Below are 72,089 nucleotides of genomic sequence, written 5' to 3'. Positions count from 1 at the left end.
ACTCTAACAATCCTGAGGAACACAAAAAACACGTGAGATGGGTGTTATCCAGACTCAGAACTCACAAATTATACGCTAAACCAGAAAAATTTATTTTCAACGTTAATGAAATTACCTTTTTAGGATACGTTATTAAACCTCATTCGATAAGCATGGATAGTTCCAAAATCAACTGTATCCTCAACTGGCCCATTCCTTCTAACGTAAAAGAATTACAACGTTTTCTGGGGTTTGCCAACTTCTATAGAAAATGTATTAAAAATTACTCCAACGTAGCTCATTCACTTAATCTACTTAACAGCAAAAAGCATCCTTTCACTTGGAATGAAAAGGCTCAAGAAGCCTTCGATGAATTAAAAAGAAGATTTACAACTGCTCCTATTCTTCAACTTCCAAACCCCACATTTCTCTATGTCCTGGAAACCGATGCTTCAGAGACAGCCATCGGAGCTGTCCTCTCTCAACACAAAACACCTCAACATCCTCTTCATCCAGTTGCCTTCTTCTCACGATCCATGTCTCCTGCTGAGAAAAACTACCCTATTGGAGAAAAAGAATTACTGAGTATAAAAGCAGCCTTAGAAACCTGGCGACATCTTCTTGAAGGAACACATACTCCTATAATGGTATATACTGACCACAAAAACCTGGAATATCTTCACTCCAACAAAACTCTCTCTGCTAGGCAAGTAAGATGGAATATTTTCTTCTCTCTGTGTAATTTTCAAATTGTTTTTAGACCCGGATCCAGAAACAAAAAGGCAGATGCCCTTTCGAGAATTCACCAAGATCTTGAATTGAGAGATCCTCCTGTAACTGGAACTCCTCCTCATACAGTCATTGGAATCCTAACGCCCCTTATAGATGACATAAAAGGTCTAAACGAAGATGCTCTTGAACTTCCCAAGTCAACCAAACTATCAAAGAAAAATGGTCTCTATTATCTCAATAACAGGATTTACATTCCTCACATATTCAGAAATAAAGTACTCGAATTAATTCATGATTCTCCTTTGGCTGGTCATCCAGGAATAAAAAAGACCCTAGAATTATCCAAGAGATACTATTGGTGGCCTCGCCAGGACAACACCATCGAATCCTATGTCAAAACTTGTTCAACCTGCCAAAGATCCAAGTCTGAACATCATCAACCATTTGGTCAATTATTGAATCTACCGATTCCAGAAAGGCCTTGGCAATCCATTTCTATGGACTTCTTGGTAGAACTCCCTCATTCTCTACATCATACCACCATTTTAGTAGTAGTGGACCGCTTCATGAAAATGTCCCATTTTATCCCCTTGAAGAAATTACCCTCATCATCTGAACTTTCAAAAATATTCCTCGATAATATAGTGAAACTTCATGGACTTCCTGATGAAATCATATCAGATCGAGGATCCCAGTTCACCTCCAAATTCTGGAACGCATTGTGTTCTTCTCTTCATATTCAACGTAAACTATCTTCCGCTTATCATCCCCAAACCAATGGGCAAACTGAAAGAGTTAACCAATGTTTAGAGCAATATTTACGATGTTATTGTTCCCACCTACAAGATGATTGGATCACATGGTTGCCTATGGCCGAATTTGCATACAACAACTCAGTTCATACCAGTAGTAAAATGACTCCTTTCTTCTCAAATTATGGCTTTCATCCCTCTTCGTTTCCCACTCATACCATTCCTTCATCTAACCCCACCGTTTCAAATCAAATTTCTTACATGTCTTCCCTGTTTCTTAAATTGCATGAAAATCTTAAACTCGCATTGGCTAATCAAAATAAGTTTTTTGATACTAAGAGGCAACCTCCTCCAGCTTATAAAGTGGGTGATCTTGTCTGGCTCTCCTCGAGAAACATGTCCACCAACCGTCCTTCAAAGAAACTGAGTTCCCTCTTTCTTGGTCCTTTTCGAATATTGTCAATCATCAACCGTAACGTTGTGAAATTGAAGCTTCCACCTACTTTGAAACTTCACCCTGTCTTCCATGTTTCCTTGCTCAAACCTCATCTTCCTGACCCTTTCCATAGAGATGCACTCACTACTCCTGATCCTATTTTGGCACAAGGTGAAGAGGAATACGAGATCCAAAAGATTCTGGATTCGCGGATCCATCGTGGCTCCCTCCAGTACCTCATTAGGTGGAAAGGTTACGGAATCGATGAGGACACTTGGGAAAACTCCTCTATGATCCATGCAAACAGGTTAATTACCGCATTCCACAAACGCTATCCGTCTAAACCATGTTGATAGCACCCTGTGGGTGCTCCTTACAGGGAGGGTACTGTCATGTCTTAACTACTGGTATTACATTGTCTCTTCCGGGTTGACGGAGTTTAGCCACATCCCCTTCTCTGACGCGGTCTCCCCACGCTACATAATGAGACCGCGCCAGATTCAAGATGCTGGATTATTGAAAAGCGTTACCGCGAAATCAACCCGGCTAGCAAGATTACTCGAAACCTTCTTTGTGCACCGAACCGGACTGGAAAACTATAGACCCTCCTTCTCCTCTCCTCGACCACGGCTAGTAACTGGACCTTTCTCATCCTGCTTAACATCTTCCCTCCCCGGAGGAGAACTTAGGGAAACCTGATCTTTCTCCATTGAAAGCTAAGTCATATTTTTTACTCCGTAATAGGAGACTACCTGCTCTCAAGCCTGCTAATCGTTCCTGCTGCAGCCTGCTCTCAAGTCTGCTAATCATTCCTGCTGCAGCCTGCTCTCAAGCCTGATTACCTCGAACTCCAACTAATCATTCCTGCTGCAACTTTCATTTCTTATTTTGCTCCGTTTCCATGAACTTGCAAACTCCTATGTTCTATACTGCATGCATACCAGAAGCTGCTTACTCCGTTTAACAACAAACAGCTAAGTACTTAAAGATACAGTACCTGTGTTATACATAATTAAAGATACAGTACCTGTGTTATACATAATTAAAGATACAGTACCTGTGTTATCCTCTAGTATCCTAGTCATCAATCCAAAATCCTAAGAGATCTGCAGTTGTTTTCCATTTAACTACATGTAAGCATTACAGTGTGTGTGTGTGTGTGTGTGTGTGTGACTGTTTACCTGTAACTGTGTGTGTGGGACCATCTGCCTGTAACTATGTGTGTGAGACTGTCTGCCTGTAACTGTGTATGATTGCCTGTGACTGTCTGTCTGTGACTGTATATGTGACTGTATGTCTGTGACTGTATATGTGATTGTCTGCATGTGACTATATGTGTGTGTGACTGTCTGCCTGTAACTGTGTGCGTGACTGCCTGTGACTGTATTTGTAACTATCTGCATGTGACTATGTGTGTGTGACTGTTTGCCTGTAACTGTGTGCGTGACTGCCTGTGACTGTATTTGTAACTATCTGCATGTGACTATATGTGTGTGTGACTGTCTGCCTGTAACCGTGTGCGTGACTGCCTGTGACTGTATTTGTAACTATCTGCATGTGACTATGTGTGTGTGATTGTATGCCTGTAACTGTGTCTGGGGGGTGCAGGGATTGTGTAGAAGGTGCCAGGGGTCTTGTAGAAGAGGGGCTGAGCAGGGTATTTAGTGAAGAGGGTTGCAGGGGTTTTGTAGAAGGGGACAGTACAAAGTTTTGTAGAAGTGGGACAGGACAGGGATTTTGTTGGAGTGGCGGGTCAGGAAAGGGGTTTTGTAGAAGGGTCAGACGGGGTTTTACAAAGTTTACAAATTTGTGCAATACATTATAAAAAAAGAAAACATTTGAAACATTTTGTGGGTGTTTTTTATATTTGGGAAGGAGGGGGGGGGGGGGGGGGGAGGGCACACACAGGAACTGCCCCTGGGGCCAAATGCGTACGCCCTTGGTAATGTAATTTTATTTTTAGATACATCTCACAAATATGCAGCATGAAGTTTTACTGGTATACACGTTTCACTCTTTATAGAGATCTACATTTTTGGAGAGGTCGACACCATGGCACTTTAGGATATTATAATGAGACACTGTATTCAACACAAACATGGTCTATAATGAGACATTTTTCACTTGCACTTGTGTAACTTGCACTTAATTATATATATATATACAGCCAAAAGGAGTCAGCAGGAAGCATACCGTATTCTGTCCTGATGAAAGTTCCCCTGAGCAACTGAAACGTTGACCTTTGGAATAAAGAACATTTTTCGTTTTTTGAATGAATCCTGGGAGTGCTGATTCCTTTTGGCTGTATCTAATTAGTGCAATCGAGCACCGGGTCATAATGTAAGTTGGAGTGCAAGGTCTTTTTTTTCTTTATATATATATATAAAGCTATAGCACTTTTGGATATCTCACCACATGAAATCATACAAATGTAATTTTTTTTACACTTGTGATACATTTTTACACATTTTTTTTAATTAATTGTATAGATCTTCTATCTATATGCACTTAAGATAATTCTCCTACTGTATTTAGTCCCATTTATGTTTATATTGGTATTCATTGACAGCTGTAGGTCTCTTATGTATACCGTGTTTCTCCGAAAATAAGACCGGGTCTTATATTAATTTTAATCACAACAAACACACTAGGGCTTATTTTCAGGGTGTCCTCGCTGTGTAACCCCCCCCAGAGACCCTCACCTCCCCCTCCCTGTAATATTCTCCCCTCCCTGTAATACTCTCCCCCCTCCCTCCCTGTAATATTCTCCCCCCCTCCCTGTAATATTCTCCCCCCTCCCTCCCTCCCTGTAATATTCTCCCCCCTCCCTCCCTCCCTGTAATATTATCCTCCCCCTCCCTCCCTGTAATACTCTCCCCTCCCTCCCTCCCTGTAATACTCTCCCCCTCCCTCCCTCTCTGTAATATTCTCCCCCCTCCCTCCCTCCCTGTAATACTCTCCCCCCTCCCTCCCTCCCTGTAATATTCTCCCCCTCCCTTCCTCCCTGTAATACTCTCCCCCCTCCCTCCCTCCCTGTAATACTCTCCCCCTCCCTCCCTCCCTGTAATATTCCCCCCCCTCCCTCCCTCCCTGTAATACTCTCCTCCCTCCCTCCCTCCCTGTAATACTCACCCCTCCCTCCCTGTAATACTCCCCCCTCCCTCCTTGTAATACTCCCCCCTCCCTCCTTGTAATACTCCCCCCTCCCTCCCTGTAAATAAATACTCCCCCCTCCCTCCCTGTAAATAAATCATTGATTTGATTATCCCCCTCTAAGATATTGAACTCTGGGTAATAGAATTATTTTTTTTTAAGTTAACCCCTTCAGGACCGGCCTGTTTTTGCGATGTTTGTACGTTAAGGACCAGAGCAGTTTTAACACTTTTGTGGTGTTTGTGTTTAGCTGTAATTTTCCGCTCTCTCATTTACGGTTCCCATACAAGTTATATACTGTTTTTTTCACGACAAGAAGGGCTTTCTTTACATACCAGTATTTATATTATGTCATATATTGTATTTAAAAAAAATAATAAAATATGGTGAAAAATAAAAAAAAAAACATGTTTTTGGACTTTTACTTGAAAAATCTTTTACTTATCTACAAAAGCTAATGAAAAAAACTGCTAAATAGATTCAAAATTTTGTCCCGAGTTTAAAAACACCCAGTGTTTACATGCTTTATTGCTTTTTTTTGCAAGTTATAGGCCTATAAATACAAGTAGGAAATTGCTGTTTCAATATATATATATTTTAAATGTATCAATAGTGACATTGTTACACCGTTATCTGTCATAAATCCCCGAAACACACCTAACATGTACATATTTTTTAAAGTAGACAACCCAGGGTATTCAAAATGGGGTATGTCCAGTTTTTTTTAGTAGCCACCTAGTCACAAACACTGGCCAAAGTTAGCATTTATATTTGTTTGTGTGTTAAAAATGCAAAAAACGCTAACTTTGGCCGGTGTTTGTGACTAAGTGGCTACTAAAAAAAGCTGAACATACCCCATTTGCAATACCTTGGGTTGTCTTCTTTCGCAAATGGTATGCCATCATGGGGCTAATTCTCATTCCTTGGCTACCATACGCTCTCAAAGGCAACCTAACCAATCTGACAAATTTCAATAAAAAAAAAAAAAGTAAAATCAAGCCTTATATTTGACCCTGTAACTTTCACAAACACTATAAAACCTCTACATGTGGGGTACTGTTATACTCAGGAGACTTCGCTGAACACAAATATTAGTGTATCAGAACAGTAAAATATATCACAGCAATAATATCCTCAGTGAAAGAGCTGTTTGTGTGTGAAAAATGCAAAAAACTTCACTTTCACTGACAATATCATCGCTGTGATATGTTTTACTGTTTTGAAACACTAATATTTGTGTTCAGCGAAGTCTCCCGAGTAAAACAGTACCCCCATGTACAGGATTTAGGGTGTCATAGAAAGTTACAGGGTTAAACACAGTGCTAGCAAATTAAATTATCTGTACTTTTGGCCTGGGTTGGCAGGCAGGTCCCTCAAATTGCAATCATTAAAATTACTTAATTAGGTAAAAATATTACATAAATATGCACGTAGAATTTTAATATATATACATATTTATATATTTGACGTCTACGTGTATATTTATGAAATTATTTATGTAATTATGTATGTGGACATATGTATATTTCGTATTATTTTTATTTATTTATTTATACATAGATATATATATCATTACATTCTAAGTATATTTTGATATAAATATATATATATCAATATCAAAATACTGTTAGAATAAAACTGAATATATATATATAATTTTTTTTTAATTATTAAAAATTATTTTTATTTTTTGTTATTTATTTTTATTAACATATTATTTGTATTTTATAATAATATATATATACCATATATATAGTTATTATATATATTGTATATATTCGTGTGTAATTTAAATATAAGTGTATTTTTATAATTATATACGTATATATAAATATAAAAATACACTTAGTGTGACATTATATATATGATATATATACATATATTATATATAGGTATATATAGATATAATACATGTATATATAGCATATATATACACATATTTTTTTTTTTTTTACACAGATTTTTTTTTTTACACTTTATTTTGGATTTTTCACTTGCAGGGAGACTGCCTGTCAGCACAGACAGTCCCCCTGCAGGCAGACACATGGACACCTATTGCGGTCATGTGATCGAGTGATCACATGGCCGTGGGGTCCTGATCTGCCGAAGGGGGACTGCCTGGGCAGACAGGCAACCCCCCTGGACCGGGTGGAGCACTGATCGCCGCCGTGGGACCGACGGCGATCAGGTAAGTAGCCCAAAACCGTTATGACGGTTCAGGACCGTCAGCGGTCCAAACGCACGTTTTACCGCTGACGGTCCTGAACCGTCAGCGGTCGTTAAGGGGTTAAAACTGCTTTGAAATGTTTGTTAGTTTGTGTTTAGTTAACCAAGTGGTGTCGCTTTGCAGGATTATCTGTAGACACATGCTGCTTTTTTAGGAGATTTTCTATAGCATCTTCTACATAATTGATTACAAACTTGGGATCAGTTCCTGCCTATTGTGTGACTTTATCTTTGACTCCACAAGCCCAAGTGAATTATATTACCCACAATGCTAAGCTGGCCTAAAGACTAACCTTGATAGCATTAACCAATCTTCTCCTCACCTCCCCTGTAGCGTGGCCGAGTTCAAACACTCAGTGTGCACTTCCTGTCAGTCCGGGCGGGTCGCGGACCGGAGAGGAGCTCGGCCATGCTACAGGGAAGGGGAGGTGAGGCAGTGCGGCAGCCGTCTGAGCGCTCTCTATAGAGCGCTCAGGCGGCTGAGGCATTTAAAGGGCCGGCAGGCGCCGGCCCTGCCTAGGTCTTATTTTCGGGTTGGGCTTTTATTGCAGCCCACCCCGAAAATTCAGCTAGGGCTTATTTTCGGGGTAGGGCGTATTTTCGGGGAAACACTGTATTTTTTACTATATTTTTTATAATATCTATGTTGGTTGTCGATGTGTTCTTCTCTGGCTCTACTATGTGGCTGTTGCATGACATATAACTTTTTTGTATAAATTTTTATTTATATTTATTTTCATGTTTATATTTATCTATATATTTTTTATATTTATATTGATTTATGTATTTATTTATTTAATATTTACACTTCTATTCATTTTCTGTTTTCTTATTTTTTTCTTACTTTTGTCTTTTTTATTTTTGTCTTTATTTAATTTCTTGGTCTCTATATATATATATATATATATATATTCCTTAGACTTTACACTATTATGCCCTGTGCGCATACATTCAGTGTTTACGCTTGCGCTTTTCATTTTATTGTTTGGCCTTTGAGTACATTGTGTGCTCTTCTTGTTTCGGTGTCCCGGGGCATGCGCAGTGTGTTGCGCTGTCTGCGCGTGTGCCACCTTCCCGGGGCATGCGCAGTGTGTTGCGCTGTCTGCGCGTGTGCCACCTTCCCGGGGCATGCGCAGTGTGTTGCGCTATCTGCACGTGTGCCACCTTCCCGATCACGTGCGCTTTATGTTGGAGTGAATGGGTTTCCGTAGTTGTGGGGCCTGGATACAGGTCGAAACGTTGCAGTGTCCAATAAACCTGTTTAAATAAACCTGCTTAAATCTACCACAGTGAGTGCCTGAGATGTTTTATTTATAGTATGTGATGGTAGAAAATGTAACTAATAAAAGCCACCCCGTGCTCAGGAATAGATTCAAAAACCTCAATGAAATAGACCAAGAAGATTTATTTAGGGAAAAATCTTAATTGGACCAAGACGCGTATTATGGGGAATCATGGGAAAGCCAAGAGAAATAGGGGAGGTTATCAAGTCAAGGGGAAGGAAAAGAGACAGAAGATTACACCCATATGGATCTTTAACCTAGCAGGGTTTGATCTAACAAAATACCAAGTATCACTGCTAAATAAGGTAATCAATTTCGTATCCACCAAGAATTTTAGTAAAATTTATATATTATTATTATTATTATTATTGCTATTTATATAGCGCCAACAGATTCCGTAGCGCTTTACAATATTATGAAAGGGGGGATGTAACTATAAATAGGACAATTTCAAATAAACTTACGGGAACAATAGGTTGAAGAGGACCCTGCTCGATCGAGCTTACATTCTATAGGAGGAGGTTACATTCTATAGGAGGTGGGGTGTAAAACACATTAGGACAGGAATTTGCAGTCAAATAGGGTGGGTTGCCCTTTAGGAGAGAGCAAGAGACAGGTATGTAAGGTATTGGTTAGTCTTGGAGGCCATACGCTTTCCTAAAGAGATGGGTTTTAAGGCACTTCTTAAAAGATGCAAGACTAGGGGAGAGTCTGATGGCGGTAGGCAGGCTAGATGTGAATAGATTTCAACGGAAATTATCTATTAAAACATTTTTTTCTATCCAACCCTCATGAAAACAAAATTGTGGAAAGATGAGAAGAGGTTACCTTTAAGCATACGGATCTGAGGAACAAATTTAGGTTTTATCCAAAGCATTTGGTAACAGGCCCTAGGGAAGCATTCAGTAGATTGGTCATGCAGGATGTCGAGAAAATTAAGATTCAAAATAAACATAATAATCTAAATTCCCAAGAGAGACGGGCCTTGAAATATTTAACAGAAAACCCGGATATAGTGGTAAATCCTGACGATCAGAGGGGTGGGATTGTCATCATGACTTGAGAGTATTATCTATCAGAAGCATTCTCTCAGCTTTTTAGATGACAAAACCATCCCTCAGATGCAGAGAACACCGGGAATATTTAATGAAGAGTTTGGAACTAGGTATTCTAAATGAAAAGAACATGATTTTTTAAATGTAAAGAACTCAAGGTGGCAATTTTTTAATTTTACCAAAGATCCACCGGGGAACCTCAATCAACCACCAGGAAGGCCTATTATTTCGGGAAAAGGCTACCTATTCAGCAATTTCTTACAATATATAGATCGCATCCTTCAACCATTTGTCAACAAAACAAAATCACACCTGAAAAACACAACTCATTTACTGCAGTTCCGAGAAGATATCCAATGGAAGGACGATATGAAACTAATAAAGTGATGTGAAGCCTCTATATACCTGAATAGAGCACGGAAATGGAAGTAAAGCCTGCAGGGAAGTTTTACAGAAAAAAGGATCACTACCACAACAGCAAGTAGATTTTGTGATACAGGGGTATTGGGTATAGTGTTATTGATTTTAAACAACAATGTTTTTATGTTTGAGCAAAAATGATTTATTCATTAGGTCGGAACCACTATGGAAACGAGGTTGGAGCGTGAACCTCGCTACTTATAGGCAGTTCATAGATGACATTTTTTTCATATGGAGTGGATCAGAAGAAGAATAGAAGAAGTTTTTGGATTTTCTTTATCAGAATACTTGTGGCAGTTTTAAAGCAGCATATAGTACAGAGAAAGTTGAATTCCTGGATTTAGAGATCTTTGTTGACCAAGGAACATTGAAAACAAAGACATTTTTTAAGAAGGTGAATGCCAACAATTATATCCTTAAGACGAGCTGCCACTGCCAATCATGGCTTGCGAATATACCGAAGAACCAATTCACAAGAATTAAAAGGAATTGTACGGAGAATTCTGATTTCCAAGTTCAGGCACATTTTCTGAAAGGAAGATTCCTGGAAAAGGAATATAATAGGAATGATGTGGATCAGGCACTAAAAAAGTAATCAGAATGGAAAGAAGTGATCTTCTAAAATATAGGGAAACTGAAGAATTAGGGGAAGGAGAAGCTGAACAACTAGGAGAAGAAGAAATGGAGATACCCATTTTTAATTACAACAATCAAGCCCAACATATAAAACATAGTATTAAAACATGAAGGACAGTTTTAAGACAGGATGAGTCGGTTTTTAAAATTGTATCAGAAAAACGGAATGTTGTTTTTAGAGGAGCCCCAAATCTGAAATCTTCTCTAGTCCCAAGTTTACTACCTGGTATACAGAGTAGCAATAGGAATTATTTTAATCTAGGAAATGGATTCTATAAATGTGGATCCTGTAATGCATGTTAAGGAAGATAGAAAGTGCACAGAGTTTGAATCCCAGCATACTGGGAAACATTTAAAATCCGGGTTGTGATCACATGTAACATGATAACTTCTATACTCCACATGTGGTCTACAATACATTGCACAGATTGGGCAACCTCTGAAGAAGCGAATCCAAGAACATGATTGCAATATTAGAAGAGGCTTTGAAGGTGACAGCGTGTCCACACGTTTTAAATTAAAACATCATAAGGACCCCAAACATTTGTTTTGAAAAAGTGAATAGAGATAAAAGAGGAGGAGATGATACGAAGAAACTGGCAGTAAGGGAGATGCAATGGATATTCAGACTGGGGGTTTTGGCACCACATGGTCTGAACATCGATTTTGAATTTACAAATTTTTAGACAAAAAGTAATTTAAAAGTTTATATATATAGATATAAATAGTTACATAGTTACATATAGTTACATAGTTACATAGCTGAAAAGAGACTTGCGTCCATCAAGTTCAGCCTTGATCACATTTGTTTTTTGCAGTTGATCCAAAAGAAGGCAAAAAACCCAGTCTGAAGCACTTCCAATTTTGCAGCAAGCTAGGAAAAAAATTCCTTCTTGACCCCAGAATGCCAGTCAGATTTATCCTTGGATCGAGCAGCTATTACCCTACATTGAAAGAGTATATGCTTGAATATTCTGTTTTTGCAAGTATGCATCTAGTAGCTGTTTGAACATCTGTATGGACTCTATCAAAACCACTTATTCAGGCAGAGAATTCCACATCCTGATTGTTCTTACAGTAAAAAAAACCTTTCCTTTGCCTTAGACGAAATCTTCTTTCTTCCAGTCTAAACGCATGGCCTCGTGTCCTATGTAAAGTCCGGTTTGTGAATAGATTTCCACACAATGGTTTGTATTGGCCTCAGATATATTTGTATAATGTTATCATATCCCCTCTGAGGCAACATTTTTCTGAACTAAAGAGGTTTAAATTTGTAAACCTTTCTTCATAGCTGATATGTTCCATTCCTTTTATTAATTTTGTAGCCCGCCTCTGCTTTTTTTCTACTATCTCTTTAGAGATATTGATGGTTATAGAGATAGAGATACGGCTGGCTATAGAGGTAGAGACATGGCTGGTTATAGAGGTAGAGATACGGCTGGTTATAGAGATAGTGATACGGCTGGTTATAGAGGTAGAGATACGGCTGGTTATAGAGATAGCTATACGACTGGTTATAGAGATAGCGATACGGCTGGTTATAGAGATAGCAATACGGCTGGTTATAGAGATAGCAATACGGCTGGTTATAGAGATAGCGATACGGCTGGTTATAGAGGTGGAGATACGGCTGGTTATAGAGGTGGAGATACGGCTGGTTATAGAGGTAGAGATACGGCTGGTTATAGAGATAGCGATACGGCTGGTTATAGAGATAGCGATACGACTGGTTATAGAGATAGCGATACGGCTGTTTATAGAGGTAGAGATACGGCTGGTTATAGAGATGGAGATACGGTTGGTTATAGAGATGGAGATACGGTTGGTTATAGAGATACGGCTGGTTATAGAGATATAGATACGGCTGGTTATAGAGATACGGCTGGTTATAGAGATAGAGATACGGCTAGTTATAGAGATAGGGATACGGCTGGTTATAGAGATAGAGATACGGCTGGTTATAGAGATAGAGATACGGCTGGTTATAGAGATAGGGATTTGGGTCCTTATAGAGGTAGCGATACGGCTGGTTATAGAGGTAGAGATATGCCTGGTTTAGAGATAGAAATACGGCTGGTTAAAGAGGTAGAGATACGGCTGGTTATAGAGATAGAGATACGGTTGGTTAAAGAGGTGGAGATACGGCTGGTTATAGAGGTAGAGATACGGCTGGTTATAGAGATAGAGATACGGCTGGTTAAAGAGGTAGAGATACGGCTGGCTATAGAGATAGAGATACGGCTGGTTAAAGAGGTAGAGATACGGCTGGTTATAGAGGTGGAGATACGGCTGGTTATAGAGATAGAGATACGGTTGGTTAAAGAGGTAGAGATACGTCTGGTTATAGAGGTAGAGGTCTGGCTGGTTATAGAGGTGGAGATATGGCTGGTTATAGAGGTAGAGATACGGCTGGCTATAGAGGTAGAGATACGGTTGGTTATAGAGGTGGAGATACGGCTGGTTATAGAGGTAGAGATACGGCTGGTTATAGAGATAGAGATACGGCTGGTTATAGAGTTAGAGATACGGCTGGTTATAGAGGTAGAGATATGGCTGGTTATAGAGGTAGAGATACGGCTGGTTATAGAGATAGAGATACGGCTGGTTAAAGAGGTAGAGATACGGCTGGTTATAGAGATAGAGATACGGTTGGTTAAAGAGGTGGAGATACGGCTGGTTATAGAGGTAGAGATACGGCTGGTTATAGAGATAGAGATACGGCTGGTTAAAGAGGTAGAGATACGGCTGGCTATAGAGATAGAGATACGGCTGGTTAAAGAGGAAGATATACGGCTGGCTATAGAGGTAGAGATACGGCTGGTTAAAGAGGTAGAGATACGGCTGGTTATAGAGGTAGAGATACGGCTGGTTATAGAGGTAGAGATACGGCTGGTTATAGAGGTAGAGATACGGCTGGTTATAGAGGTACAGATACGGCTGGTTATAGAGATAGAGATACGGCTGGCTATAGAGGTAGAGATACGGCTGGCTATAGAGGTAGAGATACGGCTGGTTATAGAGGTGGAGATACAGCTGGTTATAGAGGTGGAGATACGGCTGGTTATAGAGATAGAGATATGGCTGGTTATAGAGATAGAGATACGGCTGGCTATAGAGGTAGAGATACGGCTGGTTATACAGATATGGCTGGTTATAGAGGTGGAGATACGGCTGGTTATAGAGATAGAGATATGGCTGGTTATAGAGATAGAGATACGGCTGGCTATAGAGGTAGAGATACGGCTGGTTATACAGATATGGCTGGTTATAGAGGTAGAGATACGGCTGGTTATACAGATATGGCTGGCTATAGAGGTAGAGATACGGCTGGTTATACAGATATGGCTTGTTATAGAGGTGGAGATACGGCTGGTTATAGAGGTGGAGATACGGCTGGTTATAGAGATAGAGATATGGCTGGTTATAGAGATAGAGATACGGCTGGCTATAGAGGTAGAGATACGGCTGGTTATACAGATATGGCTGGTTATAGAGGTGGAGATACGGCTGGTTATAGAGATAGAGATATGGCTGGTTAAAGAGATAGAGATACGGCTGGTTAAAGAGGTAGAGATACGGCTGGTTATACAGATATGGCTGGTTAAAGAGGTAGAGATACGGCTGGTTATACAGATATGGCTGGTTATAGAGGTAGAGATATGGCTGGTTAAAGAGATAGAGATACGGCTGGTTAAAGAGGTAGAGATACGGCTGGTTATACAGAGACGGCTGGTTATAGAGGTAGAGATATGGCTGGTTATAGAGGTAGAGATACGGCTGGTTATACAGATATGGCTGGTTATAGAGGTAGAGATATGGCTGGTTATAGAGGTGGAGATACGGCTGGTTATAGAGATAGAGATACGGCTGGTTATAGAGGTAGAGATACGGCTGGTTATACAGATATGGCTGGTTATAGAGGTAGAGATATGGCTGGTTATAGAGGTGGAGATACGGCTGGTTATAGAGATAGAGATACGGCTGGTTATAGAGGTAGAGATATGGCTGGTTATAGAGATAGAGATACGGCTGGTTATAGAGGTAGAGATACGGCTGGTTATAGAGGTGGAGATACGGCTGGTTATAGAGATAGAGATACGGCTGGTTATAGAGGTAGAGATACGGCTGGTTATAGAGGTAGAGATACGGCTGGTTATAGAGTTAGCGATACGGCTGGTTATAGAGATAGCGATACGGCTGGTTATAGAGGTGGAGATACGGCTGGTTATAGAGGTAGAGATACGGCTGGTTATAGAGGTGGAGATATGGCTGGTTATAGAGTTAGAGATACGGCTGGCTATAGAGGTAGAGATACGGCTGGTTATAGAGGTAGAGATACGGCTGGTTATAGAGGTGGAGATACGGCTGGTTATAGAGGTGGAGATACGGCTGGTTATAGAGGTGGAGATACGGCTGGTTATAGAGTTAGAGATACGGCTGGCTATAGAGGTAGAGATACGGCTGGTTATAGAGGTGGAGATACGGCTGGTTATAGAGGTGGAGATATGGCTGGTTATAGAGGTGGAGATACGGCTGGTTATAGAGGTAGAGATACGGCTGGCTATAGAGGTAGAGATACGGCTGGTTATAGAGGTGGAGATACAGCTGGTTATAGAGGTGGAGATACGGCTGGCTATAGAGGTAGAGATACGGCTGGTTATAGAGGTAGAGATACGGCTGGTTATAGAGGTAGAGATACGTCTGGTTATAGAGGTGGAGATATGGCTGGTTATAGAGGTGGAGATGCGGCTGGTTATAGAGATAGAGATACGGCTGGTTATAGAGGTAGAGATACGGCTGGTTATAGAGATAGAGATACGGCTGGTTATAGAGGTAGAGATACGGCTGGTTATAGAGGTAGAGATACGGCTGGTTTAGAGATAGAGATACGGCTGGTTATACCGATATGGCTGGTTATAGAGGTAGAGATATGGCTGGTTATAGAGGTAGAGATCCAAGATCAGCCAAACCGCGTTTCACTCTCCTCTGAGTTTCTTCAGTCAGCTGTAAGTCAGTCTCAGGAATCTCCCATCTTTAAAAAGCAGTTTGGATTCAACCAATCAAAGTGCTAGAGGCTATCTGCCCCTTTAATTACCTTGAGAATGGGACCCCCTGATTGGCCACCTGAGAGGAAGTGGGCAGGGGGAGGACACGTGGGCGTTACACTGCTGGGCAGAGCGGCGTGTGAAGGGGCATGCAGTGCCGACTCCACCCATTTCAGATGATGCGTGCATGTGCCACCGCTCGGCCTCCGTACTGGGGAAGGGGTGGCCCCACAGCAGGACAGAGATGGGGATGCAGCCGCCCGAGCTGGTTGGAGGATGTGGCAAGCGAAATAAGCCGAGGGGTCACTTCCACCAACCACGGACGAATAGTACCACACCCCCATCATTCTCCATGGAACCCCCATGAATATAAGGGGAAAATAGACAGAAGTATGGCCAACCAATGGGATTAGAGGTGAAAGGGATGCTGTTTTTCGCCAACCAACGATATCTGATCTATTACATATGTATCAAAGTAATTAAAGGGGCAGATAGCCTGAAGCTCTTTGATTGGTTGAATCCAAACTGCTATTTAAAGATGGCAGATTCCTGAGACTGACTTACAGCTGACTGAAGAAGCTCAGAGGAGAGTGAAACGTGTTTTGGCTGATCTAGGATCTCTTGATAAAGTGTGGATTGTATTATGTTTTATTTTACTGTTTTTATTCTTTTTTGTTAATAAATGTTTTGGTATTTTAAAGATAACCTCTCAAGCCTCAGGAATTTTTATTTTGGGGAAGTGCCATCCCCTCTATAGAGGCACTATACCTACATACCTTAGAGCTGTGACATTTGGCTCTAGACAAGGTGAGCTCAATATCTACCTGATACTTTTTATCTATTTTATTGAATATACTACACAATATTGGTCTCTCTTTTTTTTTTGAGGATACATCTTTATGAAGGAGTTGTGTGATGATGCACTAAGAGCATAACAGTCCTATATATGGAGCCAATACATATAGGCTCTGTGACATGTGAGTGGCCTGATTGTATAACGTTTTAATATTGGGACATTATTACCATCTGCACTATATATGTATTCTCTCTTTTGCTTTTCATGTACTGTACTCGTTTCTGTAAATATCCGTTTTAACGGGAGGTGAGTCATTTCCCTTTTTCTTCCACTTTAGCGCTCCACAATAGGTAAAAGTATATCTTGTACCACTAGAAGGTGTATCATTAATTAATAGGATAGTGTGTCCCTTTAAGACACAAATTATGGGTTAATTTCATCTGTAGGCACACAAGAGATACTGCAATATATATCCACCATTATAACTCAGATTTGGTATAGGACTGCCAATTTCAGATACTAAATGTCAAGTGAGCAGTAAATGTGGCAACTTTCAAAACATATTATTATGAAAATCTATCTATACTTATATGTGTGGTATAATTTTAACTTTAAAAAATAGTAATAACTATTTTAAATAAGAAATGTTTTTTACCTCTTCGGAATTATGTGAGTTAAAAGGATAAATTCCCCTCGACGTTATAGGTATATCATTATCATGTGTGTGTGAAATTTTATTTTTTAATGAATACATGATGGGATGATATATAAACCAACCCCTTACACGGCCGTCACCATTAGATTTTGAGAAAGCCCACACCTGGGCGAAATGTGTTCAGCGTACTGGGCGAAGAAGGTCGTTATCCGGAGTCCAGTGCGTGGAATACCGTGAATGAGAGTATACCTAACCATGAGCCTTACACCTGGATTTAATAGATATTTGAGTTTTGTTTTTGTATTTTACTAATAGAGTGCTGAAGGACCCATGAGGAGTATTTGTGATATATGTGACCTATACTGTGGGGCCACTGTAAGTCCCTAACCGAGGTGAGCAAGCACACGTAGAGTGAGGGCTGTAATACTGCACAATTGGAGTCTGTCTCTGATTTAACCCTCTAGGACACCAGAATTACAAGTGGATAACATACTATATACGGATTGCATTAGGGGCGGTTGTGTGCCCCCTGATAAGGTGAGGGCAAAAATTAGGGTGAACCTGGTGGGGGTCACTATTAAAGCTGTACTACGCAATCAGAAGCTTTTTTCTGTTTGTAAATAGATGTATATCTTTTTAATTGTGGTGCGCTAATATAATATAATTTAATACATACATGTAACCACACACGCACATTATACAGATATATACATACAGATAACCACACACGCACATTATACAGATATATACATACATGTAACCACACACGCACATTATACAGATATATACATACATGTAACCACACGCACATTGTACAGATATATACATACATGTAACCACACGCACATTGTACAGATATATACATACATGTAACCACACACACATTGTACAGATATATACATACATGTAACCACACACGCACATTATACAGAGGTATACATACATGTAACCACACGCACATTGTACAGATATATACATACATGTAACCACACGCACATTGTACAGATATATACATACATGTAACCACACGCACATTGTACAGATATATACATACATGTAACCACACGCACATTGTACAGATATATACATACATGTAACCACACAAGCACATTATACAGATATATACATACATGTAACCACACATGCACATTATACAGATATATACATACATGTAACCACACACGCACATTATACAGAGGTATACATACATGTAACCACACGCACATTGTACAGATATATACATACATGTAACCACACGCACATTGTACAGATATATACATACATTTAACCACACGCACATTGTACAGATATATACATACATGTAACCACACACGCACATTGTACAGATATATACATACATGTAACCACACGCACATTGTACAGATATATACATCCTTTCGTGACGAAACCAACCTCGCCACTGAGAACTGGAGAAGCCTGGTTGCTAGCCTCCTGCCCAGTGATTATGGTCCCTGGGAGATTTGGCCCTTCAGGTGCATCATTTGGGCATATTGTACTTTATTGTGCGACTACTGACCCTTTAAGAACTACTTTTGGGCAGGTGGATTGTATTATACTGTCCCTAGCTCTTTAAATACTTTGGGGAAGGATTGGCACTTTTGTATATGACACTTCGGACACAGTCGAAGCCGTCGAAGCTGTCGTAGCTGTCGTAGCTGCCGAAGTTACCGAAGTTGTCGAAGTGGCCGGCATCGGACAAAGGACCACGTGGCGGCGGCCATTTTAACTTCGAACACCGCCAACCCTTAACATCAACTCCACTTCGACACTTCGAATACCGGCCACACTTCGAATGGGACTTAGCCATTTTTATGCTAGAAAGTGACCGACCGCACAGCCCAAATCCATGGAACTGTTTTGGGCAAGGAAAGGTGCTTGCGGTCGGTCATAAAAGGACTTCCGTGTAACTTTTTATTTACTGAAGGGATTGGTATGATTTTTGAGAGTGTTTATGTTTGAAGTATGCTGAGTCTGAATATGTGATTTTTATGAAGATTGGATGTATGGTTTTAAAGTTATAGCACATGTATAAAAACTGTATTTTCCCTGGCTGTAATAATTATGTTAACTGGTTATCTGAGGGGAGGGAACGTGTGGGTTGCAACCGTTATGCTATTGGCTGTTTTACCCCGCCCCTGTGGGCGGTCTTTTAAGTGTAAGATGGAAATAAAAGCAGACTGGGTGTGCTAGCACCTCAGATCATCTTGTACCTTCATGAAGTTTCGGCTCATGTTTGGGGGATTGGAGAACTACACTCTGGGGGTTGCTATAATCACTATACTCCCCAGGGTATTATCGCTGAGCTCTGCTAAGAGCTTGTTCCTGTTCCTGCTCTCTGGAATTCGGAGAGGTCCATCTACTGGAAGCTAGACCCTGGTCTTGGGTCCAGAGTGGGTAGCGTGGCGAGACCCCAACCAAGCTGCGGCGGTTCGTGGGAGTCTACAGTGGTTATGGTGTCTGGTGGAGTGCTTGGAGACCTCGTCAGCGGAGGGTACCCGGTCGGGGTGCCAGCGGTTCCGTTACATTGGTGGCAGCGGTGGGATGGCGTCCTAGTACGAGGTAAAGCAGCTCAGAGACACAGTTCGTTTGGAGTTATAATTGGGGGCAACGTTTGTATTCGTACAGCGGCCCTGTTCACAACAGAATGGAGAGAGTTAACACCCGGGCAGCGCTCACCTACAAGGAGACGTTCCTTCGGGAAATGCGATGGCGACTGGCGTGTTTTAGCACGGATGTCCCAGGCAGCGTTGTCCGGATACTTGAGGCTCACGTGGCCGAGGATCTGCAATACCAAGCAGAACGAGCCGGGTGGGGGACACCCAAGCCACAGCGGCAGTGTGAGTCCCAGAGAGCAGAAGGTGTCGTCCTTCCTCTCCAGCGGCAGTGTGTACCCCAGGGAGCAGAAGGTGCCGTCCTTCCTCCCCAGCGGCAGTGTGTACCCCAGGGAGCAGAAGGTGTCGTCCTTCCTCCCCAGTGGCAATGTGTACCCCAGGGAGCAGAAGGTGCCGTCCTTCCTCCCCAGCGGCAGTGTGTGTCCCAGGGAGCGGAAGGTGCCCTCCTTCCTCCCCAGCGGCAGTGTGTAACCCAGGGAGCAGAAGGTGCCGTACTTCCTCCCCAGCGGCAGTGTGTATCCCAGGGAGCAGAAGGTGTCGTCCTTCCTCTCGAGCGGCAGTGTGAGTTTCAGGGAGCCGAAGGTGCCGTCCTTCCTCCCCAGTGGCAGCATGTACCCCAGGGAGCAGAAGGTGCCGTCCTTCCTCCCCAGCGGCAGAGTGTCCAGCAGGGAATAGAGAGCCCAGTCTCCTTTCCCCAGCAGCAGGACACTGTATTGGGAGAAGAGACAGTCGGTCTCCCTCCACAGATGATGGAAGTATGTATGGGAGAGGAGCTTGCTACCACCTCTCCCCAGCGGCGGATCATTGATATGCAGGGAATAGAGAGCCCAGTCTCCTTTCCCCGGCAGCAGGACAATGTATTGGGAGGAGAGACAGTCGGTCTCCCTCCCCAAAGGCGGAAAGTATGTATGGGAGAGGAGCTTGCTACCACTTCTACCAAGCGGCGGATCCGTAATGTGCAGGGAATAGAGAGCCCAGTCTCCTTTCCCCAGCGGCAGAGTGTTCTAGTGGGAGAGGAGCCTGTTACCCCCTCTCCCCAGCGGCAGTTTAATGTACCAGGGGGAGACTGTAAGCCCCCCACCGGTGCAGATGGGACTGTGGTCTCTGCACTTACCACACAGGGGGTAGGGATGGTCGGTCCTACCCCCCCACGACAGAACTGTGTATCCAAGGGGGAGACAACCGGTCTCCCCATTCCGCAGCAGAGCTATGCAACCAAGGGGGAGACAGTCCGTCTCCAGCAACCCGGCTCCAACCAGACTACTCCGATGGTAGTGCTGGCACCAGGACAGAGTACCGCTGGTCTCTGCCCACTCAGCAACCCACCAAGGCAGCCTACCGGTCCCCCACACAGCCGTGGTGAGGCACCTGGACATAGACAAGATTCTCCTCTACCCAGGTGTAGTAACCATTTATTGTGGGTGGGCTGTACTGTTTTTTCTGCTTTGTGGGTGGGCTGCTGGACTAACAAGGGCACTGACCGGCAGGAGGTCAGGTACCCTGTTAGTCTTGTTGGAAAGGGGGAGAGATGTGACGAAACCAACCTCGCCACTGAGAACTGGAGAAGCCTGGTTGCTAGCCTCCTGCCCAGTGATTATGGTCCCTGGGAGATTTGGCCCTTCAGGTGCATCATTTGGGCATATTGTACTTTATTGTGCGACTACTGACCCTTTAAGAACTACTTTTGGGCAGGTGGATTGTATTATACTGTCCCTAGCTCTTTAAATACTTTGGGGAAGGATTGGCACTTTTGTATATGACACTTCGGACACAGTCGAAGCTGTCGAAGCTGTCGTAGCTGTCGTAGCTGCCGAAGTTACCGAAGTTGTCGAAGTGGCCGGCATCGGACAAAGGACCACGTGGCGGCGGCCATTTTAACTTCGAACACCGCCAACCCTTAACATCAACTCCACTTCGACACTTCGAATACCGGCCACACTTCGAATGGGACTTAGCCGTTTTTATGCTAGAAAGTGACCGACCGCACAGCCCAAATCCATGGAACTGTTTTGGGAAAGGAAAGGTGCTTGCGGTCGGTCATAAAATGACTTCCGTGTAACTTTTTATTTACTGAAGGGATTGGTATGATTTTTGAGAGTGTTTATGTTTGAAGTATGCTGAGTCTGAATATGTGATTTTTATGAAGATTGGATGTATGGTTTTAAAGTTATAGCACATGTATAAAAACTGTATTTTCCCTGGCTGTAATAATTATGTTAACTGGTTATCTGAGGGGAGGGAACTTGTGGGTTGTAACCATTATGCTATTGGCTGTTTTACCCCGCCCCTGTGGGCGGGCTTTTATGTGTAAGATGGAAATAAAAGCAGACTGGGTGTGCTAGCACCTCAGATCATCTTGTACCTTCATGAAGTTTCGGCTCATGTTTGGGGGATTGGAGAACTACACTCTGGGGATTGCTATAATCACTATACTCCCCAGGGTATAATCGCTGAGCTCTGCTAAGAGCTGTTCCTGTTCCTGCTCTCTGGAATTCGGAGAGGTCCATCTACTGGAAGCTGGACCCTGGTCTTGGGTCCAGAGTGGGTAGCGTGGCGAGACCCCAACCAAGCTGCGGTGGTTCGTGGGAGTCTGCAGTGGTTATGGTGTCAGGCAGAGTGCTTGGAGACCTCGGAAAGCACTAAGAGCATCCGTCAGCGGAGGGTACCCGGTCGGGGTGCCAGCGGTTCCGTTACAACATGTAACCACACGCACATTGTACAGATATATACATACATGTAACCACACGCACATTGTACAGATATATACATACATGTAACCACACGCACATTGTACAGATATATACATACATGTAACCACACGCACATTGTACAGATATATACATACATGTAACCACACGCACATTGTACAGATATATACATACATGTAACCACATGCACATTGTACAGATATATACATACATGTAACCACATGCACATTGTACAGATATATACATACATATAACCCCACGCACATTGTACAGATATATACATACATGTAACCACACACACATTGTACAGATATGTACATACATGTAACGACACGCACATTGTACAGATATATACATACATGTAACCACACGCACATTGTACAGATATATACATACATGTAACCACACGCACATTGTACAGATATATACATACATGTAACCACATGCACATTATACAGAGGTATACATACATGTAACCACATGCACATTGTACAGATATATACATACATGTAACCACATGCACATTATACAGATATATACATACATGTAACCACATGCACATTATACAGAGGTATACATACATGTAACCACATGCACATTATACAGATATATACATACATGTAACCACACGCACATTGCATTGATATATACATACATGTAACCACATGCACATTGCATTGATATATACATACATGTAACCACACGCACATTGTACAGATATATACATACATGTAACCACACGCACATTGTACAGATATATACATACATGTAACCACACGCACATTGTACAGATATATACATACATGTAACCACATGCACATTGTACAGATATATACATACATGTAACCACACGCACATTGTACAGATATATACATAGATGTAACCACACGCACATTGCATTGATATATAAATACATATAACCTCACACACCCACACTTACTACGTATGTAGCCACAATGACAGTGAAAGTCAAGTTCTGATTTTATTTCACACATATTATGACAATACAAATGATCTATTATTAATGTTACATTTTGGATTTTATCGGAAGTGCAGGATGACAGCCCCACCTGGAATGGGGTATGTCTGGTGGGATTATAGGGGTAACAAGAGGTCCACTAAGTGGTTAATACTGGGGTGGATTGGGGGGATTGACATTAAACTGGTTGAACTGCGGATTATAGGCTGGCATCCCCACGGCCGTAGTCTGTGCCGTTACCAGGGTGAAGGGTTGTTTGCGCTTTTTAATTTCACGGGCAATCTGGCACCATGAGCACTGATAGCACCAGCACACCAAACAGCAGTCGTTACAAATCGATCCCTACAGGGAGAGGAAGAGCGGTATATCAGAACAGCACATGAATTAACACATTGATACAATTACACCCTGCCTGACTCTTCATGAGTTCTAAACAGACCACACATTCACTTAAAGTGGATATCCCCTATACCAAGTCCCAGGGGCTGGCAACAATACCTTGGCACAATTACCGATTACTGAGCCGCAGACCACACTTTCACTTAAAGCGGATATTCCCTATACCAAGTCCCAGGGGCTGGCAAAAATACCTTGGCACAATTACCGATTACTGAGCCGCAGACCACACTTTCACTTTAAGTGGATATCCCCTATACCAAGTCCCAGGGGCTGGCAACAATACCTCGGCACAATTACAGATTACTGAGCTGCCGGTGTAATTATTATATCTGGTTTTGGACATAATGTCACATACAGTAAATACTAATGTCTGGCTAAAACCAGGTATCTGCAGTGCATTAGTGTCTGCTATTAGGGTCCGATATGCAGCCGGAGCCCTCCCTTAATTCTCCAGTAGTAACTGCTATTAGACTGGCTATTTACTAAATGAGAATTTAGTTTCTCTGTCCGATGAGGAACATTGCAGGATAATTGCATTACTATGAAAATGGAACTAACCCTATGTGTACCAGTAGATTTAGGCGTTCCTTACGGCCAACTACCTTTATAATCGTTTATATAAAATACTCTAAAATGTATAATAAATCCCACTACTCCAGTCCTCAAGGCACGCCTTCCAGTCCAGGATGTAGGGATTACCCAGTTGTGTCACAGTTTTTTGTTTTTGTTTTTCTTCTAAAAACATCTTGACACAACTGGGTAATCCCTAAATCCTGGACTGGTCAGCGTGCCTTGAGGACTGGATTGGAAAGCACTGCCCTACTCTGTGATGTTGGTTTAATTATTTAGTGGCTACATAGAGCCCACACCATGGCAGCCCTTGGCCCTTGGAAGCTTTTTATGAACTTACATGAATCCGGTATCTCTCACGGGCTGCTGCTCGCATAGACAGAGAGATACAAGGAGTGGAACCGCTAATCCCAGTGTATCCAAGGCATCCAGCCTCCAATAGAGGAAGACACAAGCACTCCCCAAAATCATCAGACGTCTTACACTGGAAGCAGGGGAAGCACCAGAATGCACAGCAACCTAAAATGGAGATTCACAGAGTGAGACTCTACAAGGAAAATGTTGTATGTACTAATGTATAGGGGGAAAGCTACACCAGTTATAATCAATACTGCGGTTGGATAGAGCTATTTCACACTGGGCGGCGATACTCTGGAGTGACTGGAAGGAAGAAGCTGAGAGATAAAATACACAAAGAAAAGAGAAAGAGAGCCTCTTGAAGTGAGTGTTTGGGAGAGAGAGATATTGGGATGGAAAGACAGAGTAGGAGAGACGAAGACTTTGGGAGAAAGAAAGAGTTTGGGAGACAGGCATGGGATAGAATAGGGAAACAAGATGGAAAACATATGGAGTGAGACATAGGATAAAAGAGGTTGTGAGATAGACTCAACACGTACTGCCTGAAATCTGGTAGAAAGTAGAAAACAGTCTTCCAATTCCTACAGGATCGTACCTTAAAGGGTAAAAAAACTCAACAGATCCTCTACCAAATAGAGACTGGTGTAACAGACTTGTTCCCTCTCCGTTCGGTTGTCCATACCCCCTTATTTGTATCCCAAATGAAGATGAGTGTTCCCCTTTTTATACCCCCCGAACACTGACCACCCCTTGGCTTGTTAACTTCAAAAGAGTAATTAGCTCAAGTGCTTTCCCTAAGTGGCCGCCATTCATATAACCGAATACATGTGCTCTAGTGAATGGCGGCCATTTTGCCTCCTGAATGCAGGCAGTGGTACATGGTTGTCAAACGTGCGGAACTCTTTTCTGGTACGTGATCCCGTGAAACCTGGGGAAAACTGTACCGATGCCCGTCACGCTTCCAAACAAGTTAAGAGAACATTTGGAAAAAAGAACTACCGACTGGGTGGAGCATTCACTCCCTAAAAGTCAGGGGGAGAATTCGTTGGTGTTCTCACAGGAAGTCCTGAAAGTTGACAAGCCGTTGCCTCTTTTTCTCTGGAACTGTTTTGGGCTATCACCTCGTTCGGTCAGAACCCAAATAGCGATTCTGTTCTATCGAATGGTAGGGATGTGCATGGGCAAAAAATTTGGTTCAGCAATCCGGGACTTCGGCAATTCGGACCTTGGTGGTTCCGCACTTCGGTAGTTCGGGTCTACGGCAATTCCCTAACCCCTACCCCTAACTCTACCCATAACCCTTACCCCTAACCCCTAACCCTACCCCCAACCCCTAACCACCACAACCACTTACACATCTACGGTTAGGGGTACGGGTAAGGGTATGGTTATCGGTAGGGGTAGGGTTAATTTTGCATAATTTATCTTCCTCTCTTGTTTTGCCACTTTTCAGAAATCCGAAACACTTCGGCACTTTGGCTATTCGGTTCGGTTTGGCATTCCGAAATCCGTCACTTTGGCAAATCGTCAATTCGAACATTCGGAAGCATGTATTTCTTATATGGTTCCCTGTAACTGAGGGATAATTGAGTTACCAGTTTTGACTCAATTATTTCCCAGACACAGGACGCCTGGGAGTGGTTTGTGTTGTGTTGAATGGAGACCCCCTGCTGTGGATCTGAACATTAATAGCCAAGTGTGGCTAAATAAAGGGAGTTGTACTCCCAGAACTGTGTGTTGTTCAGTTACTGAGGAGGAGGAGAGTTATTGACTTCACAGCGCCTTGTTCCAGAGTTCTAGTTACCCCGGATTGTCAGGACTAGAGCTTCACTACAATTGGAAGATACAGAAACAATGGCAACCGAAAGAAACCTGACTGTATCAACAATGTGACAAAGGAGTCCTAGAGGATGACAAACACTTCTTATTACGTATATAATCATTATGTACATTAAAGATATTATGTATTATATGAACATGATAACATAATGCACTTTAAAATTGGATTTCTAATGAATTTCAGTATAATATTGAACCCTCCGAAGTTATATTATATTATATATAGTTCTCATCAAAGGTTACAAAGAATGGCACAATGAGTCCTATAATCCAATTTTTTTGTTTAATTTTTTTTATTGTAATTGTATGTAAATTTTTTTCAATTGAATACTCCAAACTGCAATTAGTGACTTGAACATAGGCATATATAAACGGCCATATACTATTAGAAGCCTCTGATGAAGTAGGGCAGCACCCTACGAAACGCGTAAGGCATATCACGCGATCTGTATAAGAGGAACATTTGCCGAGAAGCGACTGAACAGCGAGCATCCCTGACAACCCAGGATACCAGACCCAATAGCAACGTCATCCAGTAAGACCGGAGCTCACCTCTCAATGTGAGGTCGGAGGTGAAACGCAAGGTGACGCGCACGCCGCCAGGATACAGAGGGAACATCAGCTACCACAATCCTAATCCATCAGGTTCTGGATCACAGCTTTACTTGCTTGTTTCATTTTCTACATATTGGACTATATGCCAGCCTCTGATTTTGATCATTATTTTTAGATTTTGAACTATTTTCTATATTTTTTACTGAATAAACTGATCTGTTTTTAAAAGTCAAGTCACTCTTTTACTTTATACTTTGGCATTAAGATTTTATTTGGGCAATTAGTTCCCGGTACTAATATGCCCGGTCACAGTCTTTAAATACCTATTATACAGCTAAGGTTATTTAGGATATAAAGCCAGGACTCATAGATTACTTGGGACTTATTGTTTATTGTATATTCTACAATGTTAGTCTTATATTATATTTTATTCTGGACATTTTATCAATAGTCACATATATTATTCTGAATATTTCACTCATTTATCTATTTACTGTTTACTACTTGAATTTCATTTTACATCCATTTTTTTATTATCTGAATCTCATTCCACATCCAATTTATAGCTCCTGGATACTCACACTATGTTTTATGGTCTACTATTCTTATGTTTTATAGGATTTGGTGAATTCCTTCTTTTCCCGTTTTAGAGCTAATTTATTCATTGATTGTATTTATTCTGTCTCATTCCCTCTTATCTTTCTGTAATATTCATTCTGTGAATATCAGAATTGTGCCCCGTATTCTTATTACAGAGTTCATTCTCCATTGAGAGCCGTGAACTGTCCCTGCATCTAGCTCCAGCATTGAGGAACAAAATGAAAAATATTCTTCTGGGAGATGGTGAACTCATGGCAGACTATCAACTATAACCGAACGCCATATATTGACTCTATCACCGAGAGCCATATATAGACTCTATCACCGAGAGCCATATATTGACTCTATCACCGAGAGCCATATATTGACTCTATTACCAAGAGCCATATATTGACTCTATCACCGAGAGCCATATATCGACTCTATTACCGAGAGCCATATATTGACTCTATCACCGAGAGCCATATATTGACTCTATTACCAAGAGCCATATATTGACTCTATCACCGAGAGCCATATATAGACTCTATCACCGAGAGCCATATATTGACTCTATTACCAAGAGCCATATATTGACTCTATCACCGAGAGCCATATATCGACTCTATTACCGAGAGCCATATATTGACTCTATCACCGAGAGCCATATATTGACTCTATTACCAAGAGCCATATATTGACTCTATCACCGAGAGCCATATATCGACTCTATTACCGAGAGCCATATATTGACTCTATCACCGAGAGCCATATATCGACTCTATTACCGAGAGCCATATATCGACTCTATTACCGAGAGCCATATATTGACTCTATTACCGAGAGCCATATATCGACTCTATTACCAAGAGCCATATATTGACTCTATTACCGAGAGCCATATATTGACTCTATTACCGAGAGCCATATATTGACTATCACCGAGAGCCATATATCGACTATTACCGAGAGCCATATATCGACTCTATTACCGAGAGCCATATATCGACTCTATTACCGAGAGCCATATATTGAGACATGTACCATAACTCCTAAAATACTGACATCGTCATATTATATCACTTCTATATAAATCCTTACACAGACTGAGCACATAACATTCCCTTAAACAATTGGATTTAGCAACAGACAATCTGGTTGATTGTACGGGAAAGGAGAGACTCATCAGAAGGAAGATACAGAGAGAGATACCACAAGGAAGAAACAATTAAAAGAGACGTTGGAAGGAATCAAATAGGATAGAGAGACACAGAAGGGAGAGATTAGGAAAAAGAGAGACTAGTAGGAGGACAAGAAAATAATAGATTACAAAACAGACCCATGGGAAAGTGGGAAAAGTGAGAGAGAATGACACAGACAGGAAGAGATTGAGAGAGACAGACAGAGACACAAAATGAAGGGCTATCTGCCCCCTTACTGCCCAGGGCTCTCTGACCCCTGGGCTATCTGTCCCCCTTACTGCCCTGGGCTATCTGTCCCCCTTACTGCCCTGGGCTATCTGTCCCCCTTACTGCCCTGGGCTATCTGTCCCCCTTACTGCCCTGGGCTATCTGTCCCCCTTACTGCCCTGGGCTATCTGTCCCCCTTACTGCCCTGGGCTATCTGTCCCCCTTACTGCCCTGGGCTATCTGTCCCCCTTACTGCCCAGGGCTATCTGTCCCCCTTACTGCCCAGGGCTATCTGTCCCCCTTACTGCCCAGGGCTATCTGTCCCCCTTACTGCCCAGGGCTATCTGTCCCCCTTACTGCCCTGGGCTATCTGTCCCCCTTACTGCCCAGGGCTATCTGTCCCCCTTACTGCCCAGGGCTATCTGTCCCCCTTACTGCCCAGGGCTATCTGTCCCCCTTACTGCCTAGTGCTATCTGTCCCCCTTACTGCCTAGTGCTATCTACCCCCTGCCCACAGAGCTATCTGCCCTCTTGCTGCCCAGGGACATACTAAAAGGAATGACCGATTGGAATGCCCATAGACTTTAACAAGGCAGTGGAATGCCCATAGACAATAATGGAAGGAAAAGGAATGCCCATAGAGAATAATGGAAGGAAAAGGAATGCCCATAGAGAATAATGGAAGGAAAAGGAATGCCCATAGAGAATAATGGAAGGAAAAGGAATGCCCATAGAGAATAATGGAAGGAAAAGGAATGCCCATAGAGAATAATGGAAGGAAAAGGAATGCCCATAGAGAATAATGGAAGGAAAAGGAATGCCCATAGAGAATAATGGAAGGAAAAGGAATGCCCATAGAGAATAATGGGAACAAAATATTTCAATTAGAGACAAAACTATTAGACATATGAAAGAAATCTTTTGCTGGAATTTTACAATTGAGATTAGGTGGGATTATTAATATTTTCTATGGAATGACGAGGGTGAATGGCTAAAGAGAATGCCCACAGAGTATAATGGAAAGCAATGCATAAACTCATTCACAGGTAAATCCGTGTTACATAGCAAACTAACCTTTACCACAGGTGTTCCCCAAGTACAGCGGTTACATAGCATACTAACCTTTACCACAGGTGTTCCCCAAGGACAGCGATTACATAGCAAACTAACCTTTACCACAGGTGTTCCCCAAGTACAGCGATTACATAGCAAACTAACCTTTACCACAGGTGTTCCCCGAGTACAGCGGTTACATAGCAAACTAACCTTTACCACAGGTGTTCCCCAAGTACAGCGGTTACATAGCAAACTAACCTTTACCACAGGTGTTCCCCAAGTACAGCGGTTACATAGCATACTAACCTTTACCACATGTGTTCCCCAAGGACAGCGATTACATAGCAAACTAACCTTTACCACAGGTGTTCCCCAAGTAAAGCGATTACATAGCAAACTAACCTTTACCACAGGTGTTCCCCAAGTACAGCGATTACATAGCAAACTAACCTTTACCACAGGTGTTCCCCAAGTACAGCGATTACATAGCATACTAACCTTTACCACAGGTGCTCCCCAAGTACAGCGGTTACATAGCAAACTAACCTTTACCACAGGTGTTCCCCAAGTACAGCGATTAAATAGCAAACTAACCTTTACCACAGGTGTTCCCCAAGTACAGCGGTTACATAGCAAACTAACCTTTACCACAGGTGTTCCCCAAGTACAGCGATTACATAGCAAACTAACCTTTACCACAGATGTTCCCCAAGTACAGCGGTTACATAGCAAACTAACCTTTACCACAGGTGTTCCCCAAGTACAGCGGTTACATAGCAAACTAACCTTTACCACAGGTGTTCCTCAAGTACAGCGGTTACATAGCAAACTAACCTTTACCACATGTGTTCCCCAAGTACAGCGGATACATAGCTAACTAACCTTTACCACAGGTGTTCCCGAAGTACAACGGTTACATAGCAAACTAACCTTTACCACAGGTGTTCCCCAAGTACAGCGGTTACATCGCAAACTCACTTTTACCACAGGTGTTCCCCAAGTACAGCGGTTACATAGCAAACTAACCTTTACCACAGGTGTTCCCCAAGTACAGCGGTTACATAGCAAACTAACCTTTACCACAGGTGTTCCCCAAGTACAGCGGTTACATAGCAAACTAACCTTTACCACAGGTGTTCCCCAAGTACAGCGGTTACATAGCAAACTAACCTTTACCACAGGTGTTCCCCAAGTACAGCGATTAAATAGCAAACTAACCTTTACCACAGGTGTTCCCCAAGTACAGCGGTTACATAGCAAACTAACCTTTACCACAGGTGTTCCCCAAGTACAGCGGTTACATAGCAAACTAACCTTTACCACAGGTGTTCCCCAAGTACAGCGATTAAATAGCAAACTAACCTTTACCACAGGTGTTCCCCAAGTACAGCAGTTGCATAGCAAACTAACCTTTACCACAGGTGTTCCCCAAGTACAGCGATTACACTGCAAACTTACCTTTACCACAGGTGTTCCCCAATGACAGCGATTACATAGCAAACTAACCTTTACCACAGGTGTTCCCCAAGTACAGCGGTTACATAGCAAACTAACCTTTACCACAGGTGTTCCCCAAGTACAGCGATTAAATAGCAAACTAACCTTTACCACAGGTGTTCCCCAAGTACAGCGATTAAATAGCAAACTAACCTTTACCACAGGTGTTCCCCAAGTACAGCAGTTGCATAGCAAACTAACCTTTACCACAGGTGTTCCCCAAGTACAGCGATTACACTGCAAACTTACCTTTACCACAGGTGTTCCCCAATGACAGCGATTACATAGCAAACTAACCTTTACCACAGGTGTTCCCCAAGGACAGCGATTACATTGCAAACTAACCTTTACCACAGGTGTTCCCCAAGTACAGCGGTTACATAGCATACTAACCTTTACCACAGGTGTTCCCCAAGTACAGCGATTACATAGCAAACAAACCTTTACCACAGGTGTTCCCCAAGTACAGCGATTACATAGCAAACTAACCTTTACCACAGGTGTTCCCCAAGGACAGCGATTACACTGCAAACTTACCTTTACCACAGGTGTTCCCCAAGTACAACGATTACATAGCAAACTAACCTTTACCACAGGTGTTCCCCAAGTACAGCGATTACATAGCAAACAAACCTTTACCACAGGTGTTCCCCAAGTACAGTGATTACATAGCAAACTAACCTTTACCACAGGTGTTCCCCAAGTACAGCGGTTACATAGCAAACTAACCTTTACCACAGGTGTTCCCCAAGTACAGCGATTAAATAGCAAACTAACCTTTACCACAGGTGTTCCCCAAGTACAGCAGTTGCATAGCAAACTAACCTTTACCACAGGTGTTCCCCAAGTACAGCGATTACACTGCAAACTTACCTTTACCACAGGTGTTCCCCAATGACAGCGATTACATAGCAAACTAACCTTTACCACAGGTGTTCCCCAAGTACAGCGGTTACATAGCAAACTAACCTTTACCACAGGTGTTCCCCAAGTACAGCGATTAAATAGCAAACTAACCTTTACCACAGGTGTTCCCCAAGTACAGCGATTAAATAGCAAACTAACCTTTACCACAGGTGTTCCCCAAGTACAGCAGTTGCATAGCAAACTAACCTTTACCACAGGTGTTCCCCAAGTACAGCGATTACACTGCAAACTTACCTTTACCACAGGTGTTCCCCAATGACAGCGATTACATAGCAAACTAACCTTTACCACAGGTGTTCCCCAAGGACAGCGATTACATTGCAAACTAACCTTTACCACAGGTGTTCCCCAAGTACAGCGGTTACATAGCATACTAACCTTTACCACAGGTGTTCCCCAAGTACAGCGATTACATAGCAAACAAACCTTTACCACAGGTGTTCCCCAAGTACAGCGATTACATAGCAAACTAACCTTTACCACAGGTGTTCCCCAAGGACAGCGATTACACTGCAAACTTACCTTTACCACAGGTGTTCCCCAAGTACAACGATTACATAGCAAACTAACCTTTACCACAGGTGTTCCCCAAGTACAGCGATTACATAGCAAACAAACCTTTACCACAGGTGTTCCCCAAGTACAGTGATTACATAGCAAACAAACCTTTACCACAGGTGTTCCCCAAGTACAGCGGTTACATCGCAAACTAACTTTTACCACAGGTGTTCCCCAAGTACAGCGGTTACAACGCAAACTAACCTTTACCACAGGTGTTCCCCAAGTACAGCGGTTACAACGCAAACTAACCTTTACCACAGGTGTTCCCCAAGGACAGCGATTACATAGCATACTAACCTTTACCACAGGTGTTCACCAAGTACAGCGATTACATAGCAAACAAACCTTTACCACAGGTGTTCCCCAAGTACAGCGGTTACATAGCAAACTAACCTTTACCACAGGTGTTCCCCAAGTACAGCGGTTACAAAGCAAACTAACCTTTACCACAGGCTTTCCCCAAGTACAGCGGTTACATAGCAAACTAACCTTTACCACAGGTGTTCCCCAAGTACAGCGGTTACATAGCAAACTAACCTTTACCACAGGTGTTCCCCAAGTACAGCGATTACATAGCAAACTAACCTTTACCACAGGTGTTCCCCAAGTACAGCGATTACATAGCATACTAACCTTTACCACAGGTGCTCCCCAAGTACAGCGGTTACATCGCAAACTAACCTTTACCACAGGTGTTCCCCAAGGACAGCGATTACATAGCAAACTAACCTTTACCACAGGTGTTCCCCAAGTACAGCGATTACATAGCAAACGAACCTTTACCACAGGTGTTCCCCAAGTACAGCGGTTACATAGCAAACTAACCTTTACCACAGGTGTTCCCCAAGTACAGCGATTACATAGCAAACTAACCTTTACCACAGATGTTCCCCAAGTACAGCGGTTACATAGCAAACTAACCTTTACCACAGGTGTTCCCCAAGTACAGCGGTTACATAGCCAACTAACCTTTACCACAGGTGTTCCTCAAGTACAGCGGTTACATAGCAAACTAACCTTTACCACATGTGTTCCCCAAGTACAGCGGATACATAGCTAACTAACCTTTACCACAGGTGTTCCCGAAGTACAACGGTTACATAGCAAACTAACCTTTACCACAGGTGTTCCCCAAGTACAGCGGTTACATCGCAAACTCACTTTTACCACAGGTGTTCCCCAAGTACAGCGGTTACATAGCAAACTAACCTTTACCACAGGTGTTCCCCAAGTACAGCGGTTACATAGCAAACTAACCTTTACCACAGGTGTTCCCCAAGTACAGCGGTTACATAGCAAACTAACCTTTACCACAGGTGTTCCCCAAGTACAGCGGTTACATAGCAAACTAACCTTTACCACAGGTTTTCCCCAAGTACAGCGGTTACATAGCAAACTAACTGTGACAGATCCATCTGTATAGACTAGTATTGCTGGTTCGTCTGTTTGCTTTTATTTACGCTGGATTTCCTGTCCGTATGCCCCTGTTCGTGTGATTCTGGAATACCGATTGAAACTACCGAACGGACGGCCACCCAGGAGAGGAGTGTGCAGCTGGTTAACCTCTTGGCCCCAATTAGAACGTTGTGGTTAACCGCAGACACCTCTCCATTCCATTCGTACGGATGGTCGTCGTTCGTATGCCGACCACGAGACAGCGTCCATTTAGGGACACGAGGAAGATCAGCTGTGTTCTGTGCAAATCCTATGGAACTAAAAACGGACACTCTATCTACCGAACACCGCTGGAAGCTGCCGCCCGCCTTCTATTTCGTCGAGGCGTACGAACACCGGTCAGTTTGGGAATTTTGTAACCTTCGTATGGACTTTACCCAGATAGCCGTCCCATGGAGTCATTCGTATACCGAAGGACTGGTGAAAGACTTTGACTCCATGGCGATTGAACTAGGTACATCGGACCTGAGCACTATTCGGTAGAAATAAGCACTCAGATCCAGGCTATCTGGGGATACGTTACACGAACCATGTTTATTCGGTATTTCTGCAATTATGTATTTTACTTATTGTATTTTAAAATGGCGATTGTCTCTATCCTGGGAGATAATTTGGTTTCTTCCCAATTATCTCCGGGATAGAGAAGAAGGATTTATGGGTAAGATGGGAAGGGCTTATGTTGAAGCCACTGCGATTGGCTACTGTCCAATATGTTTTACAGTCTTCCACAAGGTCCCTTAGGGGAGTGTCCACCTTGTGGAGACCTGCATAAATACCGGGCAGGTAGCCCCCATTAAACACATTCCTGTTTGACCCTCAAGACGGAGCTTGGTCTCGTTTGTGGGGGAATTATTATTGGGACAGCGCTTTCGGTATTTCTAGCTGTGGAAGGAGTTCGACTGATTTGCTGATCGGGAGTTGCCGCGTTCGTATGCTCCGTTCGGGAGTTTGACGATCGGCTGGATGAAATCTGCATTTCTGGAGAAGGGGATTATTTACTAAACGGCGGCTTCAACTACCTGGCAGTGAGTGTCGTAACAATTGGTGGCAAGCGACGGGATGAATCCCACCGCCCAGAAGGCCAGCTACACATCCCAGGTTAGAAATGCATTATGAAGAATTAAGGCGTGCTACCCTTAAAGATATATTGGAACGCAGAGGACGATCAGCGAGTAATCTCAAGAAAAGAGAGATTATTGCCATAGTATTGGAAATGGATGCAGCACCGGGAATGGAGAGAGCTAATGTGCCTGTCATCCAGTGATTTAACACCCGAGGAGGTACAATTTAACCGGGCAGTCCAGATAAGGCTGGCACACTTTGGCCCCAACCCTGCAGCAGATATTGTGGTTCAAGTGCAAGCAGCAGTGGCAGCACAACAGGCGCTCCAGGGAAGAGGAGCTGCAGCAGCAGAGGTACCCCATAATAATATTGGACGGAGAAAGGTACCCTTTGCTGCATTTTGAAATTTTGTGGAAACAGAGGGAGAGATTGGTGGGTTCCTGGCTGATTTTGAAAGGCAGTGTGCCTTACACCAAGTACCCGCAGAGGAATGGGTCACCATCCTCTCTGGGAAGTTATCCAGCCAGGCCAGTGAGGCGTTTCGGGCCAACCCAGAGGAGGAAATCACCAGCTACCGGGCAGTAAAAGATGCCCTTTTGGCCAGGTACGCTGTGACACCCGAGGCGTACCGGCGGCGATTCCGGGACACCAACAAACAAGCTGGCGATTCCTATGTGGAGTGGGCATGCAGTGTACACCACACAGCAGCCCACTGGATGGCAGGGTTCCAAGCGGTAACTGGGGAAGAGGTGCTGCAAGTGTTTTTGTTGGAGCACTGCTTTGATCGTTTACCTGCAGGAGTCAGAGAGTGGGTTAGGGACCGCAAACCCGCTACCTTACCCGAAGCTGCTTGTCTGGCTGATGAGTACACAGATGCATGGAAGCTGGACCAGACAGCGACCAAGGTCCCTACCCGAGTGGAGTACAAGCCGACAGCACCTCCAACCACTACTGTATATCACCCCCCAGCGCAACGCACCCCCACAATGCCACCAGCGAACAATTATGTTCAGCCAGCCCGATTCAACGCCCGGGATTACTCACAACCTATCCAGTGCTATGGGTGCAAACAGTTGGGGCACAAGCGACCGGAGTGCCCATTGAACAATTCCAGCCAAGCCCAGTCATGGAGAAGACCAGCCGGCGGAAATCAGCAGCCACCCCAGCCTTTCGCTCACTGTCTTGAGCAGGAGGAATTTTGGGGTATACTACATGAGGCGGATCCAGTACAAGCAGCCCAGCAGGATAACCGTCAACAGCACAGGCAGACCATTAATCGGAATGGCAAAGTGGTCACTGGTCTGAGAGACACCGGAGCCACTATGACCCTGCTCCAAAAGAACCTAGTTTCGGAACACCAACACACTGGAAATACTGTGGCAGTGAGGGTAGCAGGAGGCGCCGTGTTCCGTCTACCTGTTGCCCGGTGTGGCGGTACCAGCCTTGCCACTGGGCATTGGAGAAGACTGATTGCCAGCCTCCTGCCATGTGACTATGGCCCCTGGGATGTATTGCCTGCTCTCCTGTACTGCTGAGGATTGCTACCATCTAGGTGGATTTGGCTATGGAGCTTGTGTAGTGCCCTCTGTTGGTAGCAACAGTAATATGCACTACCTGAATAGCAAGACTGGTAATTTGCATATTCGGGTAGATTTGCATATCGCTAATTCTGCATGCAGGAGAGACATTTGTGTTAATTATGGTCTTCCCCACCTATTTATAAATATGTAATTATGTTATAATAAGTCACTGAATGTTGCCTGCTATGATTTGACTGTTTGTAATTTTATTGAGTTTTCACAGCAATGTTAATGTTAAGACCAAATGGGCTAGTCCCAAGTAAAATAAAGTTTGAGTTAGTTCTACTTCACCCTCAATTTGGAGTCCTGTCTCTTATTGGGGGAATCTGCTACAAGGGATTGCTATGCTCTGCATATTCCCTTGCTATAATCACTCCTAAGCTCTTTTAAGAGCTCGTTCCTGCTTCGCTCTGGAAGGAAGAGAGGTTTGTCCTGCGGTGGTTGTGGTGTCGGCTAGAGTGCTTGGAATCCTCAAGAAGCGCTAGGAGCATCCATCAACGGAGGTACCCAGTTGGGGTGCCAGGCGATCCGTTACATTGGTGGCAAGCGGTGGGATGGCTTCCTAGCCTTGGAAAACCAGCACTACTTCAGAGATGGAAGGCCTTGCAGTATCTCCCTTTGACGCCAGGCTCCAGCAGCGACTACAGGATGTGATGCGCAGTATGGAGTATCCTATCCCAGAGGAAAGAGCGACAGAGTGGAGGGTGGCGCTTCGTACCGATCTCTGGAAGGAGGACATCGACGAAATTCGACCCTTCCGGTTTGAGGAAATCCTGACCACTAACCAGCGCCAAGCAGAACAACTAGAGCTGCGGATGCCATTATTGGGAAACCAGCCCTCAGAGGAATGGGTAAGCGAACTGGAGACGCTAGTTGAGACTGAGGTGTGGCTGGATGATTCCTATCGGGCCCTGCGGTGGCATGCTTACCACCTCTACCCATGGCTGATCAAGTACAAGTGTATTGAGGGGGAAGACTACGATGGCCCTGGTTTGTTGTGGGATACTATTGAAACTAGTCTCTGGTTCGGAGACACCGACATTGCTCGCTTCTGGTCCATCCGAGCTGAGCGGGCAGACAACTGGGACCTTGCGGAGATCGACGCCATTCAGCCAGATCTATCTTTTCTTGCCAACCGGGAGTGGGAACTAGAACAGGATTATGTTTGCCTATTCCAATGTATAACGCCGCCTGTCTCTGACATGATGGGGCTTATTGACTGTATGCCACCGGAAGCATTGAGTTTAGTTCCTCCTCCCCAGCAACCAAGCCTGTTATCAGGGGACCTTGGTACTGTACCACATACGTCCCAACCAGCACCAGAGATGGAAGGTCTTATTGACTTGTCCTGGGAAGACACCCAGCTGGCAGGTGGAGATTGGACCGAGGTCTCTCTACCGGCCCTACATGGATGCTGGGCAGTCGACCCAGATCCCCAGCGGCAGTATGTATCCCAGGGAGCTGAAGGTGCCGTCCTTCCTCCCCAGCGGCAGTGTGTGTCCTTAGGAGAGGAGACAGTTGGTCCCTCTTCCCAGCAGTCCAGTGAGTCTCAGGGAGCCGAAGGTGCAGTCCTTCCTCCCAAGCAGCAGTGTGTGTCCTTAGGAGAGGAGACAGTTGGTCCCTCTCCCCAGCAGTCCAGTGAGTCTCAGGGAGCCGAAGGTGCAGTCCTTCCTCCCCAGCGGCAGTGTGTGTTACAGGGAGCTGAAGGTGTCGTCCTTCCTCCCCAGCGGCAGTGTGTGTCATTAGGAGAGGAGACAGTTGGTCCCTCTCCCCAGCGGCTGAAAGTATGTATGGGAGAGGAGCTTGTTACCCCCTCTCCCCAGCGGCAGCTTAACCCACCAAGGGGAGACTGTAAGCTCCACAACAGTGCAGATGGGACCGTGGTCTCTGCACATGCACCACTAGGGGTAGGAACAGTCGGTCCTGTCCACCAGCAACAGGGCTGTTTAGCCAAAGGGGAGACAGTCGGTCTCCCCCTCCAGCAGCAGGGCTGTGTGTCCAAAGGGGAGACAGTCAGTCTCCCCCTCCAGCAGCAGGACTATGTAACCAAAGGGGAGACAGTCGGTCTCCCCCTCCAGCAGCAGCCCCAGATCCCGAGAGAGGAGCCTACCAACTCTTCTTTTCAGCATGGCTCAAACCAGGCTACTCCCGTGGTAGTGCTGGCACTCAGCAACCCACCAAGGCAGCCTATCAGTACCCCACACAGCCTTGGTGAGGCACCTGGACATGGACGAGCTAATCTTTTACCCAGGTGTAGTAACCATGTATTGTGGGTAGGCTGTATTACTGTTTGTGCTTCGTGGGTGGGTTGCTGGACTAACCAGGGCACTGACCGGCAGGAGGTCAGATACCCTGTTAGTCTGTTTGGAAAAGGGGAGAAATGTGGCGGTACCAGCCTTGCCACTGGGCATTGGAGAAGACTGATTGCCAGCCTCCTGCCATGTGACTATGGCCCCTGGGATGTATTGCCTGCTCTCCTGTACTGCTGAGGATTGCTACCATCTAGGTGGATTTGGCTATGGAGCTTGTGTAGTGCCCTCTGTTGGTAGCAACAGTAATATGCACTACCTGAATAGCAAGACTGGTAATTTGCATATTCGGGTAGATTTGCATATCGCTAATTCTGCATGCAGGAGAGACATTTGTGTTAATTATGGTCTTCCCCACCTATTTATAAATATGTAATTATGTTATAATAAGTCACTGAATGTTGCCTGCTATGATTTGACTGTTTGTAATTTTATTGAGTTTTCACAGCAATGTTAATGTTAAGACCAAATGGGCTAGTCCCAAGTAAAATAAAGTTTGAGTTAGTTCTACTTCACCCTCAATTTGGAGTCCTGTCTCTTATTGGGGGAATCTGCTACAAGGGATTGCTATGCTCTGCATATTCCCTTGCTATAATCACTCCTAAGCTCTTTTAAGAGCTCGTTCCTGCTTCGCTCTGGAAGGAAGAGAGGTTTGTCCTGCGGTGGTTGTGGTGTCGGCTAGAGTGCTTGGAATCCTCAAGAAGCGCTAGGAGCATCCATCAACGGAGGTACCCAGTTGGGGTGCCAGGCGATCCGTTACACCCGGGTTCATTTGGATTGGGGAGTGGACTCTGGACATGTGAATGTGGGGGTCATGAAAGACTTACCTGCCGATGTTTTGCTCGGGAATGACCTGGCCCCTTTGGTTTCTGCTTATGCTCCAATGGGACCTGCTGATGTCAACCCGCGCTCAGACCCGTGCTGCTGGAACCAGCCCACCTGCTGCTGAGACCCAGGTAAGACCCGCTTCCCCGACTGGTACCTTAGAGCAGACCCGCTTCCCCGACTGGTACCTTAGAGCAGACCCTTGTTAGCTGGGATTCCCCAGAGGAGTTTGGAAGGGAAACCCAGGCAGATCCGACTCTCCAGAAGTCTCTGGACAGGGCCGATACTGGAGAGGAAGGAGTAGATGGAGAGCGGTATGAGTGGGTGGGGGACAGGTTGTATAGGATCCCTAAGCCTCCCCAGAAAAGTGTTGCCCCTCCGCCGAATCGACAGCTGGTGGTGCCCGCAAAATACCGGCAGGAGATTCTACGGATAGGGCATGATGTTCCACTAGCTGGACATCTAGGGTCCCGCCGCACAGCCTATAGGATCATGCAGAACTTCTTTTGGCCATATTTTAATCAGGCTGTGCCGATATATTGTAGTACATGTGACACTTGTCAACGGGTAGGAAAGCGGGGGGACCACCCAAGAGCTAGGCTTATGTCTATGCCTATCATTGGGGAGCCCTTTGCCCGCATAGCCGTTGACATTGTGGGTCCACTGGCCAGGGCTAGTCCATCCGGTAAGAAATATATTCTCACCGTGGTGGACTATGCCACTCGCTATCCAGAGGCAGTAGCGCTGTCTAACATAGAGGCAGAGACAGTTGCTGATGCCCTGGTTAGGATTTTTACCAGGGTCGGGTTCCCTATGGAGATTCTCTCTGACCAGGGAACCCAATTTACCACTGTGCTCACCCAGCAAATGTGGAAGGTGTGCGGCATTAAACCGCTGCTTAGCTCACCTTATCATCCACAGACTAACGGTCTCTGCGAGCGATTTAATGGCACCCTCAAACAGATGTTGAGGACCTTTTCTGACACTTGCAGAGACTGGGAGCGATTCCTGCCTCATTTGTTGTTTTCATACAGAGAGGTGCCCCAGGAATCTACTGGGTTCTCCCCTTTGAGTTGCTGTATGGGAGAAGGGCCCGCGGACCCCTAGATCTCATTAGAGGCCACTGGGAGGGGACCTGGTGCCTGGTGCCTAAGAAAGATGGGACCACCCGGTTCTGTGTGGACTACAGGCGACTCAACGAGCGGACCACCACTGACGCCTACCCGATGCCCCGGGTAGACGAATTATTAGATCGCATTGCCAGGGGATGCTATCTGACCACCATAGACCTGTGTAAAGGCTACTGGCAGATTCCCCTGGCCGAGGATGCTATCCCCAAGTCGGCCTTCGTCACCCCATTTGGCTTGTACCAATTTAAGGTCATGCCATTCGGGATGAAGAATGCCCCGGCTACCTTCCAGCGTATGGTGGATAGACTTCTCGATGGATTCCAGGAATGTGCTTGTGCATACCTGGATGACATTGCGATCTACAGTGGGTCCTGGGAGGAACACCTGGTGCATGTAGGGGTAGTACTGGACAAAATTCGGGCCGCTGGCCTGACATTGAAGCCAGAAAAGTGCCATTTAGGCATGGCTGAAGTGCAATACCTGGGTCACAGAGTGGGGTGTGGGAGCCAGAGACCGGAGCCAGCCAATATAGAGGCAGTAGCCAACTGGCCCACACCTATCACTAAGACTCAGGTGTTAGCCTTTCTAGGGACAGCAGGGTACTATAGACGCTTTGTCCCCGACTACAGCACTTTTGCTAAACCCCTGACTGACCTGACAAAGAAAAATCTCCCTAAGCAGGTCCTGTGGTCTCCAGCTTGAGAAGCTGCGTTTCAAGCACTTAAACAGGCTCTTGTGCATGCCCCTGTCCTGGCTGCCCCAGTCCCTAGCAAACGTTTTCTCGTCCATACAGATGCTTCCATGTATGGACTGGGGGCTGTGCTGAGCCAGGTCGGGAAAGATGGAGGAGAGCACCCTGTCGCATATCTCAGTAGAAAGCTGTTACCCCGAGAAGTGAGTTATGCGGCAGTGGAGAAGGAGTGCCTGGCCCTGGTCTGGGCATTGAAAAAGTTAAGCCCTTATTTGTATGAACAGGAATTTTCCCTTGTGACGGACCACAATCCCCTTGTCTGGCTTAACCGGGTCTCAGGAGACAATGGTAGACTGCTGCGGTGGAGTTTAGCACTACAACCATATAACTTCACCATCAGCTACCGACCCGGTAAGCAGAACGGGAATGCAGATGGATTGTCTCGGCAAACGGACGTTCTTACCACCTCCTAGTCCGGTCATCCCCAAGTTGACCCGCCAAAGGGTCAAGCCGGGTCTGCCGGAGTGTCCCTCAAGGGGGGAGCTGTGTGACAGATCCATCTGTATAGACTAGTATTGCTGGTTCGTCTGTTTGCCTTTATTTACGCTGGATTTCCTGTCCGTATGCCCCTGTTCGTGTGATTCTGGAATACCGATTGAAACTACTGAACGGACGGCCACCCAGGAGAGAAGTGTGCTGCTGGTTAACCTCTTGGCCCCAATTAGAACGTTGTGGTTAACCGCAGACACCTCTCCATTCCATTCGTACGGATGGTCGTCGTTCGTATGCCGACCACGAGGCAGCGGCCATTTTGGGACACGAGGAAGATCAGCGGTGTTCTGTGCAAATCCTATGGAACTAAAAACGGACACTATCTACCGAACACCGCTGGAAGCTGCCGCCCGCCTTCTATTTCGTCGAGGCGTACGAACACCGGTCATTTTGGGAGTTTTGTAACCTTCGTATGGACTTTACCCAGATAGCAGCCGTCCCATGGAGTCATTCGTATACCGAAGGACTGGTGAAAGACTTTGACTCCATGGCGATTAAACTAGGTACATCGGATCTGAGCGCTATTCGGTAGAAATATGCACTCAGATCCAGGCTATCTGGGGATACGTTACACGAACCATGTTTATTCGGTATTTCTGCAATTATGTATTTTACTGTATTTTTCTTATTGTATTTTAAAATGGCGATTGTCTCTATCCTGGGAGATAATTAGGTTTCTTCCCAATAATCTCCGGAATAGAGAAGAAGGATTTATGGGTAAGATGGGAAGGGCTTATGTTGAAGCCACTGTGATTGGCTACTGTCCAATATGTTTTACAGTCTTCCACAAGGTCCCCTAGGGGAGTGTCCACCTTGTGGAGACCTGCATAAATACCGGGCAGGTAGCCCCCATTAAACACATTCCTGTTTGACCCTCAAGACGGAGCTTGGTCTCGTTTGCGGGGGAATTATTATTGGGACATTATTGGGATTATTATTGGGACAAAAAAGTTTTAGACAGTTCTACTTCACTCTCAATTTGAAGACCTGTCTCTTTTTGGGAGAAATCTGCTACAAGGGATTGCTATGCTCTGCATATTCCCTTGCTATAATCACTCTTAAGCTCTGTTAGGAGCTCGTTCCTGCTTCGCTCTGAAGGAGAGAGGTTTGTCCTGCAGTGGTTGTGGTGTTGGCTAGAGTGCTTGGAATTCTCAAGAAGCATTAGTAGCATCCATCAACGGAGGTACTCACTTGAGATGCCAGGTGACCCGTTACACAGCCATTCCCCAAGTCAGCCCCCAACCCCGTACGCATATCCCCCACTAGATATTCTAACCCTCCCCCAATTACAAGCCATACCTTCCACAACAGCCCAAACCCTCCTACTGCAGTCCATTCCTTCCCACTAAAACCCTGTCCCCCACTACAGCCCATTGTCACCTACTACAGCCCGCTAACAGTGCCTCTTCCAAGAGTAGGTTCTGGATCTGCTCCTGGTACTAATAAGCTATTTTGGGATACAGATGGCACTGATTAGCTATTTTGGGATACAGATGGCACTGATTAGCTATTTTGGGATACAGATGGCACTGATTAGCTATTTTGGGACACAGATGGTACTGATTAGATGTATAGGGACAGATATGGCACTGGGAACCTTTTTGGTGGAAAAGCTGGCACTGTAGTAAGTGGGTGACTCTATGGGCATTCTCTTTAGTCATTCACCCTTGTCATTCCATAGAAAACATTGATAATCCCACTTAATCTCAATTTTAAAAATTGACGCTGAGTATGCCAGTAAAACATTTACTCGATAAATGTCACGGTTCAGATTCCAAGTCACATATTGGTTCTCTTTATGGGCATTCCATTGTGTCATTCACCTGTCATTCCATAGAAAAGAGCTATAATCCCAGTTACTTTTAATTTTACAATCTGCTGCTGTATTTTGGGAACACCTGTGGTAAAGGTTAGTATGCTATGTAACCGCTGTACTTGGGGAACACCTGTGGGAAAGGTTAGTTTGCTATGTAACCGCTGTACTTGGGGAACACCTGTGGTAAAGGTTAGTTTGCTATGTAACCGCTGTACTTGGGGAACACCTGTGGTAAAGGTTAGTATGCTATGTAACCGCTGTACTTGGGGAACACCTGTGGTAAAGGTTAGTTTGCTATGTAACCGCTGTACTTGGGGAACACCTGTGGTAAAGGTTAGTATGCTATGTAACCGCTGTACTTGGGGAACACCTGTGGTAAAGGTTAGTTTGCTATGTAACCGCTGTACTTGGGGAACACCTGTGGTAAAGGTTAGTTTGCTATGTAACCGCTGTACTTGGGGAACACCTGTGGTAAAGGTTAGTTTGCTATGTAACCGCTGTACTTGGGGAACACCTGTGGTCAAGGTTAGTTTGCTATGTAACCGCTGTACTTGGGGAACACCTGTGGTCAAGGTTAGTTTGCTATGTAACCGCTGTACTTGGGGAACACCTGTGGTAAAGGTTAGTTTGCTATGTAATCGCTGTACTTGGGGAACACCTGTGGTCAAGGTTAGTTTGCTATGTAACCGCTGTACTTGGGGAACACCTGTGGTAAAGGTTAGTTTGCTATGTAATCGCTGTCCTTGGGGAACACCTGTGGTAAAGGTTAGTTTGCGATGTAACACAGATTTACCTGCAAATTAGATTATGCATTGCTTCCCATTATACTCTGTGGGCATTCTCTTTAGCCATTCACCCTCGTCATTACATAGAAAACATTAATAATCCCACCTAATCTCAATTTTAAAAATTGTCATTGAATCTGGAGAGTATTCCAGCAAAAGATTTATTTCATATGTCTAATAGTTTTGTCTTGCACCCTTGCTGCCCAGGGCTATCTGTCCCCTTTACTGCCCAGGGCTATCTGTCCCCCTTACTGCCCAGGGCTATCTGTCCCCCTTACTGCACAGGGCTATCTGCCCCCCTTACTTCCCAGAGCTATCTGTCCCCCTTACTTCCCAGGGCTATCTGCCCCCCTTACGGCCCAGGGCTATCTGCCCCCCTTACTGCCCAGGGCTATCTGTCCCCCTTACTGCCCAGGGCTATCTGCCCCCCTTACTGCCCAGAGCTATCTGTCCCCCTTACTGCCCAGGGCTATCGGTCCCCTTACTTCCCAGGGCTATCTGCCCCCCTTACTGCCCAGAGCTATCTGTCCCCCTTACTGCCCAGGGCTATCTGTCCCCCTTACTGCCCAGGGCTATCTGTCCCCCTTACTGCCCAGGGCTATCTGTCCCCCTTACTTCCCAGGGCTATCTGCCCCCTTACTGCCCAGGGCTATCTGTCCCCCTTACTGCCCAGGGCTATCTGTCCCCATTACTGCCCAGGGCTATCTGTCCCCCTTACTGCCCAGGGCTATCTGCACCCTTACTGCCATGGGCTACCTATCCCCTTACTGCCCATGGCTATCTGTCCCCCTTCTGCCCAGGGCTATCTGTCCCCCTTACTGCCCAGGGCTATCTGCCCAGAGCTATCTGTCCCCCTTACTGCCCTGGGCTATCTGCCCCCCTTACTGCCCAGGGCTATCTGTCCCCCTTACTGCCCAGGGCTCTCTGTCCCCCTTACTGCCCAGGGCTATCTGTCCCCCTTACTGCCGAGGGCTATCTGCCCCCCTTACTGCCCAGGGCTATCTGCCCCCCTTACTGCCCAGGGCTATCTGCCCCCTTACTGCCCAGGGCTATCTGTCCCCCTTACTGCCCAGGGCTATCTGTCCCCCTTACTGCCCAGAGCTATCTGTCCCCCTTACTGCCCAGGGCTATCGGTCCCCTTACTGCCCAGGGTTATCTGTCCCCCTTACTGCCCAGGGCTATCTGCCCCCCTTACTGCCCAGAGCTATCTGTCCCCCTTACTGCACAGGGCTATCTGCCCCCCTTACTGCCCAGGGCTATCTGTCCCCCTTACTGCCGAGGGCTATCTGTCCCCCTTACTGCCCAGGGCTATCTGTCCCCCTTACTGCCCAGGGCTATCTGTCCCCCTTACTGCCCAGGGCTATCTGTCCCCCTTACTTCCAAGGGCTATCTGCCCCCTTACTGCCCAGGGCTATCTGTCCCCCTTACTGCCCAGGGCTATCTGTCCCCCTTACTGCCCAGGGCTATCTGTCCCCCTTACTGCCCAGAGCTATCTGTCCCCCTTACTGCCCAGGGCTATCGGTCCCCTTACTGCCCAGGGTTATCTGTCCCCCTTACTGCCCAGGGCTATCTGCCCCCCTTACTGCCCAGAGCTATCTGTCCCCCTTACTGCCCAGGGCTATCTGTCCCCCTTACTGCCGAGGGCTATCTGTCCCCCTTACTGCCCAGGGCTATCTGTCCCCCTTACTGCCCAGGGCTATCTGTCCTCCTTACTTCCCAGGGCTATCTGCCCCCTTACTGCCCAGGGCTATCTGTCCCCCTTACTGCCCAGGGCTATCTGTCCCCCTTACTGCCCAGGGCTATCTGCACCCTTACTGCCATGGGCTACCTATCCCCTTACTGCCCAGGGCTATCTGTCCCCCTTCTGCCCAGGGCTATCTGTCCCCCTTACTGCCCAGGGCTATCTGCCCAGAGCTATCTGTCCCCCTTACTGCCCTGGGCTATCTGTCCCCCTTACTGCCGAGGGCTATCTGTCCCCCTTACTGCCGAGGGCTATCTGTCCCCCTTACTGCCCAGGGCTCTCTGTCCCCCTTACTGCCCAGGGCTATCTGCCCCCTTACTGCCCAGGGCTATCTGCCCCCTTACTGCCCAGGGCTATCTGCCCCCTTACTGCCCAGGACTATCCGCCCCCTTACTGCCCAGGGCTATCTGCCCCCTTACTGCCCTTGGGCTATCTGTCCCCCTTACTGCCCAGGGCTATCTGCCCCCTTACTGCCCAGGACTATCCGCCCCCTTACTGCCCGGTGCTATCTGCTCCCTGCCTGCTCAGGGCTATCTGCCCATTGCTCGTTTAGGGTTAGCTGCCCCCACTCAAGACTATCTGCCCATGTTCAGGGCTCTATAGTTGGGTTACGGTCAGTCACTTACAGATACTGCAGTCATCACAGCAATCACAGATCCCTGTGCTCCACTGGCCACCCTGGGCCATCATAACAGTCTGGGTGACAGCCATCGGCTGCACGGCCACTGGATTCCCTGGATACATTTTCTGCAAAAACCACAAAAAACATCAAAATATGTCCTTCCCCCAATAGTGTACCCCAAACATTCCCCACCTATATCTCTCACTATGTCTGCCTCTCACTCACTCCCCCTGTTTGTCTCCCACTACCCCCCGTAACTCCCCGTCTCTCACTAACTCCCTCTGTCCGTCTTTCACTGTCCTCCCCTTGTCTCTGTCTATGTCTCTCTATCACTATTCTCCCCTGTCTATGTTTCTCTATCACTTTTCTCCTCTGTCTATCACTATCTCCCCTGTCTGGCTCTCTATCACTATCTCCCCTGTCTGGCTCTCTATCACTACCTCCCCTGTCTGGCTCTCAATCACTACCTCCCCTGTCTGGCTCTCAATCACTATCTCCCATCTGTCTCTGTCTGTCCCTAACTCCTTCTATCAATGTCTGTAGCTGTGCTCCCTCTCGTGTACCTTCCTCTGTGACTCTCTCTGCCGTCTGTCAGTATATCACATCTCCTCACATCTCCTCACATCTTCTTTTGTTAGTGTAAAGAATCTGCCCCGACCGGTTTCACTTTTGTGCAATTGCACCTTGTGTTCACAGACTAAACAATGACCATTAAGCCATTATTATAGTGTACGATGCTATACACACGTCTCTCTGGTAACAGGACGCGTGGGTTACTGATGGACTGCTTTTCTAGAAAGTCTGAGGTCGGAATAGGGGGGGCTGAATCAGTGGTCCAATCTGGAAAACTGATTTACTGTTAAAATGACTACTTTAAAATACCATGCAGCATTAAAACACAGTTTATAAGGTTCCACGTCATCTCTTTACACTGCTTTCATCTCACATTCTGGGTGTAAAGTGAAGTTTTGTTACTATAAACACTTCGGCTTGTAACGGTTATTATCAGTGGTAATACCGGCTCCATCATCCACTGCATCAGCCATCATCTCCACCATCCATGGCAGAGCTCGATATCAGCTATCATCTCCACCATCCATGGCAGAGCTCGATATCAGCCATCATCTCCACCATCCATGGCAGAGCGCTGATATTAACAACCGGCTCCATAATCCATGGCAGAGCTCGATATCAGCCATCATCTCCACCATCCATGGCTGAGCGCTGATATTAACAACCGGCTCCATAATCCATGGCAAAGCTCGATATCAGCTATCATCTCCACCATCCATGGCAGAGCGCTGATATCAGCCATCATCTCCACCATCCATGGCAGAGCGCTGATATTAACAACCGGCTCCATAATCCATGGCAGAGCTCGATATCAGCCATCATCTCCACCATCCATGGCAGCGCGCTGATATTAACAACCGGCTCCATAATCCATGGCATAGCTCGATATCAGCCATCATCTCCACCATCCATGGCAGAGCGCTGATGTTAACAACCGGCTCCACCATCCATGGCTGAGCGCTGATATTAACAACCGGCTCCATAATCCATGGCAAAGCTCGATATCAGCTATCATCTCCACCATCCATGGCAGAGTGCTGATATCAGCCATCATCTCCACCATCCATGGCAGAGCGCTGATATTAACAACCGGCTCCATAATCCATGGCAGAGCTCGATATCAGCCATCATCTCCACCATCCATGGCAGAGCGCTGATATTAACAACCGGCTCCATAATCCATGGCATAGCTCGATATCAGCCATCATCTCCACCATCCATGGCAGAGCGCTGATATTAACAACCGGCTCCACCATCCATGGCAGAGCGCTGATATTAACAACTGGCCCCATAATCCATGGCAGAGCTCGATATCAGCCATCATCTCCACCATCCATGGCAGAGCGCTGATATTAACAACCGGCTCCACCATCCATGGCAGAGCGTTGATATTAACAACCGGCTCCATAATCCATGGCACAGCTCGATATCAGCTATCATCTCCACCATCCATGGCAGAGCGCTGATATCAGCTATCATCTCCACCATCCATGGCAGAGCGCTGATATCAGCTATCATCTCCACCATCCATGGCAGAGCGCTGATATCAGCTATCATCTCCACCATCCATGGCAGAGCGCTGATATTAACAACCGGCTCCATAATCCATGGCAGAGCTCGATATCAGCCATCATCTCCACCATCCATGGCAGAGCGCTGATATTAACAACCGGCTCCATAATCCATGGCAGAGCTCGATATCAGCCATCATCTCCACCATCCATGGCAGAGTGCTGATATTAACAACCGGCTCCACCATCCATGGCAGAGCGCTGATATTAACAACCGACTCCATAATCCATGGCAGAGCTCGATATCAGCTATCATCTCCACCATCCATGGCAGAGCGCTGATATCAGCCATCATCTCCACCATCCATGGCAGAGCTCGATATCAGCTATCATCTCCACCATCCATGGCAGAGCGCTGATATTAACAACCGACTCCATAATCCATGGCAGAGCTCGATATCAGCCATCATCTCCACCATCTATGGCAGAGCGCTGATATTAACAACCAACTCCATAATCCATGGCAGAGCTCGATATCAGCCATCATCTCCACCATCTATGGCAGAGCGCTGATATTAACAACCAACTCCATAATCCATGGCAGAGCTCGATATCAGCCATCATCTCTACCATCCATGGCAGAGCGCTGATATTAACAACCAACTCCATAATCCATGGCAGAGCTCGATATCAGCTATCATCTCTGTAACGGCCACCCTGTGTGTCAGAGGGGTGTATGCCATTAGAGACGTCCTTTTCCCTTGCGAGAGGCTGTGCTGCAGTATGCTCCAGATTTCCCATCAGCCGAACCAGTAGAGAGAGAGAATAGCAGAGATCTTACAATAGCTAATGATTAGCTGAATGCAGTTTCCCTACAAACACGAGACAAGGCTACGTATTGAGGGTTAAGCAGATCTGAGCTACCACCAGGATCCTTGGCGTTTATTCCCCTTTACTGGCCTAAGCACCAGGACTTTTTGTCCCACCTGGAACGACCTCTGCTGGGCGCCCCGATCATACCACGTGCCTCATCTACCGATCCTCAAACTACCGAAAGGGTCACAAACGGGGACCACCTACAGCCTGGCATGTGGCCTCAATTAGAATGTTGGGTTTTGCGGTTAACCGCAGGAAACATCCAGTAATAGAGCGGGGATTCGCACACCACTCTGGCCGTTACTCGTTCCACGAGTTTGATGTCGAGGTCCTGCTGCCTATTGACTCACTTAAAAACATGGCCGCCGTCTCAAGCTCGGGACCAAAGATACGAACAGACTTTGTAACGAGGAAACCAAGCGTATGGTTCGTGGATTTTGGGCGCTCTTCGGTTAACTATTTCACCCAGACCGGGGCTACAGAATGAATGGTGGAAGACCCGAATTGTATCTGGAAATGTTGAAGTTATGTATTTTTAACCTGTTTTGTATGTGGTATAAAAACGTGTTATTTTGGGCCCTTGGAGATAATTGTATTGTCATAACCGTTGGATTCATTATCTCCAAGCTGGGCGGGAACAAATTCAAATGATACATTTTATTATTATTGGCTGATCACTTGTACTGTCCCTGTATCACATCAGGTCCAGAGGGGGCTGTCCCTGGACCTGAACTTTTGCATAAATACCGATACCTGTGTGCCATTAAAGCCAGTTCGTGCTTGACCCTCAAATCGCAGCCTCGACTCGTTTTGTGGGGAAAAGGGTATCCTAGCTGTACTATACAGGGAGTGCAGAATTATTAGGCAAATGCGTATTTTGACCACATCATCCTCTTTATGCATGTTGTCTTACTCCAAGCTGTATAGGCTCGAAAGCCTACTACCAATTAAGCATATTAGGTGATGTGCATCTCTGTAATGAGAAGGGGTGTGGTCTAATGACATCAACACCCTATATCAGGTGTGGATAATTATTAGGCAACTTCCTTTCCTTTGGCAAAATGGGTCAAAAGAAGGACTTGACAGGCTCAGAAAAGTCAAAAATAGTGAGATATCTTGCAGAGGGATGCAGCACTCTTAAAATTGCAAAGCTTCTGAAGCGTGATCATCGAACAATCAAGCGTTTCATTCAAAATAGTCAACAGGGTCGCAAGAAGCGTGTGGAGAAACCAAGGCGCAAAATAACTGCCCATGAACTGAGAAAAGTCAAGCGTACAGCTGCCAAGATGCCACTTGCCACCAGTTTGGCCATATTTCAGAGCTGCAACATCACTGGAGTGCCCAAAAGCACAAGGTGTGCAATACTCAGAGACATGGCCAAGGTAAGAAAGGCTGAAAGACGACCACCACTGAACAAGACACACAAGCTGAAACGTCAAGACTGGGCCAAGAAATATCTCAAGACTGATTTTTCTAAGGTTTTATGGACTGATGAAATGAGAGTGAGTCTTGATGGGCCAGATGGATGGATTGGTAAAGGGCAGAGAGCTCCAGTCCGACTCAGACGCCAGCAAGGTGGAGGTGGAGTACTGGTTTGGGCTGGTATCATCAAAGATGAGCTTGTGGGGCCATTTCAGGTTGAGGATGGAGTCAAGCTCAACTCCCAGTCCTACTGCCAGTTTCTGGAAGACACCTTCTTCAAGCAGTGGTACAGGAAGAAGTCTGCATCCTTCAAGAAAAACATGATTTTCATGCAGAACAATGCTCCATCACACGCGTCCAAGTACTCCACAGCGTGGCTGGCAAGAAAGGGTATAAAAGAAGAAAATCTAATGACATGGCCTCCTTGTTCACCTGATCTGAACCCCATTGAGAACCTGTGGTCCATCATCAAATGTGAGATTTACAATGAGGGAAAACAGTACACCTCTCTGAACAGTGTCTGGGAGGCTGTGGTTGCTGCTGCACGCAATGTTGATGGTGAGCAGATCAAAACACTGACAGAATCCATGGATGGCAGGCTTTTGAGTGTCCTTGCAAAGAAAGGTGGCTATATTGGTCACTGATTTGTTTTTGTTATGTTTTTGAATGTCAGAAATGTATATTTGTGAATGTTGAGATGTTATATTGGTTTCACTGGTAAAAATAAATAATTGAAATGGGTATATATTTGTTTTTTGTTAAGTTGCCTAATAATTATGCACAGTAATAGTCACCTGCACACACAGATATCCCCCTAAAATAGCTAAAACTAAAAACAAACTAAAAACTACTTCCAAAAATATTCAGCTTTGATATTAATGAGTTTTTTGGGTTCATTGAGAACATGGTTGTTGTTCAATAATAAAATTAATCCTCAAAAATACAACTTGCCTAATAATTCTGCACTCCCTGTAGCTAGTGGGATTGTTCTACATTTACAGGATTCTTCTGGTCGACTAGCTAAAGCGGCTTCTCTCTCTCTGCATTGGGATCCAGACTATCCAAGCGGTCCAGCTTCCAGCTAGCCTGGGGGTAACCATAACAATCGGCATGGGTAGTAGTCGAGCTTTGGAGTGATCCCCCCCTTTTCCCTACTCTTTGACAGACATCGCACGTACTGCAGTATCGTCGTACGTCCTTAGAGATCCCTGGCCAAAAGGATGTCTGGGTAAATCTGTAGGTCGTGCGATCACCACCCAGATGTCCTGCCAAATTGATGTCATACCCGATCCAGAGAAGTTCCAACCGGTGCTTCCTAGGCACTTCTGGGATGGGGCGCACCCTCTCTTTCTACCTTCAGTTAAACTATATAGTCTATCCTTGTCCCAGCTAAACCTCTCGTGCTCATCCCCCTACCCCCCCCCCCCCCCCCCCGTCTCGGCCTTCTCTCTGTATTTCTGCAGGGATGGGTCCTCTCTGGTCTCCCTCCTAAACTCCTCGAGGGTGTCCAAAGGTAAGGGCTTATTGGCTACGGTCAGGGTAGGGGTCGGTTGGATGCTTACCTGGGTCTCCCATCCTGGTGAAGGGCTTTCTGCGAGGTGAGCCTGTGAACGAGTAGTCACGGGACAGGCTTTAACGGCTGGAGTAGGTAGGTAGGCAGGCTGAAGTCAAGGCCTGATATTGTTGCCCAGAAGAACTTCGGCTGGTAGGTTGTCCAACACAGAGGGCAGAGAGTGCCCAGACTGTGAGCTAGGAGTGATAGAAACAATACAACACCCACACACCAACACAGAGGGCAGAGAGTGCCCAGACTGTGAGCTAGGAGTGATAGAAACAATACAACACCCACACACCAACACAGAGGGCAGAGAGTGCCCAGACTGTGAGCTAGGAGTGATAGAGACAATGCAACACCCACACACCAACACAGAGGGCAGAGTGTGCCCAGACTGTGAGCTAGGAGTGATATAAACAATACAACACCCATTATTACTGTGGAGCTCTGTTATACACTCAGACACATTACTGGGAGTATTATTGCTGTGGAGCTGTTATACACTCAGACACATTACTGGGAGTATTATTGCTGGGGAGCTCTGTTATACACTCACACATTACTGGGAGTATTATTGCTGTGGAGCTCTGTTATACACTCAGACACATTACTGGGAGTATTATTGCTGTGGGGCTCCGTTATACACTCAGACACATTACTGGGAGTATTATTGCTGTGGAGCTCTGTTATACACTCAGACACATTACTGGGAGTATTATTGCTGTGGGGCTCTGTTATACACTCATAAACATTATTGGGAGTATTATTGCTATGGAGATCTGTTATACACTCATACACATTACTGGGAGTATTATTGCTGGGGAGCTCTGTTATACACTCACACATTACTGGGAGTATTATTGCTGTGGAGCTCTGTTATACACTCAGACACATTACTGGGAGTATTATTGCTATGGAGATCTGTTATACACTCACACATTACTGGGAGTATTATTGCTGTGGAGCTCTGTTATACACTCAGACACATTACTGGGAGTATTATTGCTGTGGGGCTCCGTTATACACTCATACACATTATTGGGAGTATTATTGCTATGGAGATCTGTTATACACTCATACACATTACTGGGAGTATTATTGCTATGGAGATCTGTTATACACTCATACACATTACTGGGAGTATTATTGCTGGGGAGCTCTGTTATACACTCACACATTACTGGGAGTATTATTGCTGTGGAGCTCTGTTATACAATCAGACACATTACTGGGAGTATTATCGCTGTGGAGCTCTGTTATACACTCAGACACATTACTGGGAGTATTATTGCTGTGGGACTCTGTTATACACACAGACACATTACTGAGAATATTATTGCTGTGGAGCTCTGTTATACACTCAGACACATTACTGGGAGTATGATTGCTGTGGGACTCTGTTATACACACAGACACATTACTGAGAATATTATTGCTGTGGAGCTCTGTTATACACTCAGACACATTACTAGCAGGATTATTGCTGTGGAGCTCTATTATACACTCACACACATTACTGGGAGCATTATTGCTGTGGATCTCTGTTATACACTCAGACATATTACTGGGAGTATTATTGCCGTAGAGCTCTGTTTTTCACTGAGACACATTACTGGAAGTATTATTGCTGTGGAGTTCTGTTATACACTCATACACATTATTGGGAGTATTATTGCTATGGAGATCTGTTATACACTCATACACATTACTGGGAGTATTATTACTGTGGAGCTCTGTTATACATTCAGATACATTCAGACACATTACTGGGAGCATTATTGTTGTGGAGCTCTGTTATACATTCAGACACATTACTGGGATTATTATTGCTGTGGAGCTCTGTTATACACTCAGACACATTACTAGCAGGATTATTGCTGTGGAGCTCTATTATACACTCACACACATTACTGGGAGCATTATTGCTGTGGATCTCTGTTATACACTCAGACATATTACTGGGAGTATTATTGCCGTAGAGCTCTGTTTTTCACTGAGACACATTACTGGAAGTATTATTGCTGTGGAGTTCTGTTATACAGTCAGACACATTACTGGGAGTATTATTGTCATGGAGCTCTGTTATACACTCACACATTACTGGGAGTATTATTGCTGTGGAGCTCTGGTATACACACAGACACATTACTGTGAGTATTATTGCTGTGGAGCTCTTTATACACTCAGACACATTACTGGGAGTATTATTGCTGTGGGACTCTGTTATACACACAGACACATTACTGAGAATATTATTGCTGTGGAGCTCTGTTATACACTCAGACACATTACTGGGAGTATGATTGCTGTGGGACTCTGTTATACACACAGACACATTACTGAGAATATTATTGCTGTGGAGCTCTGTTATACACTCAGACACATTACTAGCAGGATTATTGCTGTGGAGCTCTATTATACACTCACACACATTACTGGGAGCATTATTGCTGTGGATCTCTGTTATACACTCAGACATATTACTGGGAGTATTATTGCCGTAGAGCTCTGTTTTTCACTGAGACACATTACTGGGAGTATTATTGCTGTGGAGCTCTGTTATACACTCAGACACAGTGCTGGGAGTATTATTGCTGTGGAGTTCTGTTATACAGTCAGACACATTACTGGGAGTATTATTGTCATGGAGCTCTGTTATACACTCACACACATTACTGTGAGTATTATTGCTGTGGAGCTCTGGTATACACACAGACACATTACTGTGAGTATTATTGCTGTGGAGCTCTTTATACACTCAGACACATTACTGGGAGTATTATTGCTGTGGGACTCTGTTATACACACAGACACATTACTGAGAATATTATTGCTGTGGAGCTCCGTTATACACTCAGACACATTACTGGGAGTATTATTGCTGTGGAGCTCTTTATACACTCAGACACATTACTGGGAGTATTATTGCTGTGGGACTCTGTTATACACTCAGACACATTACTGGGAGTATTATTGCTGTGGGACTCTGTTATACACTCAGACACATTACTGGGTGTATTATTGCTGTGGAGCTCCATTATACACTCAGATACATTACTGTGAGTATTATTGCTGCGGGGCTCTGTTATACACACAGACACATTACTGGGAGTATTATTGCTGTGGAGCTCTGTGATACACTCAGACACATTACTGGGAGTATTATTGCTGTGGGACTCTGTTATACACTCAGACACATTACTGGGAGTATTATTGCTGTGGGACTCTGTTATACACTCAGACACATTACTGGGAGTATTATTGCTGTGGGACTCTGTTATACACACAGACACATTACTGAGAATATTATTGCTGTGGAGCTCCGTTATACACTCAGACACATTACTGGGAGTATTATTGCTGTGGAGCTCTTTATACACTCAGACACATTACTGGGAGTATTATTGCTGTGGGACTCTGTTATACACTCAGACACATTACTGGGAGTATTATTGCTGTGGGACTCTGTTATACACTCAGACACATTACTGGGAGTATTATTGCTGTGGGACTCTGTTATACACACAGACACATTACTGAGAATATTATTGCTGTGGAGCTCTGTTATACACTCAGTGGAGCATCTTCCAAGCTTTCATCAGTAGCTGAAACGTGGCTAGGTGAAATTAAGTTTCTCTTTTTCCTATAATCAGAGTAGGTGGATGGAAGGTCTCTTTGGTCGCTAGGTAGGTAGATTGAAGGTCTCGTTGTTAGCTAGGTAGTTGGAAGGAAGGTCTCGTTAGGTAGGTAGTTGGATAGAAGGTCTGGTTGTTAGCTAGGTAGTTGGATAGGAGGTCTCATTGTTAGCTAGGTAGTTGGATAGAAGGTCTCGTTGTTAGCTAGGTAGGTGGTTGGAAGGTCTCGTTGTTAGGTAGGTGGTTGTGTTAGCTAGGTAGGTAGATTGACGATCTAATTGTTAGCTAGGTAGTTGAATGGAAGGTCTTGTTGTGAGCTAGGTAGGTGGATAGAAGGTCATGGTGTTAGCTAGGTAGTTGGATAGAAGGTCTCGTTGTTAGCTAGGTAGTTGGATAGAAGGTCTCGTTGTTAGCTAGGTAGTTGGAAGGAAGGTCTCGGTGTTAACTAGGTAGGTGTTGGAAGGTCTCGCTGTTAGGTAGGTAGATTGTTAGCTAGGTAGTTGGATAGAAGGTCTCGTTGTTAGCTAGGTAGTTGGATGGAAGGTCTCGTTATTATCTAGGTAGGTGGATAGAATGTCTCGTTGTTAGCGAGGTAGGTGTTGGAAGATCTCGTTGTTAGCTAGGTAGATAGAAGGTCTCGTTGTTTGCTGGATGCAGTGAAAATTAGGTTTCTATTTTTTCTTTCTATCTAATATGTTTATTGAGGAAGTCATTTGTCAGTGAGGGGTTTGATTTATCTCTTTCCTGCTTGCGGTTACTTGCAAACTGTAAGTTGGTTAAACACAGGAACTACTAGATTTGTGAAACTTAAAAGTAAAAAAAATACTGAATTCAAAAAGTAACAATGATAAAAAGATACGTCCGCAATACAGAATGTAATGTTTTAGCAGTATATTACAGTGTAGCACGTTTGTTCTAAGGAAGTCTATATTTTGAGCCCTATTTATCTATGGAAGACCCCCTGCCTCTCCATGAGGGGTCCGTATACAGTGTTGTATTGTCCCTAACGCCTCTATCTTTCCAAATAAACACTCGAGCTCAGCATTTACAAAAGTTTCCACACACCGCGCTCGTTACATTTTCCTTCATGAAATTGGACAAATCCCACAGAATTTTCTGGATGAGTTATGAAATGATGGCCTTTAGACACGTATATCCAAATCCCCACTTACCTTTAAGTTGTGACAACCTACGTTTGCTCAGGAGCAGTCTTTTATCATAAGATAAACAAGGCTAAACTCTCTGCTTTAAGCCCTATTTTGCTATGTTTTACACAACTTTCTCAGAATTCGATTTCTACCTATTTATGGGGAGGACTGGCAAGGGGGGCAGAAGGACAATTGCTCCCTCAGGTCAGTAACATACGGTTTCTGGGCATGACACCACTACTGGCTAAAGGTAAGTGGACGTGTGAAGGGTTACCTGTTTTGGCGCAGTACTGCAGGAGCAAGGCAGCCGGCAGGAATTGTTCAGGTCCTTTGCTAGTCCAGCACTGCATGGGTTTGTGCCTCAGTTGGTGGCCAGCAGCCTCAGTGCTTTCCAGGTATGAATTGGCCCCCAGGGATATTTCCTGGGAGACGGCAGTGTCTGGGGATTACAAGATGTGAAACAGAGATGTTTACAAGTGGCTGCAGCGTGAGCTGAGATTTGCTGTCAATGGAGACATAGCAGAATAACTCACGGAGATCTGCATATATTTATGTGGATACCCGGCCGTGCTGTGCAGGTCCCAGGACGGAAGTTACAGCGATAAATAGTGTCCGACCACTCCAGCCGCCTCGATCACTCAAATTCACGTGTCACGTTGTTCTCATGAGTAGGACCAGCTACTCTAAGATACGGAAATTTTGGTGAAAAAATAGGTCTTTGGTTTTTATTTGCCCCCCCCTTGCCCAGCCCTCCCTGAGTCCTAATTATAAAGGAACAGATGTATCTCCAAAAATCACTGATTCACCTGCTCTTAGCCTTCTGCTAGTCTGCCAGGAACAAATCTCAGGAATTCTATGTGTACATTGGCCAAATCTCACTTGCGTCATAACCAGGCCCACATCCTGAGAACAGGCAAACTATACTGACCTAATACCACCTGAGCCAGCTAACCTCTGCTCACAGGCCTACTGGATCTGACAAACGAGAAAAATGTACCGGTAGGGACTGGGATGGATAGGATATATTCAACAATGAATACCGGGTATCCACAGAATAGTTTCCAGACTGGGAACTTAATGATAATAGAAGCAAAAAATATATAATAAAATTTACATTTTATTAAATCTAATGAATATAAGAAAATGTGAATAGGTGCTCGTGTCCAAAACGATGAACAAAATGATGAGTGTTGAACCAGTACGATAACTGGAAATATCCCTATTGATACTGAGATAATCTTAAAATATACCGCTGGTCTATGTGTCTCTAATAGGCTAACTCTAGTGGTATATATAGAAATAGTGTCAATGGATTATCGTAATAAATCGTAATAAACTGGTACAGGTATAATAACTACATAGCCTACATAGAATTAGACCAGGAACATTGTCATTAGGTACTAAAATGGATCTCAAAATATGACTAGTCTGTATAGCTCTAATCGGCTGCTAAAATGTTGTATAGAGTTGGTATCAATAGATGTTCAATGTTAGACAGGTGAAAGTTAGATACTAGTCTAACGAAAAGCAGGATAGTGTTATGCTGTGGAGCTAGCCTGATATCGAAATTATCTGTGCAAATATATAATCAGTGATTTCCCCTTGCAGCTCATATGACCACTCTCAATACATGTACACGTATATATGAGGACACTGATAAGGAAACAATAACATACGACAGGCACTTAGAAGGAAATAGTGCGTGAAAAGGTCTACGCGTAGACACAAAACGCGTTGCGTGGATTACCTAACCTACTGGCTGTTAGAATCATTCTGAACCCGTGGCTATATTGTCTTCCCACTCTCTATATAGAACATGGGACTGGAGGTTTGTGCACCTTAAAGAGAGGGACTATCTGGAGATAATGGGCCCTTATTGGGCAAAGCCCTTTAGCACAATTTACTGCAGTGAGTGCCTGTCGTCTGTCATGGTTTACATTAAACACTACACTATAAGGGTCCTTGCTTCTTATTTATATATATATATACATTGAGAGTGGTCACTAAAAGGTGAAATCAATCTGTTTGAATTGCACTTTTGTGTGAAATCACTGATTTATGTGTTTGTACAGAACATTTGGATATGTGCCAGAGACACTTTTTTTTTAATCTAAAATATCTCGTCTCTATCTCTATCTATGATTATTCATAATCTCCGCCTTGCCCTCCTGCCTCCCATTTTTACACACCGGTTCCTGATTGCCCTCTCCTGCTCCCTGGGCTTATACCACAAACGTCTCCTCAATAATGATATACAACAAAAAAATGAAAAAAAAAGGAGCCAATATTGAGCAATTATATTGCAATAAATAAAATAAAATAGGTACCTTCGAAATCTATGAAAAAAATGGTAGTTAACAGCTGAGGTAACCTAAAATGCGGTAATATCTGACATCTACTAAATCGTAGTGTATTACCCCTCAAGGCCCATGCCTCTCAAAATCAGGGGCTTACCAATTAAATTCAGTGGTAAAAAAACATCTAGTAATTTAACTAAGGTAGCAGAATTGTCTATTATCGCAGTCCGGCAGGCGGTAGTGATATAGAGATATGCTGACATTGTGTAATGTCTCAGACAGCTACCCCAGCCCCTTCAGTTATAACTACTATTGACACAATTTGTAAATATTATAGTCTCTCCAAGAGATCGGACATGGGGCGCTATTAGTGAGAGAATAGTTTCTGGGTAAGGGGTGCCCTCGAAGGCGCATTCGCCTGATTCTTTATCTAGATTAGGGCTAACTTTCATTTTCTCTATCCCACTTCTCTCCACTGTACTTATACTTATCACAGACCTGAATGATTGCAGACATTAGAGTATCTGGTAGCTATTTTTCACACTCTTTGTATGCTATTATTTATTAGGTATTACATGTGGCTCTAGCACCGCATTGCCCCATCTTGGATACATTCATTTATTCCTATTTGTTTCACATTTCGATTTAGGCATATATTTTTTGCAGCTATTTTATTCATTACAATAAGGTAGGTTTTAGCAATTGCCCGTGCTCACACAAACAGATAATATTTGGGAGATTTATTTGTTATTTCGGTTTTCCTATTTGAATTCTCCTGAATAATGAGACCGAGGTTTGTTTATTGTTGTTTATGTGTTTCTCGTGTTTTGACTAAAACCTCATCACCTGCCATTCCCTCACGTCTCAAATTCTCTTTGTAAACAAATATTCCTCCAAAGCCATAGAAACATGACGTGACGGGAGGTTGGTGGAGTAACATAGTAACTCACGCAAGTCTTATTCCCATCACCAACAACTAAGAGTCAATCTATCAGCACGCTACACGTAGAACGATGACTTCCATAGCACGTGCTCATGTTTTCCGTGTTACTTATTGGGGTCTATTTCTAATTCTCGCTGCGTATATTCACATCGCAGTGTCTTGGGGCCTATATACACCATATGGGGTCATTCCCACGGGGATTGCAATGATAATTATTACTCTCTCACCTAGAGACATCTGCCTCCATCTTTCTCCATGCCCTCCTCCTCTACATTGCTCTGTTCCCCCTCTCTATGTCAATCTCCCTGTCACTCTTCCTCTCTCTCCCTGTCACACTCTCTCTCTCTGTCACTCTCCTCCTCTCTCCCTGTCACTCTCCTCCTCTCTCCCTGTCACACTCTCTCTCTCTGTCACTCTCCTCCTCTCTCCCTGTCACTCTTCCTCTCCCTGTCACTCTTCCTCTCCCTGTCACTCTTCCTCTCCCTGTCACTCTCTCCCTGTCAATCCCCCTCTCTCTCCCTCTCTCTGCCACTCTCACTCTCCCTCTCTCTGTCACTCTCACTCTCCCTCTCTCTGTCACTCTCACTCTCCCTCTCTCTGTCACTCTCACTCTCACTCTCTCTGTCACTCTCACTCTCTCTGTCACTCTCACTCTCTGTCACTCTCACTCTCTCTCTGTCACTCTCCCTCTCTCTCTCTCTGTCACTCTCCCTCTCTCTCTCTCTCTCTCTCTCTGTCACTCACCCTCTCTATCTCTCTCTGTCACTCACCCTCTCTATCTCTCTCTGTCACTCTCTCTCTGTCACTCTCCCTCTCTCTCTCTGTCACTCTCCCTCTCTCTGTCACTCTCACTCTCACTCTCTCTGTCACTCTCACTCTCTCTGTCACTCTCACTCTCTCTCTGCCACTCTCCCTCTCTCTCTCTGTCACTCTCCCTCTCTCTCTCTCTCTCTCTGTCACTCACCCTCTCTATCTCTCTCTGTCACTCACCCTCTCTATCTCTCTCTGTCACTCTCTCTCTGTCACTCTCCCTCTCTCTCTGTCACTCTCCCTCTCTCTCACTCACTCTCTCCCTGTCACTCTCCCTCTCCTTGTCACTCTCCCTCTCTCTGTCACTCTCCCTCTCTCTCTCCCTGTCACTCTCTCTTTCCCCCTCTCTTTGTCACTCTCCCTGTCACTCTCCCTCTCTCTGTCACTCTCCCTGTCTCTCTCCCTCTTCCTGTCACTCTCTCCCTCTCTCTGTCACTCTCCCTGTCACTCTCCCTCTCTCTCCCTGTCACTCTCCCTGTTACTCTCTCTCTCTCTCTCTCTCTCTCTGTCACTCTCCCTCTCTCTCCCTGTCACTCTCCCTGTTACTCTCTCTCTCTCTCTCTGTCACTCTCCCTCTCTCTCCCTGTCACTCTCCATGTTACTCTCTCTCTCTGTTACTCTCCCTCTCTCTCCCTGTCACTCTCCCCCTCTCTTCCCCTCTCTCCTCCTCTCCCCCTCTCTCTGTCACTCTCCCTCTCTCTCCCTGTCACTCTTCCTCTCTCTGTCTCTCCCACTCTCCCTGTCAATCTCCCTCTCTCTGTCACTCTCCCTCTCTCTCCCCCTCCCTGTCTCTATCACTCTCTCCCTGTCACTCTTCCTGTCACTCTCCCTCTCTCTCTCTGTCAATCTCCCTCTCTCTGTCTCTCTCTCCCCCCCTGTTTCTTTCCCTGTCTTTCTCTCTCTCCCTGTTTCCCTGTCTCTCTCCCCCTGTCTCTCTCTCCCCCTGTCTCTCTCTCCCCCTGTCTCTCTCTCCCCCTGTTTCTTTCCCTGTCTTTCTCTCTCTCCCCCGTCTCTTTCCCTGTCTTTCTCTCTCTCCCCCGTCTCTCTCTCCCCCGTCTCTCTCTCCCCCGTCTCTCTCTCCCCCGTCTCTCTCTCCCCCTGTTTCTTTCCCTGTCTCTCTCTCTCTCCCCCTGTTTCTTTCCCTGTCTCTCTCTCTCTCTCCCCGTTTCTTTCTCTGTCTCTCTCTCTCTCTCTCCCCCTGTTTCTTTCCCTGTCTCTCTCTCTCTCCCCCTGTTTCTTTCCCTGTCTCTCTCTCTCTCTCCCCGTTTCTTTCCCTGTCTCTCTCTCTCTCTCTCCCCGTTTCTTTCCCTGTCTCTCTCTCCCCCTGTTTCTTTCTCTCTCTCTCTCTCTCTCTCTCTCTCTCTCTCTCCCTGTTTCTTTCCATGTCTCTCTCTCTCTCTCCCTGTCTCTCTCTCCCCCTGTTTCTTTCTCTGTCTCTCTCTCTCTCTCCCCCTGTTTCTTTCCCTGTCTCTCTCTCTCTCCCCCTGTTTCTTTCCCTGTCTCTCTCTCTCTCTCCCCGTTTCTTTCCCTGTCTCTCTCTCTCTCTCTCCCCGTTTCTTTCCCTGTCTCTCTCTCTCCCCGTTTCATTCCCTGTCTCTCTCTCTCCCCCTGTTTCTTTCCCTGTCTCTCTCTCCCCCTGTCTCTCTCTCCCCCTGTCTCTCTCTCGCCCTGTTTCTTTCCCTGTCTCTCTCTCCCCCTGTTTCTTTCCCTCTCTCTCTCTCTCTCTCTCTCTCTCTCTCTCTCCCTGTTTCTTTCCCTGTCTCTCTCTCTCTCTCTCCCCCTGTCTCTCTCTCACCCTGTCTCTCTCTCGCCCTGTTTCTCTCCCTGTCTCTCTCTCTCCCCCTGTTTCTTTCCCTGTCTCTCTCTCTCTCTCTCCCCCATCTCTCTCTCTCCCCGTCTCTCTCTCTCTCTCCCCGTCTCTCTCTCTCCCCGTCTCTCTCTCCCCGTCTCTCTCTCTCCCCCCGTCTCTCTCTCTCTCCCCGTCTCTCTCTCTCTCTCCCCGTCTCTCTCTCTCTCCCCGTCTCTCTCTCTCTCTCCCCCTGTTTCTTTCCCTGTCTCTCTCTCTCTCTCTCTCTCCCCCTGTTTCTTTCCCTGTGTCTCTCTCTCTCTCTCCCCCTGTTTCTTTCCCTGTGTGTCTCTCTCTCTCTCCCCCTGTTTCTTTCCCTGTGTGTCTCTCTCTCTCTCCCCCTGTTTCTTTCCCTGTGTGTCTCTCTCTCTCTCCCCCTGTTTCTTTCCCTGTCTCTCTCTCTCTCCCCCTGTTTCTTTCCCTGTCTCTCTCTCTCTCTCCCCCGTCTCTCTCTCCCCCTGTCTCTCTCTCGCCCTGTTTTTTTCCCTGTCTCTCTCTCTCCCCCTGTTTCTTTCCCTGTCTCTCTCTCTCCCCCTGTTTCTTTCCATGTCTCTCTCTCTCTCTCTCTCTCTCTCTCTCTCTCTCTCTTTCTTTCCCCCCCTCTCTCTCTCTCTCTCTCTCTCTCTCTCTCTCTCTCTCCCTGTTTCTTTCCCTCTCTCTCTCTCTCTCTCTCTCCCCCTGTTTCTTTCCCTGTCTCTCTCTCTCTCTCCCCCTGTTTCTTTCCCTGTCTCTCTCTCTCTCTCTCCCCCTGTTTCTTTCCCTGTCTCTCTCTCTCTCTCTCCCCCTGTTTCTTTCCCTGTCTCTCTCCAGCTGACATTTTCTCCATTGTGAATAAAAGATTAAATATATCAGAACAGAAAGTTACTTCCAGTGATTGTACTGCGGATTAACCACTTCCTATTTATGTGAAAACTGAGGTTTTAAAATCTAGTCTTTATAGATAACCAAACACCAATGGAGGACATTTAGCAATCCACGGGCTAAAATAATCTGTCTTCAAACAACGCTTCGAGCACCATAACCACTGCATGAATGGTTGGACAAATTATTCCGAGGACACCATGACCACTGCACGAATGGTTGGACAAATTATTCTGAGGACACCATAACCACTGCATGAATGGTTGGACAAATTATTCTGAGGCCACATAACCACTGCATGAATGGTTTGACAAATTATTCTGAGGACACCATAACCACTGCATGAATGGTTGGACAAATTATTCTGAGGACACCATAACCACTGCATGAATGGTTGGACAAATTATTCTGAGGACACCATAACCACTGCATGAATGGTTGGACAAATTATTCTGCGGACACCATGACCACTGCACGAATGGTTGGACAAATTATTCTGAGGACACCATAACCACTGCATGAATGGTTGGGCAAATTATTCTGAGGACACCATAACCACTGCATGAATGGTTGGACAAATTATTCTGAGGACACCATAACCACTGCATGAATGATTGGACAAATTATTCTGGGGACACCATAACCACTGCATGAATGGTTGGACAAATTATTCTGAGGACACCATGACCACTGCATGAATGGTTGGACAAATTATTCTGAGGACACCATAACCACTGCATGAATGGTTGGACAAATTATTCTGAGGACACCATAACCACTGCATGAATGGTTGGACAAATTATTCTGAGGACACCATAACCACTGCATGAATGTTTGGACAAATTATTCTGAGGACACCATAACCACTGCATGAATGGTTGGACAAATTATTCTGAGGACACCATAACCACTGCAGCAGGCTATACAGGTTATGGAGCTTGGCGTGTTCCTTTAAGATGATTTAACATCTTTAAAATTCACATACAGCAACTCAGTTACACTTTAGGAAACACAGTAACAATGTGCATTGCGCCATAAGGCTGTTTTATTATGAAGCCGCTCGTCACAGTTATAAACCCCAACATGATACGATGGTCCCCTGATAGATATCTGGAACCCTCATGCTGTCCGTCAGAACAAAACCAGGGAACAGCTTCCAAAATCTGCAAGACCGTAATAACGGGAGCCATCTCACCCCTGTGCTGAATCATACCCCACTACGCGTTTTACCAAGATGAGTGCAGCAGGATCCATCCTTAATTTATAAATAACATTTCAATTTCATGGTCGAACTAATTTGACAAATAATCCCTCTTTTATCCTTAGAATTAAGGAAGAAAAAGATGGATGCTATACAACTAAAATAAAATGAATAGAAACATTTAATAATACGCTTATCAGGGCTCAAACTTCCCACTAGCCCGGCAGCCATTGGTTAGTTGAAATCCAGCCGGTGTAAGTGTGCGAGGAACCACTGCTTCTCCTACTCTCTCACTCCTTATCCTTTTACTCTCTCACTCCTTATCCTTTCCTCTCTCACTCCTTATCCTTTCCTCTCTCACTCATTATCCTTTCCTCTCTCACTCCGTATCCTTTCCTCTCTCACTCCTTATCCTTTCCTCTCTCACTCCTTATCCTTTCCTCTCTCACTCCTTATCCTTTCCTCTCTCACTCATTCTCCTCCTCTTTCACTCCTTCTCTTTTTCTCTCTCACTCCTTATCCTGTCCTTTCTACTGTCACTCCTTATCCTGTCCTCTCTCACTCTGCATGCTTTCCTCTCTCACTGCTTATCCTTTCCTCTCACTCCTTATCCTTTCCTCTCTCACTCCTTATCCTTTCCTCTCGCAATTCTCATCCTTTCCTCTCTCACTCCGCATGCTTTCCTCTCGCACTCCCTATCCTTTTCTCTATCACTCATTCTCCTCCTTTTTCACTCCTTCTCTTTTTCTTTCTCTCTCACTCCTTATCCTGTCCTTTCTACTGTCACTCCTTATCCTGTCCTCTCTCACTCCGCATGCTTTCCTCTCTCACTGCTTATCCTTTCCTCTCACTCCTTATCCTTTCCTCTCTCACTCCTTATCCTTTCCTCTCGCAATTCTCATCCTTTCCTCTCTCACTCCGCATGCTTTCCTCTCGCACTCCTTATCCTTTTCTCTCGCACTCCTTATCCTTTTCTCTCGCACTCCCTATCCTTTTCTATATCACTCATTCTCCTCCTTTTTCACTCCTTCTCTTTTTCTTTCTCTCTCACTCCTTATCCTTTCTACTGTCACTCATTGTCCTGTCCTCTCTCACTACGCATGCTTTCCTCTCTCCCTCCTTAGCCTTTCCTCTCTCACTGTCACCGGTGTGTGCCTGATGATGATGGGAGTTTCAGCATGGAAATGGTCCATCAAGGCCTGATGCAGGGTAACCACATGCCCCCTGGTGTTGAGCACCAGCGTTCGTACTGCCACATACCAGGGCCCTGATGCAGCTTCTGCGGATCCCAAGGGCTAGGAGCTAGATGATATGCAGACCTCCCAGGAGTTGAATAGGGAGGCTATGCAGCAGATATGTATCCAGTACAGAAACAAGGTAAGACTAGAATTTACACCAAACAAGAAAACAAGACAAAACTAGAAGAACCCAGAACCAGAGCAGGACAGAAAGCAGAACCCAGAACATGTACACAAGACATGAGGAAAACAAAAATAGGGCAGGACAGGACTGTACATGAACTGGGAATACAAGACAAACAAAACAAAACAAGAGGAGACATAACTAAGTACTCATATGTAATAAACATTGGAGATTTAGACATACAGAAATGGCCAAGATTTATGCAGCCCACCACTGCGTCAAAGTACTCCAATTACGGTGGGTTCCTAGACTGCCTAGATATGCATGACTAAATAAACACTAATAAAACACACACATAACTTACCTGCAAGAAAGGGGCAGAGGACTTGGAACAACTGCCTGCAGGAACCAACTGAAACAAAAAGATAAATGGAAAAGGAACCAAACCTTTAAAGCAATCCAAGAGACTGGGAATTCCAGGAACGGGATACAGGAATGAACCGAGAAAACCCAGCATAAATAAAACCAGACATGGAATAGAGAACCAGAAAAACCAAGAAAAAGTAAACAAGAATTGTAAAAAGAGTACTGGATACCAGAAGCCAAGGCCCGACATCTCTGCAGAACAGAGCAGGATCTGACACTCACTCCTTATCATTTCTACTTGCACTCTTTATCCTGTCCTTTCTCACAATGCATGCTTTCCTCTCTCACTCCTTATCCTTTCTTCTCTCACTACGCATGCTTTCCTCTCTTACTCCTTGTAGTGGAGTGCAGTAGTATAATCCACGATCTCCGCTGGTTTCACAGGTAAATCCACAGTCAGCGTTAGAAAGCAAGGCAATATCCCAATCCTCCCAATAACCGGACGAAACACAGTCTGGGAGTAAACTAACTGGCTTTATTCACAGGCTTGTATATTTATACAGTTCCCCATGCAAGGGGTTTCCTGACAGAAGTTTCAGGGGATTTCTCCCATCATACATTGTAATTTTCCCAGTATACATTGCTACACGAGAGGGATGCTCCTACTAAAATGGACGATTAAGTGGATTATCCCTTCGTGTAGAAAAAAACGACAATTCACATTAAAATACATTTTATGGGCATTATACGGTACATTGACATAACCGAACGTTCGGTAGATAGCTGGGGTCTGAGCGCATCTTTTGTGAGAATACCGCTCAGATTCCAGCTGAAATGACCGAACGCCGCAACAAATACAGTTTACACTGAAGTTCCCCTCAATCTACCGATTGCACTTAGGGGAACGATCCTACCGAACACCGGGCTCCCGAACGGTCTGGAAGTCCAGTGGTGTTCGTGTCGTCGAGTAGCCGTTTTCAGTTCCAGGCGCTCAACGACCAAACACCGCTGAAGAATAGCGAATCCAAGATGGCCGACCGCTGCATGGTCGGTAGCCGAACGACGGCCACCTAGGAGAGCCTCTAATTACCGATTGCAACAAGTGCCACACGCTTCTAAGTGTGTGGTCTATCAGGGGAGCCCGTATTCGTTCCACGAACAGCCCGGATAGCCGCTGTTCATCGAACGAAGTACTCGCATGCTGGTAGCTTACGGCTGCCAGCATGTGAATTACCATAGCCCAAGATACACAGCACACAGTACAGCCTACATACAACCTTTCTTACATTATAGTCCAGAAGTGGCTAGGTTTGCCACACTCCTTATCCTTTCCTCTCTCACTCCGTATCCTTTCTTCTCTCACTCCGTATCCTTTCTTCTCTCACTCCGTATCCTTTCTTCTCTCACTCCGTATCCTTTCTTCTCTCACTCCGTATCCTTTCCTCTCTCACTTCTTAGCCTTTCCTCTCTCATTTCTTATCCTTTTCTCTCTCACTACGCATGCTTTCCTCTCTCACTCTTTCTATTCTCACTCCTTATCCTTTCCTCTCTTCCTTCTTAGCCTTTCTTCTCTCACTCCTTTTCCTTTCCTCTCTTAGTCCTTAATTTCCTCTCTCATTTCTTATCATTTCCTCTTTCACTACACATGTTTTCTCTCTCACTCCTTATCCTTTCCTCTCTTGCTACGCATTTTTTCCTCTCACTCCTTATCCTTTCCTATCTTACTCCTTATCTTCCTCGCTCATTCCTTATCCTTTCCTCTCCTATTCCTTATCCTTTCCTCTCTCACTCCTTCTCCTCCTCTCCTACTCCTTCTACTTTTCTCTCTCACTCCTTATCCTTTCCTCTCTCGCTACGCATGCTTTCCTCTCTCACTCCTTATCCTTTCCTCTCTCGCTACGCATGCTTTCCTCTCTCACTCCTTATCCTTTCCTCTCTCGCTATGCATGCTTTCCTCTCTCACTCCTTGTACTTTTCTCTCTCACTCCTTATACTTTCCTCTCTTACTCCTTATCCTTTTACTCTCTCAATCCTTATCCTTTCCTCTCTCCTAGTAAAAAACCTATTAAAGGAACCCTCCAAGCACCATAACCACTACAGCTCGCTCATCATTATACCAGATAAAAAATAATTACTATTATAAAACCAATATGTTCAATAATGACTTCAATCTGTTCCATTGTCATGGCTGGTTTAGAATCCAGAGCAGGGTTCTCCAAACACCCTCCAGATGTTGCTGAACTAAAACCACTATAATGATTAGTTGAATGAAATAGAATCATGGGAGCTGTAGTCAGGGCCGGCCTTAGGGGTGTGCGAGCTGTGCGGCCGCACAGGGCGCCATGGGAGCAGGGGGTGCAGTGCGGCCAACACAGCTCACACATGGCGGGCCGGGGTAAAAAAATTAAAAATAAAAAAATATTGTGGCGGAGCTTGCCATGTGGCTGGGCTTACCGTGTGGCGGGGCGGAGCTAAAAGTGCTGGTTAATTGCTGCAGGGGAAGCAGGAAGGAGTCCCTGCTTAACCAACGAACAGTCTCCAGGAGCTGCACTGCCTCCACTAAGTTAGACTGTGTGGCTGTCTGCCTGTGTGTGTGTGTGTGTGTGTGTGAATGTGTTTATCTGCCTGTACCTGTGTGTGAGTGTCTTCCTGTAATTGTGTGTGAGTGTGTTTATCTGCCTGTACCTGTGTGTTTCTGTGTGTCTGTCTGTCTGCCTCTGTGTGTTTGTGTGTGACTGTGTGTGTGTGGCTGTCTGTGTGTTAGACTGCCTGCCTGTGTGTGGCTATCTGGGTGTGTGTGTGTGGCTGCGTGTAAGCATGTGTGTGTAAGTTAGACTGTATGTGTGGCTGTGTGTGTGAGGCTGTCTGTCTACCTGTGTGTATATGTGATTGTCTGCCTGTGTGTATATGTGACTGTCTGCTTGTGTGTGTGTGTGTGTGTGTGTCTGACTGTCTGCCTGTGTATCTGCCTGTGTGTCTGACTGTCTGCCTGTGTGTGTGTATATGTGTGTGTGTGTGTGTGTGGCTGTCTGCCTGTGTGGCTGTCTGCATGTAAGCATGTGTGTGTAAGTTAGACTGTATGTGTGGCTGTGTGTGTGTGTGTGTGTCTTCCTGTAATGGTGTGTGAGTGTGTTTATTTGCCTGTAACTGTGTATGTGTGTTACTGCCTGTACCTGTGTGTTTCTGTGACTATCTGCCTGCGACTGTGTGCATGTGGTGTATTTGACAAGTGTATATGTATAACTGTGCATCTGACTGTGGGACTGTGTGCACATAACTCTGCGAACATATACACCTGCAACACACATAGGCCTAAATGCATATTTTTTATCTGAATTAAATACCCACCACACACAGCCAATAAACACATAAAGCACAAATATCACCTACAACCAATACACGTATATCACACACAGATAATACAACCATTACAAATATCACACACAGCCATCACATAGCATACATATCACACACAGATAATACAATATTACAAATATCACACACAGCCATCACATAGCATACATATCACACACAGTCATCACACCTATCACATACACAGACAACACAAACATTACATCATATTATAGTGAGATGTATTACAGTGGAGCTCTGGTATATAAAATGCACATTACTCTGTGTCTTATAGTTGGGGAGCTCGGTGATACACTAATAGACACATTACTTAGAGTTGTATTGTTGTGTAGTGTATGATCTTGTCACAGAGCTCCACATTACTGGGAGTTTTATTGTTGTGGAGCTCTGTGATAAATGGAGGAGTAGCGCATTACTATAAATTTTTATTACAAAGAGGTCAAGGTAAATAAGTATAATCCAGAGCTCCAAAGTAAAACCCCTCACAGTATTATGTGACTTACTTA

At 45.0% G+C, this 72,089-nt stretch overlaps 1 protein-coding gene across 1 annotated transcript; it reads right to left on the bottom strand.

The window, feature by feature from the left end:
• Positions 1 to 23,491: 23,491 nt before the first annotated feature.
• LOC134601570 (cornifelin homolog) lies at positions 23,492 to 47,945 on the bottom strand. The gene is made up of 3 exons (XM_063446092.1): positions 47,810 to 47,945; positions 24,798 to 24,976; positions 23,492 to 23,830 (listed from the first exon to the last, which is right to left on the bottom strand). Exons 1-3 carry the CDS (start codon positions 47,925 to 47,927, stop codon positions 23,636 to 23,638), a joined length of 492 nt encoding a protein of 163 aa, XP_063302162.1. The 5' UTR covers positions 47,928 to 47,945; the 3' UTR covers positions 23,492 to 23,635.
• Positions 47,946 to 72,089: the final 24,144 nt, after the last annotated feature.

Source organism: Pelobates fuscus, chromosome 3 (genome assembly GCF_036172605.1).
Source record: "Pelobates fuscus isolate aPelFus1 chromosome 3, aPelFus1.pri, whole genome shotgun sequence".
Taxonomy (NCBI): domain Eukaryota; kingdom Metazoa; phylum Chordata; class Amphibia; order Anura; family Pelobatidae; genus Pelobates; species Pelobates fuscus.
This window is presented reverse-complemented; position numbering and strand designations above follow the sequence as displayed.

Excerpts from the sequence above, each read along its gene's own strand:
- LOC134601570 (XM_063446092.1), bottom strand. The coding sequence starts at position 47,927 with ATGTATCCAGGGAATCCAGTGGCCGTGCAGCCGATGGCTGTCACCCAG. Across the intron at positions 24,977-47,809 it reads CTGTGATGACTGCAGTATCT|GTTGCTGTGCATTCTGGTGC; the intron begins GTAAGTGACTGA and ends TCTCCATTTTAG. Across the intron at positions 23,831-24,797 it reads GTGAGAGATACCGGATTCAT|GGATCGATTTGTAACGACTG; the intron begins GTAAGTTCATAA and ends CTCTCCCTGTAG.